The sequence below is a fragment of the Vigna umbellata genome, chromosome 11, assembly GCF_029865625.1.
Source record: "Vigna umbellata cultivar VRB3 chromosome 11, Vumbellata_1.0, whole genome shotgun sequence".
NCBI lineage: Eukaryota > Viridiplantae > Streptophyta > Magnoliopsida > Fabales > Fabaceae > Vigna > Vigna umbellata.
The window spans coordinates 6925853-6991040 of NC_142175.1; the positions used below are offsets into that span (position 1 = coordinate 6925853).

At 37.5% G+C, this 65188-nt stretch overlaps 2 protein-coding genes and 3 pseudogenes across 3 annotated transcripts; 2 read left to right on the top strand and 3 right to left on the bottom strand.

Annotated features, from left to right (window-relative positions):
* Positions 1-326: 326 nt before the first annotated feature.
* On the bottom strand, positions 327-2484 carry LOC148190866 (aldehyde oxidase GLOX pseudogene; annotated as a pseudogene).
* A 22923-nt stretch (positions 2485-25407) lies between these two features.
* LOC148190867 (uncharacterized) lies at positions 25408-33339 on the bottom strand. Of its 2 annotated transcripts, none has more exons than XM_088101688.1 (7): positions 33228-33339; positions 32534-32605; positions 29995-31496; positions 29842-29917; positions 26357-26730; positions 25950-26048; positions 25408-25834 (listed from the first exon to the last, which is right to left on the bottom strand). In XM_088101688.1, exons 3-7 carry the CDS (start codon positions 31426-31428, stop codon positions 25691-25693), a joined length of 2127 nt encoding a protein of 708 aa, XP_087957814.1. In that variant the 5' UTR covers positions 31429-31496; positions 32534-32605; positions 33228-33339; the 3' UTR covers positions 25408-25690. The 2 variants fall into 2 exon arrangements, with proteins under 2 accessions (XP_087957814.1, XP_087957813.1); XM_088101687.1 differs by having other exon boundaries at positions 29995-31515.
* Positions 33340-36852: 3513 nt separating this feature from the next.
* Positions 36853-42686, bottom strand: LOC148190868 (uncharacterized). Its single transcript, XM_088101411.1, has 6 exons — positions 42377-42686; positions 38358-38859; positions 38159-38285; positions 37802-38080; positions 37606-37710; positions 36853-37526 (listed from the first exon to the last, which is right to left on the bottom strand). Exons 1-6 carry the CDS (start codon positions 42684-42686, stop codon positions 36993-36995), a joined length of 1857 nt encoding a protein of 618 aa, XP_087957537.1. The 3' UTR covers positions 36853-36992.
* Positions 42687-46672: 3986 nt separating this feature from the next.
* On the top strand, positions 46673-47347 carry LOC148190869 (phosphoribulokinase, chloroplastic pseudogene; annotated as a pseudogene).
* Positions 47348-50686: 3339 nt separating this feature from the next.
* Positions 50687-52738, top strand: LOC148190870 (ABC transporter F family member 4 pseudogene; annotated as a pseudogene).
* The last annotated feature ends 12450 nt before the right edge of the window (positions 52739-65188 follow it).

The window sequence follows — 65188 nt, forward strand, 5'->3', positions numbered from 1 at the left end:
CTTCTACAAATTTAAATTCTTAATTTTCATTTTATCTAAAATTAATTAATAATAAATTGTCGGTCATTCTAAATAGATACGTTTCTTAACATTATAGACAATATTTAGTAATATTTTTTCTGTTGAATTACGTAATATAATAAAAATATTAGCACTGTTTAAATTATTTGATTAAAAATGACAATCCTGAATTAAAAATTTCGTTCATTAATTTTTCTTAAACAAATTTCCTTTTATCATGAGATCACATCATAACTATCTGATACATAGACATCCATCTACCTAAACATCACATGGTAGTAGTACGGTATTAATTATATCTATAATTCATTGCTAAAGTCTCATTAATCATTGTTTCCAATTAACGGCTACGCTGCCAACGCCTATTAACAATTGCATAAACTAAATTTTAAATTTTAATTTTCCAGCTGCCCAATAAACAAAAAGTAAATAAAATTAAATAGAATTTTAATTTTGAAAACAGCATCAAACTTCGTTACTTCACAGCTACGCCACGTGTACCCACTTTGCAACGCTGGGCACGCCCTGGTTCACCGCGAAGGCCATGTAATACCCTGGCGGTACCACTTTCCCACTTGGTGGCGAGGTGACGCCAATCCGGTACTTCCCATCGCCGTCTGGCGCAGCAGAGGAAACCGCCAGTTTGACCAGACGTTGTCCCTGCGAAAACGAATGCGTAGCGAAAGGAGCACTGGCCAAATTCACTTCGACGATCCCCACCACAGGCAAAGAAACTGAAACCACCACATCGAAACTCTCCCCAAAGCGCACCGTTTCGGGCACCTCCTCAATGACCGGTCTAAGATTCGCCCTGTCCGGGGACAAATACTCGGGCGAAAACGCTTCAACTCTTAACTCGGTCGGATACTCAGCGTCGAACCGGTACAGAACATGTGGGTTACTTCCCGCAAGGAGAACCCTCCCGTCAGGTAACAAATTCGCCGTTGCGTGGTACATTCTCGGAACTGAGCCAGGGTTCAAAACCATGAACCGCAACCCAACCGGTTGATCAGGCCGGTACAGAACCGGGTTCAAACAAGGATTACTAGCCGACTCAAACCCTTGTGTTCCGGACATAGCTCCATTAATAACCAAAACGTCGCCGTTTGGAAGCATCACCATATCCCCCATTATTCTTCCAAACGGCATGTTCTCCATTTCCCATTTCGGATTTTCGTTGTCCCCCAGAGCTAGTATGCGCCCACAGCTACCGTGCGCCGGGGAGTCCGTACTCCGCAGCAAAAAAGCTCCGTATTGCGCGCCGCCGCACACAACAATCTCCGCTTTTGAGTAGTCCTCTTGTAAAGCCAACATCGCGGAGGACCCTGCAGAAGGGTAGTTTCGCGGACCGCCCTCCAATTTAGGGTATTCCTTAACGATGACGTGGCGCGTGAAATCATACATCACCGACCGCGTGTTGGCGAAAACGAAAAGGTGACCGTTAGGAAGAAGATGGACGTAAGGGTATAAGTTATCCATCTGCGTGTCTTCCGTTTCAGCCAAAAAGGGAAACGAAACCGCACCGTTTTTGCGTGGAGGGAAAAATTCGACAGTGTTGGAGCCTCTTCCACCGATTATAATCACCGATCCGTCCGGCAAAATCTGGTTAGTGGCGTACCATCTGCCTTCCGCCAATTCGACTTCCTCTAGCTCTTTCCAGTCGCAGAACCCGGTTGCGTCACACGGGCTGAACATTCGGATCTTTTTCAACCCGTCAATGTCGCCGCCGGTCTGCAGAAGAGTTCCGTCGGGGAGGAACTGACCAGAGGAACACCACGTGTCGGTGAGGATTTTCAAAGGACGGACCTGGTTAGTTTCGAGGTCGAGGTGGACAGAGTGCGCGTAGCAGTCGCGCTTTAACAGGGCATCGTTCCGGTCGTAGCGGCACTGGCCCTTGGGGAGGAGTTTTCTTGAGGGGCCGATGTTGGTCCGGTCGAGGAGGACGGCGGTGTTGAACCGCGTGACGGCCGTGTGCATGGAGGCTATGCCGGCGTCGGCGACGAGAACCTCCCACGTGCCGGGGAGGTCGGCACGTGCGGGTGCTAGAAAAAGGAAGAGAAGAAAGGATGACAGGTAAGCAGAGAATTTTTTCATCGTGAAAGAGTGGATAAGTGGAGTGGAGTGGAGTGGAGTGAGGTGAAGTGAAGCTTTCATTCTAATTATTATATAGAAAATATAGAAAATGAATAGAAATGGTAATTGCAAATTTTGATGGAAAAGTGCAATGTTACTTCGTATTAGCGTGCATTGTTGTGTGATGTGATGTTGTTGGGTGCATTATTAGTTATTAGTGTTATAAATAATGAATGAAAATGTGTAAGGAGACAAGAATAGGGTCGTTGTCGTGGACAGTTGAGATGATGTTGAAAGTAGGCGGTTACTGTAGCAAGATGTTAGTTAAAGTGGAGTTTGGAAGATCAAATTGAATGTATGCACTATACTTGTAAGCAGTCATTTCCCCTTTATATGTTCTATAATTTATTGTTTTTTCGAACTAAGTTTTGTTAACAAGTTGTTAACTTAGGTTATCAAGAGACGAGGAATAGTTTGGCAAGACATGACGTGTTAGATAACAAAATTAAAAGATAAGGAATATAACTTCTACTAACAATGACATCATTATAGTTGCTATATAGGCGCATTTTAATGGTTCTAAATATTATATTGGAATGGCTTTAGTTGTCCATTGAATATTTTTTACTTTATGTCAATTACTTTGAATTAAAAACTAAATTGTCTAATATATGTTTTTAATATTGTAGTTTAAATAACTTAATTATGCACACCAAATAATTTTTATGTGATATTTTATCTATTTATTAATATATATATATATATATATATATATATATATATATATATATATATATATATATATAATAACTTAAATATGATTGTTTCGATTTGTTTACTTACACAAATTGTCTTTTTATTCGAAGTTTAGGTCACAATATAATCTTGAATCTTTTTGTATTATTCAGTTCATCCGGATGTTCCTTGCAGAAAGCATTCCAAGACTCAAGTTAGTGTTTGTCTACATAGTCTGATAATAAATGCATAGTAAAAAGTATCACACTACCTGAATGTCAAACCTGTATTTATAAACTTCTTTGATGAACTTTTAATTAGTTATAACCGAATTACGACTCATATGCTAGTAATATGGTTTAGGTTTAACCTAATTATTCTTAATAGCTTATCTTGTTTGTGGTCTGACTGATCGGTCATTTCGTTGTTGGATGGTTGATAGCTCGGTTCATGGCTGATCGGACGGTCATACAGTACGCATATAAGAACTGAGAAATTCAGAGAAAGTGGAAAGACATGTGTATGCATTTGAGTGGACGATCGGTTTTTTACGGTAGTATATAAGTAAAAGTTTCAAAATTTTACTCCATTCTATGCATGCACTCTCTCTCTCTCCAAAGTTCTGATCTCTTCTTTTCTCCTCCTTCTCTCTAAAAAATCTCTCATCTTACTTAATCTACTTTATAATTAGACCAAATTTAAGTCATATTGGAGTCCAAAACAACATTTTCAACCGATCAAAGTCTCGTTTAGGGCTGGTGAGTCTCGAGTTCTTGAGTTCTTGTGAGATTCCAAAACTTTTTGAAACATGCAAGTCAATTTTCTAGTTGCATGTGCTCATCTACTTCCTCTTCCCATTTCTGATCATAAATCTGATCTTTTGGTGGGTTTATTCTTATGAATCGGTGAATTTTAGGTGGTGATCGAGTTTTACCGCCGTTGAGTGTACGGTTCGGTCAAAAAGGCAAGGGAAACTAGTTAATTTAATTGCTTAGTTTATGATGTATGAAAATGTTGTGTCTTGGGGATGCATGTGTGTGAAACTGAATGATTGTGTGCTTGATATGGTTATTGAAGAATATTATATGTTGTATTCATGTTGATTGTGGTTCTGCATAGTGTTGGTTCAGTGACCGAGTGGTATTGGAAGGAATTGTGGTAGTAAAAGTGGAGAATTTGGGTTCGGTGAGTTTGGTCTGTATGAGAAATGTTTAGATGTTCTTTAGAAATGTATAGGTTTGTATAATATAAAATTGGGAGGATTAGAAGTTGAGAAGAATGAAAGAAATTGGTAAAGATTTGGTGTTGATCATAATTCTGCAGTCATTCTCCAGAATTATGTAGTTCGCTGAGGGTCCTTCGTTGACCGTTCGGCCTTCTCCTTGTATCCGGTCTTAACTAAGTTATGCTTATGTGGAACTTTAGTTAATCACCGATCAGTCTTGTACTGGTAGTTGATTTTTAAAATAGTGTTCGATCTAGTATCAGTATTGATATTCGGTCTTAATTGTGTTCGGTCTCTTATAAGCGTTACCAATTAATGATCGTTCTGTTTGAGTTGGTATTCATTTTATTATACCGTTCGGTCATACTATGGTACCTTTTGGTCCTACACTAGAGCTCGGTCTCTTAGTGGGGATAGGTCTTCTTTTAGAATTCGGTCTATATTAGCATTCGATTTTGTTGGGGTGTTCGGTCTAACATTGGTTCTCGGCCTTGCTATAGAATTGGAATGTTATAGTATTCGGTCTCACTTCTAGTAGTCGGTCAGTAATAGTGTTCGGCTACTTCTTCAACATTACCTAGTATGGATCATTTGGTCCTGTTCTTTAGATAGTGAAAGACCGTTCAGTCTCGTACTAAGTGTTCTGTCTAAGTTATAAGAGTTTTGTCTAAGTGATTAGTATTTGGTCATATTCTTAGGTGATAATTGTTACCGTTCGGTTTGACCTTACTAGGAAGCTTTCGATCTGTAAAGGGTTATGGTTATATTGTATTGTGAGTGTTTATTTCAGTGGTTTAAATGTATTATGTATGAGAAATAATGTTGATATTGTAGTATGGTATGAGATTTCTAAAGGTAAATATGAAAGAGAATTCCAATGAGGAATGTCTCGGTGGTTGGTTTTCAATGTAATAGTATGGTATGAATATGGATAGTGGAATCCACGACGTTCATCGTGACATTCTAATGGTTACCAAATCTCAAGTAGAGGTGGGTAATTCATGTCGTGAGAATAACAAAAGGTCCTAGTCTAAGGGAGAAGATCTTAGGTGAGGTATAACGGGCTAACCTCGTGTGGCAGCTGATGGGTTTCTAGTTACTACACCCACGAGTGCACGAACGACCATAGCTACATATTCATACTAGTCCGGACAGTCAAAGTAAAGTGGTCGGTTAATATGTGTATGTGTTTTATGCAAATGTATGAGTGTTTTATTGGTTTATTGAATTGTATGTTAACTTGATTGTTAAATTACACTAGCGTACCCTACTTTTCTTTTTTGCCATGGTTACCCATTCGGTTTATCCTTTGCAATGATCATCCGATGGATGTGAGTAGAAGTAGAAGAGGTCTCGATGGAGCAAGCTTTGGAAGGAGAAGATCCACTAGTTTAGTATATATCGTTCGGTCTTGTACATAGTTTTGGGCTCCGCTATTGTCCGTTCTGGGATATGGTTGGGCTCCTCATGAGGTAGGGCTTTATGTTCCCTACTTCTACATCAGTTCATCCTTACAAAATTTTAAGGATCGAGTGGACTTAGTGGCGGAGGTTGCCGATGCCACATGCTTTAAATTAGTTGTTTGCAAAAGGAATGAACGTGTTTGTCACGAGAGTGAAGGTTATGCGATTGATTTTTTCTATGTGTATTCTACCATCTTTCGCAACATGTCCGTTTGGGTTTCCTTTTTTAGACTTCTAGATGGGCGTTCTACGAAAGTTAAATGTGGCCCCCACCCAGCTGCATCCGAACGGGTAGGCATTTATCATCATTTGGAAGGCTCTCACTCTAACTCCGACGCTCGCCTCCTTTTTGTACTTTTTACGCACCCAATCGCACCCTAATGGGTTTTGGGTATCACCTATATAAAGCACTTCAATGTGAAACCTGTATTTATAGACTTTCGTGATAGACTTCTAATTAGGTATGACCCAATTATGACCCATATGTTAATAACCCGATTTAAGTTTATCCTAATTACTCTTAATAGTTTATCTTCCTTGTGCTCTAACCAATCAGTCGTTTCGTTGTTAGATGGTCATACAGTATAATGATATTTTAGTTATTTATTTTAAATGGTTTAATTATATATACCAATAATTTTAACATAATATTTTAATAGTTTATGAAGAAAAATTTATTTATATGTATAGAACAAATTTGATTTGATATTTTAATCATTTCTATGATTAATACATTATTCATCATTGATTAAAAGTTAGTATGCTTATTATATATCATTGATTCCATGTGCTAACTTGAAGGAATTTTAAAAATAATTATAATTTATTTCAAGAACATGTCTCTTTGAACCTTGTTAAGAAAAATCAATCTTTAAGAAAAGTCAATGTTAGAAATCAAATCCAAGCTAAGTAAAAACATTATATAATTCCATTATAACAATTTCAATCAACTATAAGATATCTTGTACTATAATTATAAAACTTGCAATTTTTCTTTTCTTGTCATTGTTGCATGACAATTGTTGTGTTCAAAAGATTTTGTCGTTCTTTGAAGCAGATTTTTGTTGTGTGCTTTCAAGAATTGAAATAGACAAATTTATCTTAAGATTAGGCAAAAACGAAATGGTGGTTCATCTTCTAGTAGCAACCATAAAATTTTATAGTCGAGAAAAATGTTATGAAACCCTAAAATGAACGTCAAATATTATTATTACAAATGAGCATTGTTCTTCAAAAATAGAAAGAGCAGGGTTGAGTTTAATATTCCAATACACATATATTGAGACTAGATATTTGAGTTTAATATTCCAATACATATATATTGAGTTATGGATGAACATCATAATATATCCACTTAAAAGATTGTATAACACTCAAGTTAATAACAACTATTAAAAATATTAGATTTATATTAGTATATAAGTATTAAGTAATAGAGTTGAGTAATTACACTATGATATTATTAATATTTATAGGCTTATTGGTCTCTTTAATAAAGACTAAGTAAGCAAAAGATATAATTAGTTATACAACCCTATAATAAAGACTTAATAACCAAACGATATAATTAGTTGTATCAGTTGAATAATATTACATATCTTTCCGTCAAACACTCATTTGATTGTTAATAAGGAATAAATAATCATATGTAGTTATTAGTTCCTTATCCAAGTTATTGAAAGTATTTGGATTATTTTCATATAGTTAAATATTCGACCAATAATATTTAATAATGATTATTGTACTGTATAATCGTCTGGTCAATGACTATATGAACAATGATTGTTAGGTTAACTATAACCCAAACGATAACTGCTAAGTCAACTACAACTTGGATTATCAACCATCAAGTGTGTAATTGATGGAAGCACCTGCAAGAATCTTACACGAAGGAAGCAATCTAATTTCAGAGGTGTAGTAGTGATGAAGATTAGATGAAGGTATGATGAGTGTGTGAGGCCTCACAACTCATAAGGTCTTCCTACTAAGGAAGGAAGCTAGAAAAGAGTAAGAGAATTTGAAAATTCAGTGTGAATAAAGAGCAAAAGTAGTTGGACACAAATCAACAACATCTTGTTAAGCTCTTAAGTGAGTTTTTACAAAGGCTAGGCTCTCTTATTTATAGGTAAGGGAAAGCCTCAAATTTGGTGCAAATTCCCTCAAAAATTGAAAATATAGAGTCAACTGTAAATGTCAGTTGTAATGACATGAAATCCATGTTTGAAACACAAAGAACGTGGGCTCCAAGTGGCAGACTTGTTAAGACAAAAATTGTCTATGCACCCAAAGACTCTCATGTTTTAAAGTTTAATCAAATAACATTAAAATGGATAGTAATCTGAAAACAACTTAGGGTGAAAACACAAGACCTAGAACCAAAATCCTCAAACATAGAAAACCTACACAAAAACTTAGAACTAGAATCTTCAACATAGAAAAGCTTAGGAAAGCACTTAAAAAAACATCTAGGATAAAACACTCAAACGCATGAATAAACTTTATTGTGCCTAAAGCGCCTAAGAGAGTTGAAGTAAAATGCTTAATGCTTATCATACCTGAAAGAGGTATTCAACATAACTCTCGGAAGCAAAACCATCAAGACGACGTCTATAACAAAACACATTAAAAGACTTTAATTATTAAAATATAAAAAGAAAGCTTTAACAAGCTAAACACTATCTGTCTAAAAAGAGACAAAACCAAAAAAAGTGTTTACTTGACTAAACGATACCATAAGCTTAAAACAATACTTTGTCCAACGATGAAGTCCCTATACAATATTTGGTATCTTTAGGAAATATCTTAATTGCAAAAACCTACCTAACGATTGGAAATCAAAAAACACTTTTTTGTTCTGAGCAAGCAAATCATGGAATTTATAACCAATATTAAACAGTAATCGATTGATCCACAATTGCAATCGATTTCATTTCTTTCCATTTGACTTAATCTCCAGTTGTTCATCCAGAAGCAATGTTCCTGCAAAACCTTTCAAGATCTTTTCCAGATCAAGCATTTTAGAATCATTGTAATGCAAGAATTATTACAGGTATAATCAGTGTGTGTAAATGTATGAATGCAATGATAAACAGTAAAGCAATCAACTTCATACACAACACAATCGACTTTAATCAGATATAAATCACTACTTTATACAACTGTCATTTAAGATTCCTAGTTCATTTCGAATAGTATTAAATCTTTCTTTGTTCAACGGTTTTGTAAAAATATGAGCCCATTGATGTAAGGTATCTACATATTCGACCTTAATTTCATCCTTGAGGATGTGGTCTCGTATGAAGTGATGCCTTATTTCAATATACTTAGTTTTCTAATGAAGAACAAGATTTTTAGTCAAATTTATTGCACTTGTGTTATCACATTTTAAGGGAATGTGATCTAGTGATATATCGTAATCTTCTAGTTGGCTCTTGATCCAAAGAGACTAAGTACAACAGCTACCAGCTGCTATGTACTCAGCTTCTGTGGTGGATAATGCCACACAAGCTTGTTTCTTTGAATGCCAAGAGACTAAAGAAGATCCAAATAGATGACAAGTGCCACTAGTGCTCTTTCTATCTAGCTTACAACCTCCAAAGTCAGAATCACTATAACCTTCAAGAAAAATATTTGTACCATTTGGATACCACAGTCCAAGACTTTGTGTTCCTTTAAGATATTCCAAAATTCTTTTTACAGTAGTTAGATGTGATTCTTTAAGTGAAGACTGAAATCTAGCACAAAGACATACACTATGCATGATGTCAGGTCTACTGGCAGTTAGATATAACAAAGATTCGATCATACCTCTGTACATCTTTTGATCAACATTCTTACCAGCTTCATCAAGATCTAAATAGCAGTTTGTAGCCATGGGAGTTGGAGCTTCATTGCAATCCAACATTTTGAATTTCTTCAACAGATCAGTACAGTACTTTGATTGGTGAATGAAAATGCCACTTTTAGCTTGCTTGACTTGAAGACCAAGAAAGTAAGTAAGCTCTCCCATCATGGACATCTCAAACTCATCCTGCATAGTCTTGGAAAATTCTTTGCACAAAGTAGGATTAGTTGATCCGAAGATAATGTCATCAAAATAAATTTGAACATATAATTTATCTTTATTTTAACTTTTAATGAAGAGAGTTGAGTCAACTTTACCCTTTGAGAATCCTTTCTTTACCAGAAACTCACTTAAGCGCTCGTACCATGACCTTGGCGCTTGGTTCAACCCATATAAAGCCTTTTTGAGCTTGAAGACATAGTTTGGATGTTATAAATCCTCAAATCCTGGTGGTTGTTCCACATAAACTTCGTCTTTAATATATCCATTTAGGAATGCACTTTTGACATCCATTTGATATAGCTGGAATTTCATCACTGGTGCAATAGTAAGAAGAATTCTTATTGCCTCTAGTCTAGCCATAGGTGCATATGTTTCATCATAATCGATTCCTTCCTCTTGGCAGTATCCTTTTGCAACTAATCTTGCTTTATTTCTTATGATTTCACCTGAATCATCCATCTTATTTCTGAAAACCCATTTTGTGCCTATGACCTGCAGGTTATTTGTTCTTGGTAACAGTTCCCATACATTATTCCTCTTAAACTTGTTTAGTTGCTCTTGCATGGCCATCGTCCAATTTTCATCTGCAAGAGCATCTTCAACCCTTTTTGGCTCAATCTTAGACACGTATGTAACATTCATACAAAACACATTCAGTTTCCTTCTTGTAGACACACCTCTCGTAATATCACCAATTATGTTTCCTGTAGAGACATTTTTAGGAACTTTCCATTCCTTAACCGATTCTGTTATGGGAGCATCGATTACATCTTCAGAGTTCTCTTCTTCTGGAATTTCCTCATTTTCTTCCTCTTCTCTAGTAGAGTTGTCAGCTTCTATAGATTTTCTAGTCTGTTCAGGATTAACAGTGGTTTCAACATACTCGTCAAACGCAACGTGAATCGATTCTTCAACACCCATTGTTCTCTTGTTGTATATCCGATAAGCTTTTCTTGTAAGTGAATGTCCTATAAAAATTGCTTCATCAGCCTTGGAGTCAAACTTACCAAGGTTTTCCTTTCCATTGTTTAGTACAAAACATTTGCATCTGAAGATCCTTAGATGTGAGATATTTGGTTTTCTTCCTTTGAATAACTCATATGGAGTTACTTTCAACATTGTTCTTATTACAGTTTTGTTCAACACATAGCATGTTGTACTTAGTGCATCTGCCCAGAAATACTTTGGCATGTTCCTTTCATTCAGCATTGTTCTTGCTAACTCTTCCAATGCCCTATTCTTTCTTTCAACCACACCATTTTGTTGAGGTGTTCTAGGTGCTGAGAAATTGTGAGATATTCCCATTTTCGCTTAGTATTCATCAAATGCTTCATTCTGAAATTTTTTTGTCGTGGTCACTTCTAATCGATTTGATTCTGAGTTCCTTCTCATTTTGAATAATAGTAGCAAACTTCTTAAACACTTTGAACGTGTCACTCTTGGCAGGGATGAAGAAGGTCCAAGTGAAGCGAGAATAGTCATCCACGATTACTAATCCATAAGAATTTCCACCTTGACTTTTCACCCTTGAGGGACTGAATAAGTCCATGTGTAGAAGTTGAAGAGGTCTGGAAGTTGGCATCTCCCTTTTGTTCTTGAAGGACTGCCTAGTTTGTTTTTGGCATGCATCACATAATCTCTCAGAAGCGTAGCCAATGTTGGGAAGACCAATGACAAGATCCTTTTATACTAGCTTATTCAAAATATTCATAGAAGTCGTTAGTAACAGAGTTTAATCTTGCATTGCAAGTAGTTGATATCAGTTCAAATGCAGATTAACTTATCCTTCTTGTTTGAAAAACATACGCCATTTTCCAGGATCAGTCGATTTAACAGAAAACGTAATCGACTAGTTTTTCAAATATTTTATGAAAACTAGCTCTGGTGCCAATTGTTCAAAATAGAATGGCTTAGTTTTCAACACCAAGAGGGGGGTGAATTGGTGAAATACAAAAACAATGTTTTCTTTAAATCTTTTTCGCAAAGTAGATGCCTTTAAAAGCTTTCTTGAAACGCAAGGAAAAAGACTTTGTAGTGCAGCACAACATAGTCGAATGCGTGAAAAATAAAGTCGACTGAATGTAACAGAGTAGGGATAAAAAAATCAAACACTGGGTTTTTAAACTGGTTCAGCCAAGGTTTTTACAACAAAGCTTTTATAGCGACCTCCATATCAAAAATATAAAACACACAAAGACCAGCAGCAAGATGTCCCATCTCCCGCCGTCTTCAACCCTTTGAGAAACCCCTCAAAGTCAAGAACGCAACACGCTCTTCTTCCTGTATTCACAACAGGGAATCAACCCAATCTTTAGTAGATTGTCAACTCTGATCTTTCAGTAAACACCTCTCTGTGAAGATTTGATCAGCTCTTTCAAAGAACATCAATCTTGCTCTTCAAGAAATCACAAGAGATGATCACAACGATCTTCTTCTTTGATTCTTGGAGCTCTTCCACATTTTGTAAGATAACACTAATCTATAATGAATATGAAAATGTTATAATTCACAAAAGTACCTTACAGAATTCAAATTCGCGTATATTTATAGTTTTTCACAATTCTGACGCTCTCAAGTCGACTTAGCTACTAATGTAGTCAAATACAACACTTCAGTCAAAGCAATTAGCAACAATAAATGCAGTTAATTGAATGTACAATTAATGCAGTCGAATCACAATAAATGCTTGGCAACATATCTAAAAATATAGTTGTTGTAACATTTAATTCAAGCATTAACAGAATTTCAAAACTGTAACAAACTTAGTCGAATGCAGGTTGCATGTAATCGACTATACAACACAATTAAACAAAGTTTTGAAAGACTTTCTCTTCAAAAATTCTCACAGCACACTTTGAAAAAAATTGTGCAAAGCCACGAGTTTTAATCGACTTACTTCATAATGAAGTTCAACAAAAGTACATGTGGTTTTTCTTTTCTAAAATTTATGTCATCATTCACATATAAGATCTCATGTAAAACTCAGTGAATTGCAGCAATGACAGAATCAACACAAACATGTTCTCAAATAACCATAAACATGAAAGCTATGAACATGTAACAAATAAACAACACATAACAACACATGTTGTTATTAATAATGTTGTCATCATAAAAAACCAGAAGCTCTGAGATTGTAGGTTTAGCTAAACTAGTGTTCCCCTTATCAACAATCTCAACATCATTGATACAATAGAACAGTTGATAGAAGGAGGAATAAAAGTTGTCCTTATAATTTTATAAACCATCACTCAAATTTAAAACTTAATACAATCCACACTTAAATAGAAACTAAAAATATGGATCTCGTCCTTATAACTAAATGCCAGTCGATCCTCCATCTAATGCCTGCTCCACCGGCATCTCATCACCTTCTACTCACACCCACCGGATGATCATCGCCAAATGAAAACACACAGCACAAAATAACAACCACACAATAGACAAAACAAGGGTGAGCTAATGTACCAGAAAACAACATGGTATATTTAAATTAGTAACATAATTTTCAACTTACAAGTCAAATTACTCAATCATACAATAAACATACCATAATTATCATAAACTCAACTCATCCACATAATCGTATAAATATTGAACTCGTAGTTGGTTCAACACTTGCAGTGGTACTTTACTCAGATACATCCTATCCTACTATGTCCTCCAAACTGGATCTTCGGATATGGATGCACTCATAAGCTAGCTCAATTATCCTATCCTACTTTATCCCCAAACTAGATCTTCGGGTATGAATACAACCATTGAAGCGACATCCTTCCTACGTCTCCCAAAGTGGATCTTTGGTAAGGATTTCCCACTATCCACCACATAACTTTCTCTCTATGTGAGATTGAGACTATTCAGAGCTTCAGAATGAACCTCTAAGTCGGAGCTCCTACATTCATACATACAATACTTGACACGAACTCAACAAGAAGTTCCTCCTTGGAACTCTACTCCACACTTTCCATTCATAAATATACATGTCGACATACAATATATTATAATCTTTAGTCATATCTCAAGAAACAACTCTTACATACTCAGGAATTTCATATTATCACAAAAAACATCACCTATTAGCACATATTTCTTTACCGCCTATTAATCAGAATACTTAAGTAGTTCAAACAGCTTGGAGACCCTCACCAATGGCTCCAAAAGAGTCAAAAACTCCTAGAACGACCCAAAGAACATCCAAAACAGATATCCAAAACCCCCAAAACATCCAAAACACGTAAGTTGCCCCGCGTAATTCGCTCAAGCGAGTTTTCACTTGCCCAAGCGAATGGAGCGTTCCAGACTCACGAAAACTCACTTTCTGGTCCATCCCAACGTTTCCTTTTACAATCTAGAGTTTCCAGACATCAAAAATTCATCCTTAATCATCACAGATACCAAAAATACTCTCAAACATCAAAGATTTATGTCTTAACTCTACAAATTTCATTTTCATCATCAGTTGTCTTCTTAAATAAATACCCAAACCATATACAATTTTCACTTATCAAATCAATAACCCAAATTAATCAAACTTTTATAAACATCTAGAATCAATATATTCATGAGAGACAATGGATAAACAGTATAATTCAAGATTTCATATCAGAAGCCTAATCTCCTTTTAAATCCATAAACATATTCAGAATCATCACCACATAAGCATACTTTCATTTAAAAACATTTCACCGATTCAAAATGCTTAATAGAAACAAAGTCTCTCCATTAATCCTTAATTAGATTTAAAACCATCAAAACACAAGCATATCACAATTCCAAACCGTACCCCAATTCAAAAGATGTAACAGAAGCATAATTTCATTCTAAAACCATAAAGAGAATCAAAATCCTAAACATATACAAAATTTAAAATCATAAAGAAACAAAAAGACTAGAGATTAGCTCCCCTTACTGTTTTCTCCTAAGCTTGCTCGACAAAAGCTTCGTACACAGGTTTCGCTGACTCAGAATCCTCTCTCTCAACTCCGGACTCAACTCTAGGACCTCTATATTTCAAGATTACGGTGCTCTGATCTCAGATTCTCTTCTAAACCTCCCTAACCCCTGAGAACGCTCTTAAATTGCCTGAAAACAAAAGAATTTCCCTCAAGCGAAATTTCATTCACTCAAGAGAAAAATCGACAACTTTTTCCATCTTTCGGCGCTTTCTAAATGAATCTTGACTTTTAGGTCTCGCTCAAGCGAACTTCCACTCGCTTAAGCGAAGCACCGACAGCTTTTTCGCTCAAGCGACATTTAACTCGCTTAAGCGAGTTTACCAACAAGTGGAGACTTCACCAGTTCGGTTGAACCCTTTCTCGAAGTTAGAATTATGTGTATGAGTACTCGAATCGAAGCTCTTCGAGTCTACGTTATAATGGAAAAAGAATCAACTCAATATCTAATTTGTACAAAAAGTTATAATTAAAATATTAAACCATGTCAAAGTTGACAACATTCTATTTTACTTTATAACTTGAACTTTTTTACAATTTGATAATTTTCTTGAGTTTCTTAGTCTTCTAATGACCCAAAACTTACATATACACTCTTAATTTCAAGGGTCTTACAAGTGGTGCTAATACTCAGTTGTAATCGTGTGAAGATTACAATATAAAATTACTTGTGCAACTATATGTTCTCTTGTCTAAACGGTCCTCTTACAAAAGCCTGTAGTTGCGCTTTATTTTCTAAACACAAGTGTTGATAGGGGGAACTTTAGCCTCCTTATATCTTGGTTTTTGATGATAAACAAAAGAATGGTTTAATGGTTTCTGGCACAACAAATGGCATAACAAATGTTTTATCATGATTATGTGTGTGCTTGATATATGAATTCATTAATGTTGAATGAATCATGTGTAAAACAGATTAATAATCCCATTTTTGGTTGAGATAATCAATTAAACATGGTATATAATTTGTTATATCTAATCAGATTACTTATTAAGCTTAACAGAGGCTAACTGTTTTGTAGTAATCGATTATACAGGGTATATAACCGATTAAAACAGAAAGCAAGCCATAATTTGTTTCATAAGTGAGAAATTTTTTTTATAATGGAAATTGGATAGACAATTTGCTTAAGTCTTGGAATAATCGATTACATAAGTTTCCTAATCGATTAAGTCAGTTAACATAATCTAATCCTTTACATTTATACACCGATCTGTTATAACTGTCAAATGAATCAATAACTGGCTTAAGTGTTAGATAATCAATTACATGCTCGGGATAATCTGTTAAAACAGAGGAAAAAGCTTAGCAGATTACATAAATATCTTAACCAATTATAATGTGACACGATTTGAAAAATCCTATATATATGTGTCTTGAGACCCGTTTAAAAAAAAGTTATCATTTTCAAATACTAATATTTTCATTAAGTTTTGCTTACAGGTGTTGTCAAGAAACGTTCTTGGAGAATCAAAGCTTCATTGGTTGATTACCTATCAAGATTCGTTCAAGAAGTTATGCTAAAGTTGTTTTGATTTTATCTACACAAGAGGAGTGCGACTTAGATATCAGGTTCTTCATGGACAATCTGTGTATTGTTTTCTTATGCGGGTTTGCCAGGGGTTAAGGGCTGTGAGTCCTCTTGTATAGTAAGAGATTGAGGTTGTTCATCTCTTAAGTTGCTATATTGATTTTGAGTGGTGAGAGAAGTGCATTGAGAGGGTTGTCTCTGTATTTTTGTATACTCAATCAATTATAGTGGAATCCCTTCAACTAAGGTTGATGAAGGATGACAAGATGTAGGCTTGTGATAGTTGAACCAATAGATTGTGTGTGTTGATCTTTCTTTATCCTTTCTCTCTTGTTAATTCATTATCTTTTGTTCATTGATTTCAAGAAAGCAAAGAATTTATAAAGATTTCAAAAAGATCATAAAGAAGGGTTAATCCAATTCACCCTTCGCCCCGTCTTGCTTGAGATATAAAGGTCTTTCTTTTCTAACGATTGACACCAGAGCTTTGAATTTGAAAATTACTCAAATTTTAATCGATTGTGTTCTCAGCCTAATCGATTAAATTGATCATGATGGAAAATATATCTAACACTATAAGTAAAGGTGTAATTGATGATGAAAACTATTGTTTCTTGAATTCAATAGTCAAAGGTGTATGGGATGTTGTGACAAACAATCCCCATGAACAAATCAAGACAAGAATTGAGAAGGTCAAAATCAAAGATTTCTCTAGATCAAGAAGGCTAAATCAAGAAGAGAAAGGATACACCAACACCTTGAAGTCTGCTGCTGAAATAGGTACGATAAATGGCGAAAATTCAGAGAATGAAGAAACAAATCTTATGGCAAAAAGGCTTTCTAAATTTTTGATGTACAAAAGAAAAGCTAACTTGAATTTTGCAGGGAATAAAGGGAACTCTAGAAAGTAAGATGAATGTGCTACTCCTTCTAGTACTAAATGTGAAAGAGAAGAAGGACATACAAAACTGAAATTTCTTTCACTCAAATTGAATCAAAGACTGAAAAAAGAAGATAAAGGTAGAGATGAATACCGGCCCACTAAAGGAGAAAATGTTGTCCCAGTAAATGTGGAAATGTCTACTATGTAACGCCACAAATTTCCAGGGTGTCACGGGTTACTCAAAAACCAGTAAAAAATTAAACTTTAACTTTGCTCGGAAACATATTTTCAAAAATCTCAGCATTTAACATCATATTTTATTTCAAAACATAATAGTTCTAAAAACATTTGTCTAATAGAAATAACAAAGTAAATAAAAAAAACTTCAATTACTTTGTCTAAAATTCAAATGTAATAACTTTGAATAAAAACCCCATGTTTGTCCTCTGTCATCTCTCAAATCTATCATGCCTCAACACCATCTATAACAACATATGCTCACGTATAATGCATTATTCAATCATCATCGATAATTTCATTCACAAACACACAACACAAACATGTATGGGGTAAGCTACCAATAAAATAATCATAATAGCATGATATAAACATACTGATTAAATCAACAATAATTAAGCACCCTAAAAATATTAGTAATAACAATAGGATTTCTAATCCTCTAACATAATAATTAGATCAAAACGAATTACTCGATCCTCGATCTCTAATCGTTGATGTCCTCACTAACATCTCACACATACATCCTTTGTATATCTACTCATTAGCACCTATGATAACTACTTACTATAACTATTATAGTAACACCACTATCACATATCATCACCTGGAGCATCTCAACCACTATGATCACCATCATAGATACATCATCATCATAACTATCCCAGTCTTGAAAAACACCATGAGCATGACCATACCATAAACACCCGAGTAGAAAGAATCATTCATACTCTTGTACCCTACATCACCGACTATAGTTGCTCCTACAACCCCGTCTGTAGATTTCCCATACAGATACATTCAAGTAGTCTCGCAATCCAGCTAAGGAACTTGTAATCCTGCCACACAAGGATTAATTATGAAACACTAGTTTCCCTTTCTCCTTTTTATCTATTCTTATTATGTCTTTATCTTTTTAATTAAAATAATATTTACAACCACTAAATCTTTTAATTTTAGATTTATTTTACTTTCCTTTACTTTCTACACCCGTATAACTTAATTTCTGCATTAATTAATGAGGGTAAAATGATATTTTTGCCCTTTGGCCCAAAATCCAAATTAAAACCCAAAATTTTACTTTAACTCTCTTTCTTTCTAGAATTTGGCCCACACTTATTCAATCCTAAATTATCCTTCTACCCTCAATCCAACACATCATATTAATAACAACACTCTACACAAATCATTCAAATAACAATATATCAATCATATGTTCCACTTAATCAATAATAACATTAAATGATAAACATAATAATTATAATATTTAAAAACATCTAATCATCAAACACCAATTATCAAACAATAATGTCCAAGTCTCATAACCACATTATTCCCTAATTACCACATTTTCCTAGGGTTTTACATACTGCAATACCTCCTTATAGACCAAAAACTGACTTTGAAAGATATATTGTCAAGCAAATGCAAACATTGGTTAACCATCATTCCACCTACACCTCTAGGCTTGACAAACTGGATCAAGAGATTGCTGCACTCTAGAAGCTAACGGGGAATCAAAATCTGGGTGGTGAAAGAGTAGCAACAGATGATGAGGTTGAGGGAGAAGATAATGAAGATGATGGCAATGAAGAAAAAGAAGGAGAGCAAAAGGAAACATATTTCTACTTGATGGCAAGATCTACATCATCTCAAAGCACTGTGAGTAGTTTTGAACCTGAAAGAACTAAAAATAGGTACTATCAACTAGTTGATGCTTTTCAAGAATTGTATGAGGAAGTTGTGAAACTTCAGCTCTTAAACAACAAGTTTAAAAGTGAAAACAAGTACTTAGAAAATAGAATAGAGGTTCTAGGTAATGAAAATAAAAGTCTGAAATCAAAACTAGACTGAGCTTGTAGCCTTCCTACTTGTGTTTTCTCTTTCTTTTTTGCATACTAGTCGTTGGGTAAGTCAACTTGTCAAAGCTGACATGCTTTTTCAGTCATTTGCTTGAAGTAGGTTGTACAACCTTTTTAGACTTTGCTTCAAGTGAGGAACATTATGTGAATATCTCTCCTTTGTGCTTAACGTCCACTTTTTTATATTTGATCTGTAGCATTGTGGATACGCATAGAATAACTTATCGACAAGATTAGAGTAAATTGTGCATGCAACATATACGTCTTTTGTTATCACTTTGCTCATAACAACAAAATGTTTTCTGAAGATACCAAGTATATATAGTTACTTCATCATAAGATAAGGTACTTGTCAAGCTCATGGCTTTGTTTAGTCAAGTAAATGTTTCTTTAGCTTGTCTCTTTTTTAGACAGATAATGTTTAGCTTGCTTAAGCTTTCTTTTATACTTTAATAATTTTGTTTCTTTAATATGCTTTGTCAGAGACATTGTCTTGGCTTATTTTGTTTTCGAGAGAAGTTGAATACCTATTACCTCTCTTAGACGCTTTAGGCACAACAACGTTTAGTCATGCATCTAGGTGTTTTGACCTAGATGTTTTTCTATGTCCTAAGAACTTAAATGTTTTTCTAAGTTTTTCTATGTTGAGGATTCTAGTTCTAGGTTGTGTTTGTTTAGGGTCTAGGCTCTAAGTTTTGTGTTTTCACCTTAAGTTATTTTCTTATTATCTCATTTTAATGATATTTGATTAAATTTCAAAATATGAAAGCGTTTAGACGTATAGACAATTTTGTTTTTAAGAGTCATCTCATCTCACCTACTTAAACATGCTTTCTCTTTTTCACTTTGGCGTTCTCTCTTTTTTTCTTTCTTCTCTCACCTAAAATCTTAGGATACAAAACTTTTTATGCCAATTTGTAAAATATATGACACAAATACCTTTGTGAGCAAATAATTCTGAATAATTCACTCTGTACTTCCATTAAATGAAATTGGACTTTAAATAGTCGTACATTGTAACAGACCAAATACAAAATAATAAAAACATAATAAAATAAAAAAATTTCGAGCATCACACTCTGGCTGAGAATAATAAAAACTGAAACAACTATCACAATTGAAAAACCAAACCTAGTAACAAAAACTTGGTACATGACAACTGTAAACCAAATAGTAAACAACAAATAAGCCGTCAATCTCATGGATGTACTGGAAGAGATGAATCTCGCATGAAGGAGAAAAATGAGAGGGAGCGTCCATGAAGGTCTCCCTAGCCGACAACGATGAAGCAAAGATAATTGTCCACATCAACAGCACGACAACGACGGCGACTCTGACCAGCTAGAGGTGAGCGCCTATGAGACCCATGGCTTGGTGTTTGGTAGTCCACGAGAAGAAGATGATAGATGAGAATGATGATTTTTTATTTTTATTGAAGAAAAGGAGATTAAATAAATTGTCTTGGGTCATGGATTCTTTTCGTGCACCCATGTTTGCTACCCACACCACCCTTTTTTGTTTTTATTATTATTATTATCTTTATTTCATTTTAATTTGTGCACCTCCCAATGTACAAACTCCACACCCGTCTGCCTTTAATTTTGGGACGGGTTGTATTCACTTCCTACACCTGCGTCACAAATGCACACACCCTACCTTTTTTATTTTTTTTTAGGCCTGTTTTTATCTTCTTCGTTGCACCGCCGTGTTTACTGCACACACCATACATATAATGTTCATCACACCACTTATTTACTATCTGCACCACCTGTATTATTTATTTGTTTTTGGACTGATATACTTCATGCACCCATTCACTTACATGTTGCACCCCCATAACTTGTATTCTACTCGTGGTATTAAGAATTTGTTAGGGATGGTAGCCTTATTTAAGCCCCTATAACAATACAAAATCTCTAACTGTCATCTCTTTTCTTGACTAGGATGATGATAGGGCTTGAGTAGGGGTTAAGGTAGGATTACTAGGTCTGATAATCCCTGTTCTCAGCATTTCTAAGACTTGGTTTTCAATTTATGTATTCATCATGTACGAAAATTGGTGAGGTCTAACATTAATAGGATTTATCCCTTGCTTAATAGGGATTTTATGATCCATGTGTCTACTAGGTGGTAACTCATGCGACTCTTGAAATACCTTTTCACACTCCCCCAAAATGATTTCCAACTTTATCTATTGTTTTGGAGTTAAATTCTCCTTCAAAACCTTCATTTTTTTCCAGCACTATTCTTCCCAAATCCTTCATTAATCTGAAAGCTTCTATCTCAGTTTCTTTCAATAAAGGTTACAGAGAAATAACTTTTTTGGTTAAGGCTGGGTCTCCCTTAATCTAAAATCTCATAGTTAAGGTTTTTGATTTAACTTGAACCTCTCCCAATAAAGCTAACCATGTTACTCCAAGAATCAAATCTACTCCTCCTAGCTCGAACAAATAAAATATTTCTTCCACCACATGATGCTCTAGTTATACGACTATGTTGCGACAACATCCACCAGTGAGCTTCCGATGGCCATCTCCTAAACAAACCTTCTATGGGTGTTGCTTCCACTGGCAGATCCAGATAAGCCACTAGATCTGTTGAAATAAAACTATGGTTTGCTCCACTATCAACTAAAATCAAAACCTTCTTCTCGTTCACCCATCCTTGTAATTTCATTGTGTTGGTTTGAGTCAGTACCCCTATTGAAAACAATGACAGTTCTAGCTATTTCGGCTCCATTTCTTCCTCTTCTCTCGTTTCGCCTGCCTCCTCATCTTCAGCCATTATTAGGACTCATATATTCTTCTTTGGGCATAAGTGTCTAAGGTTGTAAGCTCCCCCACAAAGGAAACACCTCCTTCTAATGTACTTCAGATACGGGAGATTGCATACTGCTCTGCTCCTAACTTCCCCTACCGAATTTCCTCCAATCTTGGAGCCAACTGAGGTCCCTCTTCCCTCTCTTCTGACTATACTAATGTTGTTGTCCCTTTACATTTTCTCATTCTTTTGAAAGTTTTTGTTTTGGATATTGTCCCCATTCCTCCTTGATATTGAAATGAGGAATTCTTATTTCATAATGTAGTTCCTGCCGTTCTTGATTCTTTCATCACATCTTCCACATCTTTCGCATTTCCAATTGTCCTAATCAAGTCCTTGGGATTATAAGACCTAATTTGACTTTCGATTTCACTTTGTTGACCCATAAAAAAATATCTCAAAAGTTATTCTTCTAACAGTTCTGATAGGTTTCTTTTGTCAAGAAATCGATCAACACTCCTCAACTCTCGAGCACACACGAAAAGACACAAACCAATATGTATATTATTGATATATGAGTGAAACAATGTACAAAGAATCACCCCCAAGGAAGCCTCTCTCCCTCCACTGGAACAATTATCCAGTCTGCACCAAATGTACAAAATGACTAACTACCCGTGTAAAAAACACACACTCTATTTATAAACTGCCTTCCCTTTTCCACTAACTAACTAACTGTCAAACAATTCTTCCCTCCTAACTGCCCTCATTTTCTAAACCCATTATAACCTATCACCTTATATCCTATCATTACACCCTACTGCAAAACAACCTTGTCGTCAAGGTTGGTATAGTAATACTTGTTCCCATGGCTCTTCTTCATCATAGGAAGGGAACCCACTGGTTGCTGCCCTCCAATTTCGGTTTGGAGGCTTGGGTGGTGGTCTATATGAAAGAATTGTTGACTCCTTTAAGAGTTTCTTTTTTTCCAGAATTCCCATGGACCCTATGATTGTTCTATATTGCCTTCTGACCTGGTGACCACTTACATGGGCCTGGACTTTAACTCTTTTCTGATGAATGATCAAGAATTCTTTTCTCTTCTTCCACCCTAAAACCTTTTTTGTACTTTTATAGCAGTAGTACTGGCGAAGCCCTCTCCTTGCCCAAATTTGTTCATCCTAGAACCTAAAAAGGAAAGAACTTGTTGATCTGACCATCCAATTCCTTCATCATCATCATGTTGAGCTAACTTTTTCCTCTGAATGTTAAATTGCAGCCCTACAAAAAAATATATCTGCCATTGGTCTTCTAGTGTTTTATATGTTTGTGACAACCATATTTTTCCCCACTCAAGACAGCTGCATCTTCTACTTTATTTCCAGCCATAATAGTCACCCTATTCCCACCATATTCTGCTTTCTTTCCTCTGTCTTAACCCTTCTTCACTGTTTTGACATACACATCACAACCTACCCCATTATCTCTCCTAGAAACAGTAGCTTTTTCCACTTCTTGGGCAGCAACACTAACAATGTCTCCATCACAGTTTTTGTCTTCTGCACTGATATTTCCTTCCCAGAAACAACAGCTTTTGCCACTCCCTGGGTAGCAACACCAACAACCTTTTGAGCAGCAGCTTCTGTGATTTCTGTAGTTTGGGCTAACTTCTCAAAGACAGAACCTCTATCTCTTTCTCCGAACCTCCTTATCAACGTCTTTGTCAACTCTTTTCAAGAAGGGTTCTTGGTTTTATTTTTCCAAACCCTGAGCCAATAGATTGCACCTCCCTTCATGCTAGTGTAGGCCAATCTTAATTTTTCCCTTGCTGCCACGTTTTGGATCTCAAAAACTTTCTCTAGTCTGGATATCCATCCCTTTGGATCAATCCCCTCAAAAGTAGGCAATTCTACCTGCTTCCTCCACTTTCGTTGCCCTTTGCCCCTGTTTTCCTCCAACTCTTCCTCTGAACCATCTTTCTTTCCTTTCATGACAAATTCATCACTTCTTGTTGAGCCCTTAATTTGAATCTTGATATTCTGCATCATTTCTTTTGTTTCTTGGGTAGTTCTTCTCCATCTTTCACTACTTTGTAGATGTCTCTTTTCCTTCTTCTCTTCATCATTAGCGAAATACTCTCCTTCACATAATTTCTTGGCTTTCTTGATGTTGTCCAGACTGCCTTTCACAGCATCCCTACCCTTCTTTACTTCTTTCTTTCCTTTCTTGTTGTCTTGCAGAAATTCCTCTTTCCCTCCCCTTCTTGCTTTGTCAAGAGATTTCTCCCTTCCTTTTGAGTCCCTTTCTTGATTTTGGTCTTCCAATATCATTTCTTTTATTTCTTGGATATTTCTTCTCCATTTTGCTAGTACTCTTTTTTGTTCGTTGGCCCACCTTTCCACAGTATTGATTCTTCCTTCCAAAGTATTGATTCTTCCTTCCATCACGTTCTCATCTCCAAGGGATCCGGTAGGTCGGAGCAATCTTGATAGATTTCTTTTGTCAAGAAACCGATCAACACTCCTCAACTCTCAAGCACACACGAAAGGACACAAAACAGTATGTATATTAGTGATATATGAGTGAAACAATGTACAAAGAATCACCCCCAAAGAAGCCTCTCTCCCTCCACTGGAACGATTATCAAGTCTACACCAAATGTACAAAATGACTAACTACCCCTATACAAAACACACACTCTATGTATAAACTCTCTTCCCCTTCTCACTAACTAACTAACGGTCAAACAACTCTTCCCTTCCAACTGCCCTCATTTCCTAAACCCATTATAACCTATCACCTTATATCCTATCAAGTTCTGAAATTTGCAAACACTATAACACCTCAAATTCTTCAACATATTCTCTCATTCCCCTATTCTGTCTTAAAGTTGCCGATTTTTCAAAGGCAAAACTTTTTTTCCTAAAACTGTTGATGAGTATCTTTGTCCAATCCTCCCAAGAAGAATTCTTGACCTTCTTAAGAACTTCATAGGATCGACCCTTTCAAAAGTGGATAATTTCACCTTTTTCATCTAATACTTTTGAATTTCCTTCTCTTCCCACTTAGATTCTTCAATTTGTTCTTCTTTCTTCCCCTTTCTTCCTTTATTAGTAGAATTCTCATTTTCTTTTAAGTCCTTTTCGTGATTCTTGGACTTCTGCAACATTTCTTTAATTTCTTGAATATTGTCTCTCAATTTAGCCTTATCATGTTCGCTAGCCCATCTTTCAATGCATTCATTCTACCTTCCATGATTGTTCCTCTTCTAGATCCGATAGGTCGAACTAAAAATGTTAGATTTCTTAATAAAAGAAACCTGTTTATAAACTCTCACACGCGGAAAAGGGTATCACACACTCCAAGAACATTGAAAATATTCTAGTACAAAGTTTCTAGGGACAATGTTCCCTCCTACACAGGATAGCAATAATCATGTGCTCTCTTCTAAAAACAGAAACCTCCTCTAAACAAGGCTATAACTTGCGTATGTCATTTTTTTTGCTTTTGAATTCTAGATTGAATATAAATAAAAATAAACTTAGCCAACACTTCCAATCAGCATCTCTTATTTCTTCACTCATCGACTAAATGAAATTCGTAATTTTATTTAAAATGCTGACTAATTTCAATTTGAAAGAGTTAAAATTACAATTACAAGTTTGATCTAAAGTATGTTCACTCAAATTCCGCCCACATAACAAGCCTCTGGTTGAAAATTTGATTAAACTCTCCCCTTGTTACAGGCGATATCAATGGAATTAACTTCAGACATAAGTAGGAACCAACACCTATTTCTAGAACGAACTAATACAGTGAAACGGCATCGAAGATTCAGAATTTACAGAAATGACATGCTATTAGAGTAAGATTCTCTTTCAATTAGACTCTGACAAAGATACCCCATCATCCTCATAGAACTTAACCTGGCAAAGCCTTCCACCTGCTTCATCCGCAAAGGCTATTTTTTTCCTCTCTTTACGCACTACATCTTGAGTAGCTGGACCCTCATCAGATAATTTCTGAATTTATCAAGAGCAGTAATTAGCCACACACGAAAGTGGAAAAAAGAAAAAGAAAACTATAAAAACTTATCAAATTTAACAGCTTCAATAGTAACGTAGGAGATGAGCAAACCATTATTTTACAGAAACGGCTGCAATCCCTTGACATGAAGGCCAGGCATCGTTTTGCAGCTTCTTCAGCTCTTGTTGCATTCTTGACAGCCACTCTTGCCTGAAAATCAATCGTTAACTATTGACTAGAAACCAAATTTATCAATTAAATACATAATTCCACTAGAAATTTTGAAATTACTAGAAGTTAGCAACACTTTTCATTTTGGCTTTTAACCAGGAACAGAAGAGCTATAGCCATCAGTAGGGGTATGCATGGATTACGTTGGGTTGGGTTTGAGCAACCCCATCACCGAACCCAATAAAAAAGTTTCGGATTGAGTTGAGCCTAGCAGGCTTCAATCAAATTATCACTATTTCTACTGCAGAAAGTAATATTCACTATTAATAGGACTGCGGTAATCATACCTCATTTACTTTATGCCTCAAAGACGTATTCAGACAGAATTCAGATCGTAACATGTCATCCACAATGTCCTTCATTGACTTCAATTCCTTTGTCAGTTTCTTGGTAAGACATTCTGCATCATGCATTTGTTGCTGTGTAAATGCAATTGCACTCTTTGAGCAGCTTTGTACAGAACTGCAACCTAGGCGGGTGGCTTGGCGAGAAGAATGAGGGATCTTGGAAATTCCTTTAGGATGGGAAACTCTTTTAGTCCTAGGAATAACACTAATTTTGTTAGGGATGTCACTAAATCGAGCGCCTGTGATATCATCACACCCTTCAGCTGTACGATTATCAGTCTGCTCGGAAAAGTATTTTTGTCGTCCCTTGCATTCTGAGATCATTGTAACCCAATATAAGTAAAAATAAATTTAGGTAAAATGTCAAGGTACTGAAATGAAATAAAATAATTATGTATGCATTACAACAAGAAATTAGATATCAAAACAGAAATTCGTTGCAGTTTTCATAGAAACAAGTTACATTTGAAATTTGATAGAGGGAAAATTGAGAAATGAGTTCATCAGAGTCGTATGAAATTACTTTTACTCATGAAATAAAAGCCTAATTTATTTCATTAAGATTTTAACTATAAGTTAGTGGATCAAAGTTAGAAATATTGCTTGTTTCAAACATAGTTTATCAGAGAATAAGTTAGGTTTCTTGGTGACAAGAAACCTAAATTCTATCTCAAAATAAACAATCAAAAACAGAGACAAGAAACCTCACTGTGAGGCAGCAGTTTATTGAATGAGAAATACAGAAAACATTCAACAACATCAAAGGGAAAAGATTCTCTTCTACATAAGACAGTCCCTATTCAGAATTAAAATACTCAACAACCAGAACTAGAACACCCCCTCCTTAAAAGAAAATATTTGCCTAACTACTATTTAAAACTTCCCCTAACTGTTGTTTACACTCCTCGTAACTACCCCTAACCACTTCATACTAACTTCTATTTTTTATTGTTGCCAAACTATCTAAAAACTGTCTAATACATTACATATATTATTACTCACCGATGCAAAACAACCTTATCCTCAATGTTGTAATCTAAAAAATGGTCCTTAATAGTTGCGATGAGACAACTTTCCATGCAACTGCCTCAAGGCTTCCTTTCACCTGTTGGATTAATCCTTGAATCTGCAAAGATCTAACTTTGACAACATAATCTTTTACAAATAGATGCTTAATAAATAATCTGACTCGGTTTCCAAACTCAACAAGTTTATTACTGGAGTTTGCTAGCAATCGATTTGCATAACCGATAGGTAACCCAAGACAAAAGTGAGATCGTACAACTTTCTTGTCCTTCTTGCATAAGGCCTGCCACTTTGTCAAGAAATACTCCCCCAACTGGTTTTTTGATCTTGGCTTTACTAGAAACACCAATATCTTGAATTCTTGGATGACTTTTTCCTCCCTCCCTATCCTTGTTATTGTTGTCATCCTCTCATTTAAAATTTCCACACTCCCAATTTGTGTTACTGCTACCAAAATCTGAAATAACATGTTTCCCTTGTTCCCTTCAACTACCCTTAGTTGAGGTGTTGCAAGATCTTCCCAAGAGAGGTTATGAGATTTCTGTTGCCAGGTCTTGAACCCCTTGACTGCATTTTTTCCCATATTATTGATGGTTAGGTGTACTACTATTTGTTCCTATGATCTGGACTTCAAAAACATTTTCTGTCCCAACACCAACTACCTTTGAACCATCTACACTCAAAACAACCTCATCTTTTACTTTACTCCCATAAATAATGGTTACAATGTTCTCACCACATTCGGCCTTCTTTCCTCTGTCTTTACCCTCCTTCACTGTTTTGACATATTCACCAAGACCTACCACACTGTACCCATTAAAACAACTTCATTATGAGAAGCAAGAGTCACAACATTTCCATCACAATCTTGGTCTCCACCTTTCTCTTCATTGATATCCTTCTCTTTTTTCTTCTCTCAATTGATGGAATTGTCTCCTCCATTTGAGGGTTTCTTGGCTTTCTTGATGTCATGAAGAAATTCCTCTCTCCCTCCCTTTCTTGCTCTATCAAGTGATTTCTCCCCTTATTTAGAGTCCCTAATTTGAATCTGGACATTTAGAATCCTATTACATTCCTGTATCATTTCTTCTAATTTTTGGAAACTTTTTCTCATCTCTTGATGTCATGCCCTCGCCTTTTCTAGTTCGCTAGTCCCCCTCTCCAAAGTATTGAAGCTTTCTTCCATGCTTTTCCTCATTGATCCGGCAAGTCAAACCAATTTGTTAGGTTTCTTGGTGACAAAAAACCTAAATTCTATCTCAAAATAAACAATCACAAACAGAGACAAGAAACCTCACTATGAGGCAACAATTTATTGAATGAAAAATACAGAACATTCAACAACATCCAAGGGAAAACATTCCCTTCTACACAGGACAATTCATGTTCAGAAATAAAACCCTCAGCAACAAAATCTAGAACACCCCCTCCTTAAAAGACAAAAATTGCCTAACTAATTGAAACTTCCCTTAACCGCGGTTTAAACTCCTAATAACTACCCCTAACTACTTCATACTAACTTCTGTCTTATTTTTGCCAAACTATCTAAAAACTGTCTACATACTATTTAATACATTACATATCCTATCAAAATATTATAATTAACAATTTAAATCTTACAATACAATACATTTTAGCTATTCCACCGATTCGTATCTTAAGATGAATCTTAAATGACTTCGTATGTTACAATACATGAATGAATCTATATAATTTGTCATTGATACTTCAACAATTCATTGTTTTTCACTTTTTTACCAATTCTTAAGAAAGAAACAAAAGTAAGGCGAGCTCTGAATATTTGAATGGAAAGAAATTTGGAAGAACACATGTATTTATTTGTCATTCACTCGTTCAATGTATGTATTCTATCTAGTAATTTAACTGTTTGGTTTCCATTCTTCTAAAATAAGGACCTCACAAACTTAATATACCTAATTGTTTTATTTTTTTTTTTATACATGTTTGGTCCATATTTGTAGTTTGCATTGCCTACATTGAGCACTATACATAATCTATGATATATTTGGAATAACTTTCACTATACCTAGATCTTACGAATCTATACAAAATTAAGATTCAAGATTTAAAATATATTTTCACAACCATGATTTGAATCGATTCGATGAGCTTGATTTCGAACATTAGTCAGACTGCCACAACAACCACATCATGGTTTAGCTTTCCCATGTTATGATACTTTTAATACAGCCTATATCTATAAAACCACATTTTTATCTTTTTCAACAAAACCTCTAATTTCTCAAAATCCATATTTCTTTCTATGATTGTTGAGTTCATAGTTTGTAACAAATAAAGGTTGGCGGATTTAAATATGTAATTTTTGATGAATCCAGATCACAGCATAATAAAGAAGATGGTGTAATTAAATGACATACTCAATTTGTTTTTACGATTCAAATCATTAGTCTTCACAGCTTTACAGTGCTTTTCCAGAGAAGATGGTGAAATTTCCTGTAGAGAAATCAACTAATGAGAGGAAGCGCAATCAAATAAATCAAGTCATATAAATTTATTGATGATATTTGTACCTTTCTTGTTGATAATAGCCTTTCAGGATGATGCAGCTTTGAACTACCATTACATTCATTGTTTTCAGCAGCAAATGATTGTATTTCCTCATATTCCATAGTAGGACTGGTCTCTACGTCTACCTGATCCTCAGCACCAGGAGTAAATTCATTATTACTGCAGTCACCGAGAAGAGTGTTATCATCTTTAAAATCTACACCCAGGTAATCAAGATCTTTATGAGTAGCCACATTACGCAGGGTGACTGCAGTGTCAGTGTCACCATCCGGTTGACTGTCATGAATATGAAGGATTTCGTCTTCAACCATAGAGATTACTGGTGGGGCGATGTAATCGAGATCTGGATGAACCATACACTCTTCACTTTTGAATTCTATTGCAGGCATGTCCGGAAACTGCTCATTGCTTAGTTGATAATTTCTTCTCACAACATCCATGTTAAATGGACCCACCATTCGTAATGGAAGAAAATCAATACACCTTTGCCGCTCATTTTTCAATTCACTCTCCAAATTCCATTCATAGATTATCTCCGCTTCTTGTACTTCCACAATAGAATAGTCATCTGGCCCACCAAAAAAGTCAGTTTCAGGAACCTCAGATTTCACTTCAACAAGGGCAGCCGAATCTCCATTGAAGGATAGAATCTCTTTATTGTTATCAATCTCTTCACTGGAGGGTGTGAACTCTTGACCGTCTTGGATCTCCTGGCAGGAGGGTGAGAAATCTTGACATACTTGGATCTCTTCCATAGAGGTTGAGAACTCTTGACAGTCTAGGATCTCTTCGCTAGAGGGTGGGAAATCTTGACCGTGTTGGATCTCTTCACTAGTGGGTGTGAAATCTTCACTGTCTAAGATCTCTTCAGATTTGACAACTGGCATAACCTCTTGGGTATAAGTAGAGATTGTTTTTTTGAAGCACCTTTTCTTCTTTGCCTTCATATTATTTGACAGTTTAGATTTCCAGTTGCTGAGAGTCTCCATGAAATCAGAATCATCATCAGCTTCCATTTGCTCCTCACCGTAGTCATCCAGGAATGAATCTTCAATTTTTATCTTTCTTATAGAAGACTTCAGACCTTGTGAGCGTTTTCTCTTCCTGGCTTCGCAACTTTCTTTAATTTGGCTTAGGGTGATATCGTCAAAGTCGTTATCATCCAAGTTACAGATTCTCTGACCATCATCATCATCATTGACATTACATTCTGACGCATCACGATTGGTTTTCACATTGGTTTCCTCAATTTCACCATAGCATGATCTTTCAGCCATTACATCATCACTATGAGACAATAAGCCATCATCATATATGTCTGTAATATTTTTAAATTTAAGTTTTGGTTGTCCACGAGCAACATTAGGGACTTTTGAAACTAAACCACCTTTAATTGCCAGAATGAAATGAAGATAACCACAACCCCGTAGCTCCATAAAGTTGCTCTACTGCTCAGCTAACAAATCAGAATCTTTGCACAGTTTTCTTCCAATTTTCTCTGAATCTATCGAGAATAAAAAACACTGGAAAGAGTAAAAACAAACATTTAGAAAAACAATTTAAGGCAACTCACTGGTAGTACTTGCAAAAATAACAAAGGAGAAAAGTATTTTCCTTGAAAGAACGAATTTAAACATCAAAAGTGAATCGATCTTCTTTAGCCATGTTAGTTTTGATATAGTCAATCTATGAGGTTTTGTCCACTGTGAAACCTCATGTCTCTCTAACGATTTTATCTTTAAAAAGCATCTTAATAAATGAAGAGACAAAAGTGTATATAAGTAGCTTTGGCCTTAACATCTAAACGACGTGTACTGTTTAGGTTGTCCTGGAATAGAACACAACAAATGCTGACTATGACTGTTTTTAGCGATCAAATTTTAAAATCACGCCTTAAGCTTACTTATGTGGTACTATCCAAAAGATTCTATCAGTGATGAATTTTCGATAGGATAAATACACAAAGGAATCAACACAAATATTAAAATAGGAGAAGACTAAAATAATTGATTCACAATTGAATAAGATGGGAGGATAGTTATTAATCAAAACATTGTCAAAAATCAAGTTCAATGACTGAAGATCATTGAAAGTGAAAGCCATCGACTGTTTATAGTTTTTCGACGTAGAGGTTATCAACTAGAAGATTGTCAAGAAAGAAGTTACTCAAATACATCGACGGTGAAATTATGTGAAGACTTGAAATCATAGACTACAAAAGTTACCAAAAGAAGAACCATTCTGGAAATGTTGCAAGTGGGATGATGCAAATCTTGGGTAACTGCTGACAACTGCATCGAGGGACAGTCTATGTAGGGCTTCTTAGTTAGAAATAAGGTTGATAAACAAACACTTTTACTTAAAAAGACTCTCATGCTGATAATGGAAATGGCAAATAGTAAATCGAGAATAATGCTTTTGGTCACCCCAATTTACACTTTTCTTCACAATTGCTTGCTTTCTTGTTGGTAATTTCTCATTTTGATTTACAACAAAATAATACCGCAAAAAATTCAAATAATTCCAAAAAAATTTAAATACCTGAATTACACGTTTCAATATATCACAACTTTCTTCTTCTTGTCTGGTACAGATCCAAAGCACTTGCGCAACCTGTATCAATTGCAACATTAAAGAAACACAATTATTAAAAATGCTATCACCCTTTCATAAACTAAACCGCAGCTAGCAAAAAAGACAGAAGCCTAGAACTAAATCTGCACTATGAGAACCACGAAGCAAGCAAAAACACCATATAACAGGAAAAACGGAGCCATACTCAAATCGAAGCGATAACACACAGAACAGCCAAAACTAAAAAAGCAAAAAATATAAAATCATTCCACCATCGGATTCACTCAAATCTTAAGAAATGAACCCTAAAGTCAGATTTCAGACGGCTAAATTAATCCTAAAAATCGAATGGATTCATCACCAGTTTCAAGATCCTTTTTCAATAATAAAATTCACACCAGACGGAAAAAAAAAGATTGAACAGAAGACAAAAACTGCAGTAGCCTCTAGAACCAAGAAAATTAACCATAAAAAGAGTCATGGGAGGGAAAACACAACGAAGCATTTAGGAGGTTTAAAAATCCAAATGGGAATAGCTTAAGAAAAATTGGTGAGAAATCGAAACAGAATATAAGAAAAAAAAGCAGATTCTGAATTTTCAGATCTGAAAGAGAAAGACATGGTTTCGCAAACGGAAGAGGGATTCATGAACAACACTCGCCTGAAGTTGGATGAAACGCTGCGTTTTGGAGCGCGGAGGAAGAGAAGGCACGGATCTGAATTAGGGCGAGCTTCCGAAAGTCAGAGAGTGTGTAACATTGAGAACATGTTTGTGACTATTCTATAGTAATGAAGAGCAAGCGCGCCAAGTGATTTTGGCGGGAGCGCATCATATATTTTTTTAATAATTTTAATAAAAATATACTGAAAACTATGAAATTAGTTTTGATTTTTATTTTTAATAAAGTTAAGGTAGAAACGAATTTCATACCTACACCCATCACATGGTACACTTATCGAATTCCTGTGTCCGCGATTATTTTAATTATCTTTATTTAATAGTATTATATTATAAGTTTATAATATTTGTAATTTATTGAGTTAATATATAAGATAAATTTATAGGTGTTAATATAAATTTCAATGTATGTTTATATATATATATATATATATATATATATATATATATATACATATATATATATATATAGACGTGTGGGTATGTGTATGTTGAAAAAAAAAAAGCATTAATGTATGTCTTATATTTTAGAATAAAAATTAAGAGATTAAATCAAAATTGGTGTTGAGAATGTGCTTGAATTTTTCTTGGGCCATCTTGAGCGTTTACGAAACTTTTATTGGAATATGAATAACTTTATTTCTTATACTTTGGGTTAAGTATTCTATCATTTATTTGAGGTTTATAATGTAGGTTTAGTAGTGTTGGATTTATTTTGGATTTTGTATTTTGCGTCAAGTAGAATAAGGTTTTGACTAATCAAGTCAACAAAGGGTCAAAGCCTAATGTTGATCAAAGTGGAACATGATTTTGGGTTTGTTGACCAAGGGATCAAAGTTTCATCTAACTTGGTGAATAAGGATGAAGTACCTATAAAAACACTAGAAGGGATTGAATAATGTTATAAGAAAACTTGTTGCGAAGAAGATAATTTAACAGTTTTGTTGATGATTGAAAAGTTTACGTAGTTGTTAAACACTCGACTTCAAAATTCAATTCAAACTATAAGTTCTTTTTCGCAAATGTTTTTTAATCGTTTAAATATGTTTGTTGCAGCATTTTGATAAAACTAGCTCTTAATAAAAGAAGTTTAGTTACATGAGCTTTTGTCGTGGTTAAAGTAATGTACAACTGCAGGATGTGTAAGAAAAACTTTTAGAAAAAATAAAGCAATAAACACAGTTGTTTTTATACTAGTTCGCTCCACCAAGCTATGTCCAATCTTCTTTAACACCTTAGAGGGTTCCACTATAATCTTCAACAAGATTGATTACAAGAAACTATTTCTCACCACTCTTGTATCCCTAGTCACTCCAAGAAACTACCATTACTCTGATTAGTGTTGAGTTTCACCCACTCTTAGTTGTAACACCCTTAATGGGATGCCACGTGTAAATAAATAATCAAACTTACTCGACGCAAAATGTTTAAAATCGTTCTCATCAAAACTTTTATAAAATAACATAATATCTCTATTACAAAACTCTAAATGAAGTGTACAACGAAAAATTTTAAAAGCTAAAACCTCGACCATATTCCCTGTCTTTCGTCATGCTACTCCAAACCAGCCTCATTTACAACGACATTTACTTCTGTACAAGTACGATAATTGCATATGGAACCACAACCACAACAGGCAAAGGGTCAGTAACCAAAAAATATATCAAAAGCATACGACACAATATAATATCATCAAACACATACTATATCAGATATTACATCACAATAATCAACTCATAACCCATACCGTATCGTTTCTTTGAACTTTGCCGTACAAACCTATTTCGTAAAACAGGACAATTCGAGTCATCTTCCATCATAACTTCAGACCTATCTCCTCGACTCCTCAAGAAATAACAAGTAAAAACACCAATACCACGGGCACCGGTGAACTATACTCAACACAAGTTGAAGCCATTGGGCGAGACATCCAACCATTTTCTTTCCTCGTGTAGGAGAAAAGGTGATACTCGAATCGCTGTCTCCACGTGAGACCCAACCTTATTATCGTATCAATATATAAAAGCTCACACATTCGACAAAATTACAAGGAAATAACATAGTTTATATCCACACCATCAATCCATACATATTACTTAATAACATGCATAAAATCAAACAAACCATAAGCCAAACCAAATTGCAAATAATCACAACATATGCTTAAATAAGATTTTCTTAAGCACCTCCCTAAGATTGTAACACCCCAATTTTTGAGATGTTACAGTGTAAAAAAATTTTCAAAACATTTCCATAAAACATTCATTTAAGATAATCAAACTTTATTCGATTAGAATGCGTAAGCAAATCATAACTTTAAACATCGTTTGTTCAAACGAAAGTTTAGATTATCTATTTTACAATAAAATATCGAGTTTGAAAAACTTTTTAAATGATGAATAAATAATCAACCCCGAAATAAAAGATCCTAACTCTCGACACCTACTTCGATCCGGTGTTATTTGCAACGTCATCTACTCCCGTACAAGTACGATTATCGTAGGTGAAAACCACAACCACAACATGCAAGAGTGAGCAACCAGAAATGTCATAACACACAATATACAATAATTATTTTCAACACATAATAATAAAGTACAAACATATTTCATCACAACATTTACATCCCAATCAAACCATTCACGAACCAATGTTGTTTCCGTCTACTGTATCGTCATAATTTGTTCTCACTAACAAGAACGTCATAACATATTCTCATTAACAAGGCGATTCGAGTCGTCTTCTATCGCAACTTCAGACTTATCTTGTAACACCCCAAATTTTGGAATGTCACGGTTATGAGTGAAAATTTAAAACTTTTAAAATCATAATACCATTGCGAAAATTCAAATTCGATAAGTCTTTACAATTCAAGAAAAATAAACCAAAATTTCATTTTAATTATAAAATAAATTCCAAATAAAATAGTTTATTCAAACAACCATAAATTTCCCAACTCTCTCATTCCACTCATCGAGCTATACAGCGTCTGAACTAACTGCATGATCATATGCTCCCATATAAAAACGATTATCACAGGTGGAAACCACAACCACAACATGTAAAGGTGAACAACCAGAAATATCATAACACACAATATATAACAATCACTACAAAAAAGTAGGGTATTACCGAAGGCCAGAAGCCCTCGGAAAATGCCAAAGGCCGTCGATAATGGGTGTTTACCGAAGGCTTATCGACGGCCAAAAATCCTTCGGTAAATCTGTTGTCGCTAACCATTACCGAGGGCTTCCGCCCTTCGGTAATTACCGAAGGGCGAAAGCCTTCGGTAATTACCGAAGGGCGGAAGCCTTCGGTAATGAGCAATCGAGGGTATTTACCGAAGGGCGGAAGCCTTCGGTAATGGGCAGACGAGGGCATTTACCGAAGGGCAAAAGCCTTCGGTAAAATGCAGAGCAGGTTTCAGAGAAATGGTTTTCCCTCTGCAACCCAGACCTGTATAACAAATTTCATTTACAAACAGACCTGCATAACAGTTTTCAAACACATACAAAGATGCATAATGTGCATCTCAAAGATCCAAACAATGATCAATATCCAAGGCACATCATCCACAGGACATTCATTAATGTATAAATAATGTATTTATAGTTCAAACATAAAACAATGTAACACAAGGATGTTGTAACATCCAAAGTCTGTAAGTACATCTAACATTTAAATGATATCAACTCAAAATGTTCTAATATCCAAATGTTTGTCTAACAAGTAATAAGAAAATGAAACCTAATAATGTACATAACTATCATCAGAATGATTTTCATCATCCTGCTCCTCTATTGATGGCTGGACTGGTGTGGGTTGGACTGATGAGGGTTGGACTGATGAGGGTTGGACTGAAGTGGGCTGCTGAGTGGCAGCAGGTGATGAGGAAGGTCGTGATTGGGTGGGAGGGATATTTTGTACGTCCTGTGAGGTTTGAGGCAAGACAGTCATGACCAGGGCCTTCAAATTTGTAAACTCTGCTCTGAGATCAGTGAGCTCCTGGTCACGTTCATGGAGTTCCCGCCTGAGTTGAAGAACCTCGTCAGGAGTACTGGTGGAAGAAGAAGGCTGGTGCTTCAGAGTACCTCCTCTGGATGCTGTATAGTTTGCAGCAAGCTGTCCCGCACCATAGACTCGTCCCTTTTTCTTCCCACCAACGGTGTCGATCCAGCACTGCGTCCTACGGATGTCATCATCTGCATTACTGGCATCATCCGGTGTAGGAGCTGACTCATGTTCAGATCTAACCTGTGAAAGTCTCGTAGAAAAGTCTTCCTGTTGAAACATTAAAAGCAATGTCAGGGAACGATAGTATAACATAAATGAACAATTACTAATAGTGTTATTTGCTTACATGAGTCTTCCGAGATCTTTCATCAACAAATTGATTAGTTCCCTTCCGAACGTGAGTCTGTGCAAATACCTCATCAACATGGACCGCCCGTCCTAGAGCCTGTGCCTGTAACATAATTAAGAATTACAAGCGTACATATGAAATACAATATACATAACTTATTTATGAAAGAAAAAGTTATGTAATGAGATTATACCATACGAATGGCATGCTCATGAATGGTGATCGACCCACCAGTATGCAGGGTGCCACCCCTTTCAGACGCTCTGTTCCGCTGGGCTTTGGCACACTTATTGCGGAACTCTACTGTATTCCAATGGGCCAGTAAAGAGTTCCAAATGTGCTCACCCAGCCAGTTAGGGCGCTGTCCTGCAATCCGGGCATCCCTAAACATCTCTGACAGCCGATGAGATGCTTTCATGTGGAAATTTCTGTGTATCTGAGTTTCATGTTCAGGTTTCCACTGCACCTTCATCTGTAACATTAAACAGAACAAACATTGATTACAGAACGTACTAAAATAAGACGGACATTAGTGTAATAGATTGCTCACCTGAAAGCGCTGCCAGAATGGCTTTCTGTCGTCATGAGGTATTGCTCCCCAAGTAGGCCATGGAGTTAAAAACTGTTGCTTTATTGAACGTGTGATGGCCTGGGAAGCAACCCTAGATGGAATAAACCTGCATAACAAAACTCATTTCAATTACAATATGGTTTAAACATCAAATGATATCAACAGATTATAAACTTACCCTTTACCATAGGGCTCAATCCATGGTCGATCATGGAGGGGCGGGTCAAGATCTTCAGCATCACCACTTGAATCTGGATCACCAAGTGGTGTGACAGTCTCAGAAGGAGGTACAGAAGATGAGGAAGGTATAGAAGTAGGGTCAGGGAGAGGAGTGGGGGTAATAACAATAGGGGGAGGAGTGGGGGTGGCAATAAGAGGAGGAGGAAGAGGGTCTGCTGCAGGGGTTGTAGAAGGGTGTGCTGCACGAGGAGGAGAAGGGTCTACTGCAGTGGTAGTAGAAGGGTGTACTGCACGAGGAGGAGGAGTAGGGTCTACTGCTGGTGTAGGAGTCTGTATACTAGGGGTAGGAGGAGGCCCCACAGATGATGAACTACCGGGAGCAGGGGTAGGTAGTCTAGCAGGCACCCTAAGTACATACTTTGGTGCCTGCCGTTTCCTCTTTGTAGGCCTTGCTACCCCTTTTCCTTTATCAGGACGCTCTGTACCTTGTGCTGTCATTACTGCATTGAAATGGTTACATACAAAGCGAATAAATATAAATAAATAAAGAAGGATGAATTGTTTTCAAAGTCAATGTACAAGTCATTGCATACAGGTTAAAGATGGTATTTTAGATAATGGTAATGAAATGATAGTCCAATTTGCTACAATAGATGTTCAACATTCAATCATCGTCATCATGATCATCATCTTCATCTTCATCTTCATCTTCATCTTCATCTTCATCATCGTCTTCTTCTGCTTGTTCTTCTTCTTCATCGTCATCATCATCATCTTCTTCTTCTTCTTGTTCTTCTTCATCTTCTTCGTTTTCTTCTTGTTCTTCTTCTTCTTCTTCTTCCTCTTGTTCTTCATCACCTTGTACTGTTGCTTCTAATTCATCTCCATCACCATCAGGGTCGACCAATGCGGTTATACGTTCAACTTCGATAATTTCTCGTGGTTGTGACATTTGGTCAAGTTGGTAGGCTACATCTTCCTCAACTTCATTTGAGTCTATGCGACCTCTAGGCTTCGTTTGTATTGCTACGGCCCAACCACGCTTGTCAATATTGCGAAATGGTGGATATGGCACATAATAAACCTGTCTCACATTAGATGGTAGAATGAAAGGATCAAAAGGCCCATATCTTAATCTCTGGTTCAGTTCGACAATATTAAAGCGTGGATCGACTCTAGTACCAGCTCTAGAAGGATCAAACCATTCACAATAGAAGAGTACCACTCTGTTTGGAGAAGTAGTGCTGTTGTACTCTAACTCATATATTTTATGAATGATGCCGTAGAAGTCATCATAAGAGCCCTCTGTTAGGCCCTTGACATACACACCACAATTTGATGTTTTCTTTCCTTTAGACCATTCATGTGTATGGAATTTGTAACCATTGATGAAGTAAGTGTGCCATTCTTTGACACATCTCATTGGCCAATTGGAGAGATGTCTTAACTCTTGAACCGTGGGAGTTAATGCCTGATTAAAAACCTACAAAGGTAGTAACGGCATTATAAAAGCAATAGTCAAATTAACCTTGCTCTAAACGTAGGAAAAACTACGGACCTGATTTCTAAACCAATGCGGAAACTCTGAGTGTATTCTAGCAGAAGTATTTCCTTCTGCGACTTGCTCAGCCACAACAAATGAGCTGGTACAAATGAAATTCATTAGTGTATAACAATTAAACCGTTTGAAAGATTAAAGATGGATGATGACATACTCAAGGTACGGCTTTACTTCACTGCAATTGATCAAGACATGGACATGAGCAGAGTTGAATTCAGCATCAGTTAACCAGTGAGTGAATTCTTTCCCTGCGTGACGGCCTGATTGTCGGAAAACTGATAATGCACCTTCACGTGGTTCAACTTGCCATTGCATTTCATTTCTGACATGAGTGGGAGACAACATGAAGTTCTTGAAATAATGTGAACAAAAATAAGTTGTCTCTCTGTGCAAGTAAGCTGCACAAATTGACCCTTCCACTCTAGCTTTATTTTTAACTGAGCGTTTGGATTCTCCCATAAACCTTTCAAAGGGATACATCCACCTGTACTGCACGGGTCCCCCAAGCCAAGCTTCATATGCAAGATGAATTGGAATGTGCTCCATTGAATCAAAGAATGCAGGAGGGAATATTCTTTCCAATTTGCAGAGAATAATCGGGATATTTTCATCCATCTTTTTAAGGGAATCTTCCTTCAGTGTCGTGCAACACAAATCTTTGAAGAAGTTACTGATTTCTATCAGTGGATGTAACACGTGCATTGGCAAACAACTGAACGCAAGAGGGATGAAAGTCTCCATGAATACATGACAATCATGACTCTTCAACCCTTGAATAGTACCGTTCTGAACATTGGCACATCTGGACAAGTTAGAAGCATATCCATCTGGCATTCTAAGCTCCTTGATCCATCCACACACTATTCTTGTCTCGTCTTTTGACATGGTGTAATTTGCTTTTGGTTTAAATAATCGGCCGTTACCTTGTGCCTTCAACTCTAAGTCTTTTCGTCCACAATACAAAGGTAAATCTTTTCTTGCTTTCTCATTATCTTTTGTCTTACCTTTAACATCCATGACTGTGTTGAAGACATTGTCAAAGAAATTTTTTTCTGTGTGCATGACATCGATGTTGTGTCTTAGCAAGTTGTCCTTCCAATAGGGAAGTTCCCAGAATATGCTTCTTTTAGTCCAATTATGCCATTCCCCAAACCCTTCTAGCCTATTCTGACCAGATTCAGTCACTTTTGGATAGTCTTTTACTCTTCTCCACACGTGTGATCCAGTCAACTTTGGCGGGGGCATATCCGCTTCAACCTGTCCTTTTCGAAATGCCTTTTTGTTTCTTCTAAAGGGGTGATCAATGGGCAAGAACCGTCGATGGCAGTCAAACCAACTACTTTTCCGGCCATGACTCAATTGGAATGACTTTGTATGTTCCATGCAATGTGGACAAGCTAATCGACCATGTGTGCTCCAACCAGATAACATGCCGTACGCTGGGAAGTCATTAATAGTCCACATCAAGGCTGCCCTCATAAGGAAATTTTGCCTCCTTGAAACGTCATACGTCCAAACACCATTCCATAACTTCTTCAAATCATCAATCAAAGGCTCCAAGTAAACATCAATCAATGATTTGGGATTAGATGGACCTGGTATTATACACGATAAAAACATGTAAGGCTTTGTCATGCACATCTCAGGTGGTAGATTGTATGGGGTAACTATCACGGGCCAACATGAATACGGTGATGCAGACGCCTGAATGTACGGGGTAAACCCATCAGAGCATAGACCAAGTCTGACGTTACGCGGTTCACTAGCAAAGGATGGATGTTTACGATTGAAGTGCTTCCAAGCTTCACCATCAGAAGGATGACGCAAAAGTCCCGGAGTTTTGTTACCATCATGCCATGTCATGTGTTCTGCTGTTTGCATTGAAGTAAACAATCTTTGTAATCTTGGAATTATAGGTAAGTAGAACATGGACTTTATTGGAATTGGTTTTTTTTGCCTCCGTCCAGCATGCATTGTCTGATATCGAGGTGAGCCACAAAACTTGCATTCCACCAACAGTGCATCATTTTTGCCACTGTCATTGTCATAGAATAACATACATCCATTAACACAACAATCAATCTTCTTCACATCCAATCCCAACTTTGAAACACATTTTTTGGCTTGGTAATAATTCTTTGGCATCAAATTGTTTGGTGGTGTCAAATCTAACATCAGTTTTGTATAGAAGTCCACTGCTTGAATGGGAACGTTCCAATTAGATTTGCCAGCCATGAGTCTAATGCACACTGACAATTTTGACTCAGATGAACCTTCAAATACAGGTAGATTTGCCTCTGTAAGTAAATTGTAAAACCTCTGCGTCGTTTCATTTGGAGGCTCTTCATGATGACTATCGTCTGCTTCTGCAGCATGGTGACGAAGAGCATGGTCGACCATCTCTTGCATGTAGGCAAATTGATCTATCTCACATGTATGTACAACAGTATTCGAACCTGATGCAAGCCGTTTTTCAGCTGCAGTGGAGGTCGAAGGAATTTCTTCACCATGAAATGTCCAGACCGTGTAATTAGGCATGAACCCTTTTTGGTAAAGGTGAACTTTGACGACTTCATCTTTCAGAATGCTTGTACATTCGCACTTGATGCATGGACATCGAATCCCTCCATCAAGGGCATAATATTGATATCGTCGGGCTGTCTCCACGAACTCTTCAACTCCGATGACAAAAGATTCCTTCAAACCTCTCCTTCCACTATAACAACGGTCGTACATCCATCCACGATGGTTGACAAAATGGGCCATGTTCTGTGACAAGCCAAACAAATAAAAACTTAGCCAAAACAGCAACACTCCATGTGACAGAAGTAATAAACCTATTACTACTCAAGTCGACCATGGAAGGCAATTTGAACACTATGGTCATAGGCATTCAATTAGGGCATCCAAAGAGAAGTCCTCCGTATCGAAATGCCTTAGACACACTAAGGGGTTGTGTATTAAAGTTGGAGGAGACCTGGTATTATTACTACTGAAGTTCTCTTGTCTAGAGTACTTCCAAATATTTTGTAGGTTCTAAGTGTTTATAATATTTTAACCCTTCTCATTGCATTGAGAATGTGTGTAGTACCATAAATGAAAGACAATATACATGAACATACAATATGGACATCAACATAATTTAGGCAATCAAATATCTATAAAAGCATGTTGTTGTTTCAATGTTTAATACACTATGCATTATGACCACTTTTAGTGTATTCTACTAACTAGTTTTAGGTTCTAAGGTGTCATATTTTGAGTTCTACGTTGTTTTTCTAGTGTGAATTTCTTATTAGCATTGTTTTACCATCCTAAACTTCTTAGGACAGTTTGTTTGAAGTTTCTTAGGCTACTTTAGTGTAGTGATCAAAATTTGACCATTCTAGTGCATTTATAGTACACCTTTTGAGGTTTCAGTTCAGATTTCTGGATTTTCAGGCTTGGAACAAGTTTGTTTGTTGATTTCATATATGTTTCAAGTATTAACAATCAGTAATACACACTGACATTCAAAATATGTGATTAAGTTCATCGAACTCTGATTTTACATTATGGAGTAAAAGTGAGTTTGTGATCTACTGTGCAGCACACTGTTTCTGCCAGTTTTGTTGTATATAAAACTTGAGACAAGTTTCTTATGTCATATTAAGCATGTCTGAAGTGATAGTCATTACAATCAATCACAATTCTGCAAAAAACAGTAGTTGAGTTGATTTCAATCTGGTTTTTACTATTGTATCAGAATTTTATGAGCTTTCCAACGTGCTGCATCTTTGCCATGTCTTAGGACAATTATTAATCACCTAGTTCTTATTCAGCAACTACATCTAGTTGATTAGGATGTTTCTTGTACATTTCATTGAACCAGCCACCATTGAATCTGCTGTTTTTCTAATTCTGCATCAATGATTAATGCATTTTCTGCATTTTGAGCAACTGTCACAGTGATTTCATGCATCACTGTATTTCAGTGCAGTGTGAGCATTTAAACAACTTCAATTAGTCATTTCAAAGTCACGGCAAAGCAATTAAAAGTGGGATAGAAGTAAATCCCAGTAAATCCCAGCTGGAAGAAGTAGTACAAATGAGGATTGAAACCTTTTTAATATAGAAACCACAGTGCAGTAAAAAAAACACACACAGCCACATTTATGAAAAGAGACACTCACGGACAAGGAGCTCCAAGTGGATGCAAGCTAAAAGAGGAGACAACACATGAAAAGGTGTGAAGAGGGGATTGACATTTGGACGTTTTGCATTCCAGACTTCAAAGGGATGGTTTTCAGCATTTAAAGAAGGAAGGAAGTTGGCTGCGGGGGTACACACTCGGATACACGCTACTCTTAGTTACAGACACTCTCTGGGCAACGTTTTAGAAAGCTACTGGGAAGTTTTTGCTGCTGGAGTTCCATAACTGAATTGGTTGGAGGGCAACGTGCAGGAGAAGACGTTTGGCTGCCACTGAGAACAGTTTGTGGTTGAGCTTTCATTGCAGACGGTGTCCAGAAGGAAGGGAAAGGAGCTTAGCTTCAATAGGTGTTGTTGTATCTTAATGCTTGAACCATTCTTATTCTACACGTTGGAAAACATTGATTGAAGTAGTTTATTCCTCTGTTAATGTGTTTTATGTATGATATTTCCACCATGAATTGTATTGGAATGTTTAGCTTATGTGTTGCATCGTATTTTATTCCTTAAGCAAGTGTCACTACACGGCCATGTTCAATAATTATTGGGATATGATATTTGTTTAAGTAAGGGATAAGGCTTTAGGTGTGCTTGAATAAAATATAATGTGAGAGAAGTGGTCACGGCATGCTTGCTGAAAAGAACATTCATTTGCATAAAGTGTAAAAGTGAAAAAGGTTTGTTTAGAAATATAGCTCATGTGGTGATGAATAAAGAAATTGAAGGTGGAATCTAGATGGCATTATGTGTCACGGTCTTGTGAAGAAAACGGAAGTGGAGCTCTCTTTTCATTTACCTGCACCGAGAAAGCACACACACAAATTGGAATGACTAGTTGATTTAATGTGTATTACTTTATAGTATTTTAATGGACTTCATTTCAATTGAATTTTGCTGGAAGGAAATGGCCTACGACCCGTGAACAAGCCATCAACTTTTGCATTAGAATATAATATTCATTTTGGTTTGTTTTGGAGTGGAAGTGATGGAGTATGTACGTTAAGTGGTGTGCATGGTTACGTGATGAGGTTTGAAGTGGTATGTGTTAGGTGTTTGAAGTGCCACGGTTGCTGGAAGAATGGGAGAAAAGAGAATGGTTCTTTATTTAAGCAAGGTGCTTGTTGATTAGATGGGTTTAGGTGTACGGTGATAATTTGGAGAGAATGAAGCACATGCAATGTTCATCACGGTAATAGGAGAATGGTTTGATGAATGGAAAAGGTGCTGATTTACCTTTCATTTTAGATAAAGCTTGGTGTTTTCTAAAAGAGGAGTGGTGTCACGTCTTGGTTCCAGCACACGCGCAAGAAGAATAAGGAAGTAGATTATCTTTGCTTATGGGCACATGAACTCATTGCTTGAGTATGAGAAGTAAAACACGTTCCAGAGAAGTGTAGCATTGGTAGTAGCTTGTTTCTATTTTCTTTCTTAGGGAATTGTACTGGCCTAATACAGTTTTATGCTACAGCCACTAACTTAGTTGTCAGTATACCGTCAACCTTAATTAGGAGTCGTTAGTTGTAGGTTCTAAGTCTAAAAACTCTTACATATTTGACAATCAAATTCAAACAATTCAAAACAAAGTTTGACAGAACTCAATGTATACAGTATCATAAACTCCATTCAACATAACTTAACATTCAAAGTGGACATTCACAAATGGGATAACAACATCAAATTCATGAAACAAGAATGAAAATAACATATCACATATAATCATGCAATTTCAGTTTAGGTTACCATACCTTCGCCTTTCTTATCCTTTCCTGATCAAGTCTTCTTTGTAGACTCTCTTCCTCTACTTCTGCCCACAATTGCTTTAAAAAATCACCTAAGACATCAAATAGAAGTGTATTTAAGGTTATTCATTAGATTTTGTTCCATTAATTTAATAACCACAGCAACAGTTTAAGCATTACCTAATAGTATCCAAAAAGGAATAACAATAACCATCTACATATATCTCAGCAGCTAGCTAACAGTTTTTTCAGTATACATAATTATGAAATTAACTCATCTAGATTCTCACCTTGTGTATATATAGAGCTGTTAAAAACTTCTTAATAAGAAAGTAAACACAGTGTGAATAATATAGTTTCAAACACCATGATTGAATTTTTTTTAACATCGCAGCATTACTATATTCTTTCAGTCTTTGAAATCTATATTTATTTTCTTCATATTCAATTCATTTGTATCATGCAGCTTGTGGATTGGGTTTGGGAAGAAGGGATGCTAACTATTTATATCAGTATAAAAAGTCAGATGTTAAAGCAGAACAAGTTAATGCAAATTAGTAATATGTTAATCAAAGGACATTAAATAATTCACTTTTCAACAAATTTGGAGCATATTATATGTATCCAACAACAGAACAAGGTGAATAATGTTGATGATTGTTAAATCCAGCATGCTGAATAATCCTTAAGGAAGAAAGATACATGGAGATAAAAATCCAAGCCAAGAACTGATATGTACGAAAACCTAAAGAAACAATAGCATTCACGGTTTAAAATGAAACCAAGCAGGAATAGTGTCCATTCACGGTTTAAAATGAAACAATGATAGGAAAAGAATGTCAGCAGAACCTGACATCATAATTTAAGAGGGCAGAGTGTCCATATCCAAGCAGGAATAGTGGGTTCATTTTTTTAATCCCAAGAAAACAAACTCTCATTATCCTTCCTGTCTCACCCTAGCTAGAAAGGGACACATCAACACATCAACCCCATCAAAAACACAACTGATTTTTCACCAAAAGCAGGTACTATTCTACAGCACAAGGGAGGAACAGCAACAGGGGTATCAACAGTGGCAGAAGCTATGTGATAAAATCTGCAGCAAGTGACCGACACACAGTGCTGATTGGTCTGGCTGCTGACTTAGGTTGTGGAAAAACTACCTTCATGAGGAGGCTTACCAGTGTGTTTGGAGGAGCATCAGAACCACCAAAGGGTGGCAACCCTGATTCCAACACTATCATCAGTCACACCACTACAGTCATATGCTTGGATGATTACCACTATTTGGATAGAACTGGCAGAAAGGACAAGGGAGTCACTGCCCTTGACCCTAGAACCAACGATTTTGATCTCATGTATGACCAAGTTAAAGCAATCAAAGATGGAATTGCTGTTCAAAAACCAATCTACAATCATGTCATTGGTCTCTTGGACCCCCCTGACCTCATCAAACCTCCCACAATCTTAGTCATTGAAGGTTTGCACCCAATGTAAGTTTCTCATTTTCTCATTTCATCGTTACAACCATTTCACTGAATTAATCCTTCTTTTATTCAACTTTTGAGGAAAGTTCTGTCACTCACAATTTTACTTTTACATTGATTGAAACTTGGGAATAATGTTTAATTGTATTCCTCGTTTTCTTTGATTTTCCTATACTACGGTTAAAGGTTATTTAAACTTTATAACTGGCATGCCAATACCTTGCCCCTAAAGGTTAAAGATTACTTGACTGTCATATGCAGAGATTTCTACACCACCAAAATCAGACTTGTACTCCACCATTTCAAATGATAATAAAACTAGTTAAGCTACTTTTTGAAAGGACTCCAATTTGGCTCCTAGTAGGTCCAATTGTTAACTAATTAATCACATCCTTTAATTAAATAAAACACTTTAATAATTTGTGGAAGAGAAATAACAAAATAAGGATAACATGGTCTTTCCTCTAATATTTTGTCCACAAATCATTTACTTAATCATATAACTTCCAATTCACAAACATTAAGTCCTTTGCTCTTTTGCTCTTTAACCTATACTGCATTTCCTCATTATTTAGTCTAACCACACCTAATTATTTGATTTTTTATACATTATGTCTACCATTTTTCCATTTTTAACATCAACTCAACAGGATCTTATTCACAAATTTTTTCATTGTTTATTTAAAGATTTCTAATTACATTTCAGAATCTAAGTCATACCAAGAGAAGACTTAGTACTCTGGAAAGCTTATTAAAAGGGAGGCCATATGATAGCAACCACGACCCTACACATACAGGGGTTATTAAATTGGAATACAATTTATTGACCAAATCTGTCTTTGGTGTCAACTAATTCCTACGTATATTCATGCTCACAAGGCCAAGATTTTAAAGAAAACATAAATGAAGTAAACCTTGGTTTTCCTTATGAAAATATCTGAAAAAATACAGACTAAGGAGACTCCTTCACACAACTGAACCAACTAATAAGAGTGACAAATGAGGAAGGTCACCAGACATGTTTCAGTGGAGACAAAACCAATCTCAAAGTTATACCAAACTTCAACCATGTACGAAATTATTACTCCAATCCATGCTTACTTAAGGCAGAAAACACAAACAATGAAATGTAAAATCTTCCTCTTCAACTTCAATTTATTCATAGCGGTTCCATCATATAAGCATAATAAAACAAAACTCCTCACAGTAGTAAACTATTCTACACATCTACGAGAATCACTTCATCCAATCTAATTGTAAAAATAAACATAAGGCTTACACAGACACAGAGAACATACCTCGACGCAATGGTCTCCCAACAGCCTCCCTTGACGAACACAACCACCCTCCTGACAGCAACGCCCACACACCGTGATCTTAACGGACCACCCACCTGACGGCAACGCCAACAATCTGGTGGAAGAAACACTCCAACACCACTACACTGGAGGTTCGACAACTGAAACCTAGGAACACAATGCCACCGGACGGAAGGGATACGGAGAGGGAGAGGGAGACAAACGTTAAACAGAAGTGAGAGGGAGACAATGGGAAGCACAATGGGGCGAGAAATTTCAATTACAACAGAGAGGGAAAGAATGGGAAACAAGACGAGAAGGTAAGGGTATAGGGTTCTGTCTAACAAAATTAGGGACGACCTTTGTTTAAGAGGTCGAGCCACTTACCGAAGGTCACTAACCGTTCGGTAATTCTCTTTTGACCTTCGGTAACTATATTTCACTATGTCCGTCTGTAATGATCATTTTGGCCCTCGGAAATACATTTTTACCGAAGGCCTACAAGCCTTCGGTATTAAGCCGCCGGTATTAAGCCAAAATCTGGTAGTGAATCATTTTAAATACATAATAATATAGTTATATTTCATCACAACATTAACATGACAACCAAACCATTCATAAACCAATGTCGTTTCCTTGCATTGTGTCATCATAACCTGTTTAGCACAACAAGGCGATTCGAGTCATCTTCCATCGCAACTTCATACCTATCTCCCTAACTTCTCAAGGACTAACGAGTAAAAACACTGATACTATGCGCATCAGTGCACTATACTCAACACGAGCCGAAGTTATTGGACGAGACATTTAACCCTCTCGAGTCCTCGTGTAGGAGGAAGGGTGACACTTGAATCTATGTCTCTACTCGAGACCCGAAATCCTTAACGTAGCGCAATATGAAAAACTCACACATGATCTATAACAATACAAGGAGATAACATAGTTTCATATTCGCATTACCAGTCAATACACATTCTCAATAACATGCATTGCTCACCAATCACTAGGTTTATAACAATAATTATTACATTTCACACATAGTCACCACAATATACATTAACTCATCAATCTCAAGGTTCTACTATAACATGATAATTATGTAATTTAATAAAAGATATATATAAGATAAAATAAATTTATCTTTAACCTAATTAATTCTGATAAGTCCTTAATATATTCTATCTTATTATTATTATTTTAATTTATTATAATAAGTCTATCAATAATATATTATTATTATTATTATTACTATTATTATCTAATAATAATAATATATAATTACATCCAATAATATCTTAAGATAACTTTTAATTAAAAATTTCTCAAAATATATTTTAAAATATTTGGCCATATCTAATAATGATTTTTCCTAATAATAATATCTCTTTTAATCTCTAAACCCCCAAGATTATATCCTCTATTTTCTCTTAACCACTTTTTAAAACAATAACACTAAATCTTCTAAAATATTTATATAATATCTTTTTATTAAATTTTCATATTATTTTATTTGCATGGTTTTACTTTCTACGCTCCCTATTTGAATTTCTACAACTAATTAATAACGTGTAAAAAACCCATTTGCATTAGGCGAAAAATATAAATATAATCAAAGAAAATAACATAACAATTATGTTCTAACAAGGATGTACACTCAAGAACACTTATTATCAAACCAAAACACCAAAGTCTTAAGACTACATTATTTCTAAAACCCTTATTTTTCTAAATTGAGCTAAATATGTTTTTAGTCCCTAAACTATCAAGCAAATTTGTTTTTAGTCCCTCTTTCAAACTAAGCTACATTTTGATCCTTCTCCTTAAGGAAACCATAATTTTTCGTCCTCCAAAACTAAAGGCGTTAAAAATAAGCTAAGGTGACGGTGGTGTGCCACGTCATTTTTTTTTCTGACACTAGTTAATCTTTCTCAGCTCCTCTCCCTCCCTCTCCCTCCGACTCTACCCACCTACGGCGCCACCTCGAACACCTTCGGGGCCACCATCAACCGTGAAACCCCCATGCACAACCATCCTCCACCACGCTTACCTCCATGGCCAACGTAAAACCTCCATCTCCATTGCCCAGAAAACCCCCAAATTGCGTATCAGTTCATCTCCTCCCACCACCACAGAGACCCAAATCAGAAAACTAAAACCACCCAAACCTTCATCGCGATCTCTTCCATCATTAAAGATCATAGATTTTGTCTGGTAATATTTCAATCTTGATTGGAGAACGGTTTGCTGCATCTGGGTTTGTTTTTGTGTGATCACCCATTTTCTTGTTTTGAAATTTGCCATGGAAGTTTGATTATTTTTTTCTTTCTAATTGGTGTTCTAGGCAACGTCATCATCTCCCACCACGGGGAGTTTCTTCGTGATGTCAACTCTTCTACTTCTAGTAAGCCGAAGCCAAAATCTGCTCCAAAAGCTTCTACATACACTGATGGTATTGATCTTCCGCCTTTTGATGATGAAGATGATGATCTCCTAAAACAGGAGGAAGAGAAAAATAATGCATCGAAACGTGGAAGTCAGCAGCAATGGCCTGATTTAAAGCCACTTGATGTGCCTATTGTTGATAAAGATTTGAAAAAGCGTGAAAAGAAGGATCTTTTAGCAGCACATGCTGTTGAGTAGGCAAAGAGGGAGGCTCTTAAGGATGATCATGATGCATTCACTGTGGTCATTGGAAGCCGAGCTTCGGTGCTTGATGGGGATGATGATGCTGACGCTAATGTGAAAGATATAACAATAGAAAATTTCTCTGTTTCTGCTCGTGGTAAAGAACTTTTGAAGAATGCATCAGTGAAGGTATCTCATGGGAAGAGGTATGGTTTGGTTAGACCCAATGGAAAGGGCAAGTCCAAACTGCTGAAACTTCTTGCCTGGAGGAAGATACTAGTACCTAAGAATATTGATGTCCTTCTAGTTGAGCAAGAGGTAGTTAGTGATGACAAGACAACTCTTGAAGCTGTTGTTTCAGCTAATGAAGAACTAGTTAAAATTCGACAAGAGGTTGCCTCTCTTCAGAATGCAGCTTCTGCTGAAGAAAGTGTAGACAAAGATGATGATGAAGAAGATGATACGGGAGAAAAGCTAGCAGAGCTATATGAAAAACTACAATTGATGGGATCTGATGCTGCTGAAGCTCACGCATCAAAGATATTAGTCGGTTTGGGTTTTACAAAGAATATGCAAGGTCGCCCTACAAAATCCTTCAGTGGTGGCTGGAGAATGAGAATTTCCTTAGCTCGAGCACTTTTTGTACAACCAACGCTATTATTACTTGATGAACCCACAAATAATCTCGACCTGAGGGTTGTTCTCTGGTTTGAAGAGTATTTGTGCCGTTGGAAGAAAACTTTGGTAGTTGTCTCACATGAAAGAGATTTTCTCAATACAGTATGTATTGAGATTATTCATCTCCATGATTTGAAACTTCATTTCTATCGTGGAAATTTTGATGATTTTGAGAGTGGATACGAACAGAGTCGTAAAAAGATGAATAAGAAGTATGATATTTATGACAAGAAGTTGAAAGCAGCTAAAAGGAGTGGAAACCGAGCCCAACAAGAAAAGGTTAAGGATCCACCATTCTGCTCCTCTGAATCAGGTACCTTTCTTGTTAATTATTAACAAATCCATAATGCAATTGGGTTGCGTGGTGCTATCTGTGTCAGAAGCATGTAAACAATTTATTAAAGTATTGATGCCAATTTCTATCACGGGCATGAAAATAAGTTTTATTAAATTGTTGATGCTTGTTGTTTGCAGGTTTGCGATTCTTGTGCGAATTGGGTTAATGATGGAAGAGATCGCGATAAAGGTTTGGGTGATTTTATTTTTCTGATTTGGGTCTTTGTGATGGTGGGAGGAGATGAACTGATATGCGATTTGGGGGTTTTCTGGGCAGTGAAGATGGATGTTTTACATTGGCCATGGAGGTGAGCGTGGTGGAGGATGGTTGCGCATGAGGGTTTCACGGTTGATGGTGGCGCCGGAGGTGTTCGAGGTGGCATCGGAGGTGGCTGTGGTAGAGTCAGAGGGAGAGGAGCTGAGAAAGATTAACTGGTATCAAAAAAGAAAAATGACGTGGCACACCACCGTTAGCCACCTCAGTTTATTTTTAACGCTGTTAGTTTTGGAGGACGAAAAATTATCCTTTCCTTAAGGAGAAGGATCAAAATATAGCTTAGTTTGAAAGAGGGACTAAAAACAAATTTGCTTGATAGTTTAGGGACTAAAAACATATTTAACCCTTCTAAATTTTATATACATCCCCGACTTTTCAAGGATTAACGCGAAACATGCAAACTACCTTTAACTTAAGTCAAAGTGGGACCCAAACATCATTCAATGCCCATAAAAGAAATACACAAGGATCTATAATTCACTGTTGCCCCTACTCCAAGACGCTACTCAACTTCCCAATGCAAAACACATTTTGCCATTCAAAGAAACCCTTAGCAATTATTTAAGCTATAGAACCCACTTAAAATATTCACTTCCTAACGTCAACTAAACACGAGCAATGGGTAAGGAGATACCAAGCTATTTCCTGGTTTGAACCTAATGCAATTAATGTAAACGACAATAGTTATTTTAGCCCATAGGCAGCGGTTCCTGAACCGAGGCATATATAGACGAGGCAAAAAGTCTACTCATTTTTGCCTCGATTGTGAACCGAGACAAAAAGGGGTAGGATTTTGCCTCGGTTCACAAGTAACCGATGTAGTAGGGTATTTGATTTTGTTTTTCAAAGGACTTTTCGCCTCGGATCCTACTGAACCGACGCAATATCCCTCCAATACAAATTAAATTAAGATCATGGAACATTTATGCTTGCATATCTTTCAATTCCAACACACTCCAAAAGTCAGTTGAACATCTTCTTTCAATTCCAAGACACTCATTAACCTCACATTCAATGAGTCACATAATCACTAAATTATAAAATTTTAACATGCTCATTTCAATCATTAATTTAAGAGTCAAAATTGAAACACGATGTATTCTTAGTGTCAACTGAAGAAAAAGATATAAAATAATAAAACTTGAAATTTACAAGACAAGCATGAAGAGGACATCGTTATATCATCATCTGCTGTTGATAGAACAAACTTGATCCATGACAGGTTCCTCAGTCTTGTATATACATTCTCCCTATTCATCTTTCACAGCAAACATGACCAAAATAAAGAGTAATTGATAGCTTATTGTTGTGAGCACCCAATTCACTACCAACTAGGACATCAAACACACATTATGTTCATCTACTTACTATGCAACAACAATCCCTGCACTATGTATTCCTTTAAACAAACCCCTACACCTATATACATATTTACATAACTCATTCACTACATCTTTTCATTCACCAAGTGCTAGAAACTAAGGCACATATAAGCAAATATTATATATATATATATATATATATGATCTTTTTCATTTTTAATGAGTACTTTCAAGAAAACGCATCGGTTGATAATCTGATGCAGAACCTCTGCTTAATAATTTGACTACAATAGTGTATATTAATGATTATATTCAATCTACGAACTAGCTCCTAGAGTTTATTTAAGTATCAAACAAAGTTCTAGAAAGCATATATGGTAAGTTTATAATTGCATTTGTTATTATGAAACACTATTATCGGATATGTGAATGTTCAGTTATCAGAAGCTATGTTTAGAAATTTAGCATGATAAGAATAAAATATGTATAGGGATTACACTAAAATACTCTTGTATTAAACGATGTTAATAACTTCATTAACACAATTCTCAAATATATTTCATGGGAATTACGTATTAATCTACCCGCATACACTACTATAATTAGTCTGAATTAATTTACCTGTTGACGATCTCAGAATCATCAGCCAGGGCTCCAATAACCCAATAGACCAAGCTTTGGAACATGGCATCTAGCAATCCAAAACTAAAGTACAAGACAAAAGGTCCAGCAAAACATTGGAGTTGTACCTAAGCTGATTAGCAAGTGCACCACCTCAAATTGCAGTCCCAAGAACACCAACCACCACAACTCCCAGCAACCCCCTCACCCTTCTCCTCTCAAAGTTGAAATCTAGCAAATAACCAATCCAACAGAACCGAGCATCTGAGCCCCCCAATAGAACACACTGTTGAACTCTCTTCCTCAAATTAAAAAGTGCCTCATTCACATCATTGAACTGGTAATGGTAAAAGAAGTTTTTGGACCAAGTTGCGGGAACCATAAGAAGCACCTTCCAATTGGAAAACAACTTGCGAATTTTGACACACTCAGTGGACACATTGGACTACACCCTTCTTAGAACCATCTTGGATCGTCCTCCTCCATTCGAAGATCCAAAACCCCTCTTCACAAAAGCATCACCTCCACCCGTCTCCTTAACCCCTTTAGGTTTCTCCACATTCCCATCCCCCTTCACTGGACACCGACAAAGACCGAGGTTGCAAAAAAAACCTTGGTCTCCCTCCATCAGCACCAACACTCTTGCTACCAACGTTGGATTCGCCCTTCTTCTTGTTCCAGTCATTTGAATCAACGCCGTCGTTGAGCCAAACCCAATAACCTTCCTCTCTCTCTCAAACCATCCACCGTTGGAGGCGAATCGCCGCTCTGAAGGCACAAAGCTCTTATTCGAAATCCAGCTCTCCGAATCGTCGCTCCGAAGGCACAAAGCTCTTATTCGAAGAACCCTTCTCTATCCCTCTCCCTCCTCTCAAACCCTCATGAAGGTTTCTTTTTCGCTGCTCAATTATCAGTCTCGTCAGTGCGAGAAGGGGGAAGCTCGCAATTGGAATCTCTAGCCCCAAAGGAACCATTTCCCTTGGGCTCGTCAGAAACCCTAGATGAACCCCAACGGGAATTCGACGAGCCACCCAACTTGGACAACACTTCGTCGGAGAGAATAGAGGGGCCGGTGGTGGACGAACTGTGGCGGCACGGCTTTGGATGCAGCGAGCAACCCGCGAGAGAAACTAGACCGCGAAGTGGAGATTTCTTTGCGTGAGAGAAATGGAGGACGTGAGGGCTATGCGTTTGGTGGCGGAGGTTCGCCTAGTGGCGGTGGAGGTCGCACGGGAAGAAGAAGAACGAGGAGGCACGCGTTAGGAGAAGAAGAAAATTGTGTAAACTCTTTTCATGTTTCAGTAATTTGAATAAGTGAAAAAGCTACTACCTCGGTTGAACAAATAACCGAGGCAGAAAGAGCACTACTAACTCGATTCATCTGCAAATCGATGCTTAAAAAGCTAAAAAAAGGTTCAAAATAACCTATAAGCCTCGGTTAGAAGGCAAACCGAAATAATATATTATTGCAGAGGATTTTATGCTTTGATTTAGTAAATAACCGAGGCGTATAAGTTCGTCTTAATTACAAAAATGTCACCATGTTTTAATATGTTTCAATTTTTTGAAAACCGGAACGTATTAGACAAGTTAAAAGACTAATTTTTTACCAGTGACTTATTTAATTATCCACACTCACCACTAAGCTCACGACCATGAGTCTCTCGGCTTCTCCAACCACTACTTCTAAAACCCTTATACAAACTTCCTATTCCTCTTCCTTTCATTACTTCTTTCTCCATACCTTGAGGATTCTCTTTTCTCTCTATTCTCTGAACTCCTCTTTCTTCCTCACACTCCCTATAGCTACCCATGCCTACGTATACATATATTTCTTGCATGCCTTGTGGATGAAGACACTCGTCTACATTGGTCCGGGGGTCTAAGTCGATTGCCGCTGTCTCGGCTCCCTTCGCCCTTCTAGCTGGAACGAAGGGGGTGACTTTTAGCCCGGCCACATAACACTGTCGGGCTGTTCGTTGATCTGCCCGCACGGTACAAATGGTACCATGCTCTGTCGGGAACTTCATGGCGAGGTGGGGAGTAGAGACAATTGCCCCAAATGCATTTAGACAAGGTCGTCCTAGCAGGGCGTTGTACAACGTATTTGCCTCGACCAGCAGGAATCGAACTCTAAGTTCAGGTGCCTCCGACTTGTTCCGAGCCGAGTTCGCAGGTCAAGGTATCCCCTGGTGTCTACTCTTTCTCCTGAGAATCCTACAATTTGTTCGTTGAACGGGGCGATGAGATCCTCAGATAGGTCCATTTTCTGAAAGGTGGACCAATACAAAATGTTGACCGAACTCCCCTGATCGACGAGGACTTTGCTGACATCATACCGAGCTATATTAGCTGTGATGACCATAGGATCATCATGATAAGGGTCGGGCGCGTGGAAGTCCGCATTCGTGAATGTAATGTCGGGGATCGACCGAGATTGTCGCTCGACCATATGAACGGACTTCAACTGTCTCAAATGTCGCTTCCTTGCTGAAGCTGACACACCTCCTCCTGCGAAACCGCCAGATATGGTGTCGATGCGGCCTCGGACTGAGCGTTCTCTATCTGTCCGTCGAGGCGGACTGCACGTTCGCCTGCGGTGTCGATCATCTCTAGGGGGTGATCGTTGGGGGCTTCGCCTAGAAGGATCTCTTCGGCGAGGCGTTGCGGCTCTAGTGGAAATTCTATCCTTAATGTAATTCTGGAGATAGCCTCCACGGATGAGTCGCTCTAGCTCGTCTTTCACCATGTTGCACTCTTCCGTGTCGTGCCCATGGTTCATATGGAACCGGCAGGTTTTACTATTATCCGCGTTCTTTGGGGTAGCCTTTCGCCGTACGGTTAAGAGTTCGGCGTGCAAGGCCTCTTCGAGCACTCTTGCTCTCGGGGCATTGAGGGTCGTGTAACGATCATACTTGGACGTCCACCCCGACTCTTTCCGGGATGCGCGATCTGACTTATAGTCGTTGGTCGATCGCTTGGCGGGTTTCTTCGCCTCATGGTTGGAAGTATCCGGTTGCTATTTTCTCCTAGAGTTCCGGAGGTCCTCGATGCGGATGAATTTAGCAATTGTGGATTGCAGTTCCTCCATAGTTGCTGGAGGGTCAGCGTACAACTGTTCCGCAAAGTACCCCGGTCTCAAACATGACGGTAGATTGCTGATGATAAAGGTGTGACTGATATCTTTCACGCGTCGGGCTGTCTCGGTGTACCGTTGCATGAAAGTTTTCAAGGATTCGTCTTTTTCCTGCTTGGTGTTCACAAGCTCTGCCGCAGTCATCGCCGGTTTCTTATTGGTCGCGTACTGCTTTCTGAATAGGGATTCGATTGTTGCGAAACAATCTACTGAATTCCGTGGAAGAGTGTGGAACCACTCCAAGGCCTCATCCTTAAGGGATAAGGAGAAAGCTCTGCAAATGACAGGGTCATTATCTGTGTAGAACGCCATGGCGTCTACAAAGTTGCGCAGGTGATTGTCGGGATTGGCGGAGCCATCGTAACGTTCTAACACTGGGGGAGGTTTATCTGGCATGTGTGCTTGCATGATGGCCTCCGTGAACGGGAGTAAGTTGGTGAGGCGCATGGAAGTAGGCCCTTTCTTCTCCCCGCCAAAAGGATCAGATGGTCCTCCATGGTGACTCTCTTCATTATTATTCTGTCTGTTCGAGGCAGACAATTCTGGCGGTGGGCGTTGCGCCCTCAGTGCCGCCAGCTCCTCTGCCTGCTTGCGTTGGATTTCTTGCTGTTCCTTTATGGTTTGTTCTTGTGCTTCAATCTGTGCCTGCAGCTGCTTGATCAAGTCACGCGTGTTGAAATCCTCCATTGCTCCGGTGGTCGTTGTTGGGATTGTAAATCTCGGCCCCACGGTGGGCGCCAAAATGTTTCAGTAGGGATATGGAGACCAAGATACGCACCTAACAACTCTGGACTGCTTCTTCTCTAAACTGCCTTTGCTGTGCTGTTTCTCTCTCTCTTTTCTGCTTCTCTGTGTAAAGATGGGCTGGGTACCTGCAAAGGCACTCCGACGCTCAAGTCAACAAGGGTGTGATTAGATCAAGAATAATCTTTTCTTAATTCTCTTAGGGAAAAACGTACCTTTTTTCTGATGCGTTTTGTGTATTTAAAATAGTAAAACAAACCGTTTACCTGAAATCTCGGGTGGTTACCGAAGTTGGCTATCTATAAGTTATAACTGCTAGATCGTGTGCTGATATTGAGTCAATTACTTCCGTGATTCACGGCGCTTGTTAGCCAATATGCGTAACTGTTTATCTGTAACCGCTAGACCGCGGTATCGCGTTTTGTATGTCAATCATCCTGCGTGCCAACATAAGTGGACGACTTGTCGCGCGAATGCCTCATGTCGCGACATCACTTATATGGTTGTCGAGCACCAAGTGGTCGACAACACCATATGGTTAGATGTCGTTACGAGTCGAGCACCAAGTGGTCGACAACACGTGGTCGAATGTCGTTATGAATCGCCCGGATTATTGGTCGACCGTTGGAGGATTAGGTATCCTATAGTACACCTACTCTAATAAAATTCTCTCTCTTTCTATTCCTTTATTTCTTCTTCTTCTGTTCCATTCCAGTAACACTCATTTTTCATTCACTTACAACAACCCATTCCTCTCTCAATCATAGTTTCCTATCCGCAACCCTATTTGATGGAATACTGCTTGACAAATCTAACAAATGCTTTTAATAAAATTATAAAAAAATTGATTAATAGAGAAATCAAACTTAAAATAGATATTGAGACACAGGAGAAAATTGAGTAGTCCATTTAGGCCTATTATATTTAGGATTTAAACAATGTGTGACCTCAATTTTAACAAAATATTTATTAAACTGAATTTAGTAAATTAATTATCATTATTATACATTGACAAAACAGAAAATGTGTCGCATACTTAAACATTACTTAATAAAAAAGGACAGATTTGATCTTTAACGAACAAGTGAAAGGAAACATCGTTATCAACGTAATTGTAAGCAATAGCATTTCAGTTTGAAAAATGTTAAGTTTAGAACTTTTCACATCAGTTCAGACAATAAGGAAATGCTAATTAGGTCGTGCAAAGGTTTGAGATGTTGAACTATAAGAATGTTAGAGTCGTTGAACCTGTTTTCTCTGAACGCCGCAGAAAGAATTCAGCACTTTGTAATATAGAAATTAGATTCATTTGTTCAGAATGTCAATTTGTGAAAACTTTTTTTCCAGTGAGAAATTCTCACATTTGTCCACAGTGCGCACAAACGAAAAACAAAAGTAAATGCAGCATGTGTGGATAAAAAATTTGGTAATCCAAAATCCAAGCAAAAATTTTACAAGCTTTCCTCGCCACACTGCTTTCCTTCGTCAGCACCATATATAATCATTGTTAAATTACTTTATATATATGGACCTAAAATAAAAGACGTTTTCAATAGAGTTTCACTACTTTTATTTTTATTTACATTAAAAAATTTATAATTTTGAATAAAATATTTATGGTTTAATTCATGAATGTTGTCTTGTTCACTTATATTGTAAAGCCCATAAATTTTTTTACCTTAATAAATAATAGTAATTTTCTCTCAATATTATTATTAATAATAATGTTATGGGTAATAATAATGTTATGGGTAGAAAATATGATTAATAAGAAAATAGTGGTAAGTTAAACAAAAATATATGTTAAATACTTATAGTGATTTTAGAAGCATGGTTCAAATTTTTTAGAACCATTCTTACAAATTTTAGAAAGTTTTATAAAATTAAAATTAAAATTAAAATCAGAAGTAGACAAAAGACCTTCTGTGATGATTGAGGGAGGAAAACAACAAAATATGATTAAAATAATAATTTTAATAAAATAATTAAAAAAAATTAAAATATACTAGGACCAGAATTTGGCTTATAAATAGTCAAGGGAGAAGAAGAAAAAAAAAATCAAGTTTTTAGTTTTTAGGAAGAAATAAGAGAAAGGAAATTTTAGTTTTTAGTTGCAAGTAGAGATTCGGAAGGTTTCTAGAAACAAACTTCGATTAAGAAAATAATTATAGAAAAGAGATGAGGGAATTAATCTTTTATATTAATGATCTAATATTGTTGTATAATTATCCATGTTCTTGAATTTCTTTGTGAACATTGTTAATGAAAAATCTATGTGATCTTGTACTTAATCTGTGAATAAGAAATTTGTGAAAACTAATTACGGTTGGGTTTATCGAGGAGGAGATTCCCAGTGGATTACACAAACATTAATAACATCTAAGCCAACTATATAAGGGATCGACACCACTCTTTACCTAAAACCTTAAGACAATGAGTTAATGGGTCTTTCATCTTTATATATTGCTCTACTTTCTCATTTCTATCCAATGTGGGACTTTGACTCACACTTGGATTCCCAACATCTCCCCCTCGAGGGTGAGTCCCTTCCACATAGGTACACTCCCCCTCTAACGAAAGCATTCCCAACTAACCACAACCACGAGTAGCCCTTTCCAACCGTCGTATCTTAACAGAACTTGCTTACCTGGATACCCTTTGCCAGGAAGACTTTCGGTATAGGGATCATTATACTCGTCCGAGCCGATCACCAAGACAAATAATCGGCTCTGATACCACTATTGGGTCTATCGAGGAAGAGGTTCCCAAAGTTGACAAACACCTTGGCTAAAGAAAAACCTAGTACTTAAGTTGTTCATTGAGACACACTTATCTTTCCTCGAAAGCTCGTTGAGTAGACTTTCAACTTATTTGTTACCGAACAAATTATATATATTGTTTCAGTGTACATGTTGTCCGGTGTGTCTTTGTTGCTCCTGGCTGTCTGGGACGCTTGCTCTTCTCCGATTGTTGTTGTTCATACTCGCCAAAGGAAGGGGAGGTACCTGCAAAGATACTCCGACGCTCAAGTCAGATGTGAGTTATGGAGCCTCAGCTCTCAAGAGAGTGATTATGATACTGCTCTAAAATATTATTTAGGGTCTCTAGACATAAAGAAAACGTACCTGAACTTTTCCCCTGTCATTGTATTTATAAGCAAAATAAAAATAACCACCTTACCTAAAAATGTGGTTAGTTACTTAACCATTTAAAATATCTAAGATATTTTATGTAATAAATATAATATCTAAGATAATTTAGGTAATAAATATCTTACTACATAACATGCCCCCCAAGTCCGAGTTAACCGTTCCGTTTTACGGACGTGGTAACTATAGGACTTATGAGTTTGAGGGAGGCTGTATATTAGAGAACGTGTTTCTGGTTGTTGCTCATCTGTGGTCTAAACGTTTCAAACCAAGGATGACCGAGCGGTTGAGTTTGAAGGACCAAAAAGATGTGAAACCGAACGACAAAAAAGCTGGAACGAGTGAGGCCGAACGTGAGGACCTGGATGGCCGAGCGGTAGAGGCTGTATAGCCGAAGGTCATAGAAGCTGAATGCTTGAGGCCACAGACGGTAGAGGTCGAGTGGCATGTGAGGCCGAATGATTGAAGCCAAGTGGACGAACGTCATTGAGGCCGAATGGACAACATTAATGACGTCGAACGGCCGAATACTTGAGCGCTCGTGGCCATGGATTGACGAGCGGTTGAAGCCAAGGGGATGACTACCTTTAAGGTCGAACGGCCGAATATTTGAACGCTCGTGGCTATGTATGGTCGAGCGGTTCAAATCAAAGTGCGAATACCTTTGAGGCCGAACCGCCGATTGTTTGAACGCTCGTACACATGGATTGACGAGCGCTTGACATCAAAGTGCGAATTCCTTTGAGGCCGAACGGCCGACTGCTTTAGCGCTCGTACACAGGGATTGTCGAGCGGTTGAAACCAAAAGGAGGCCGAACGGCCGACTGCTTGAACGCTCGTACACAGAGATTGTCGAGCGGTTGAAAGCAAAGGTCGAACACCTTTGAGGCCGAACGACCGACTTCTTGAACGCTCGTACACAGGGATTGTCGAGCGGTTGAAACCAAAAGGAGGCCAAACGGGGAACGCTCGTACACAGGGATTGTCGAGCGGTTGAAACCAAAAGGAGGCCGAACGGCCGACTGTATGAACGCTCGTACACATAGGTTGTCGAGCGGTTGAAACCAAAAGGTGAAATACCTTTGATGCTGAACAGTCGACTGTTTGAAAATTTGATGTTCTTGGGTGAACATAAGCTAGGCTAGGGAATGGCCCCCTAGGTTTGATGGTCTGGGTGTTCTAGGGCGAACATCTACCAGGGGGAGTGTATCCCTTTATTCAATGCACCTGGGTGTTCTAGGGCGAACATCTACCAGCGGGAGTGTATCCCTTTATGCAATGCACCTGGGTGTTCTAGGGCGAACATCTACCAGGTCTAGGAGTGTTCCCCAGTTTTAGTGCTTCAGCATGAACGGCTCTCTGGCGTCCGCTTTTATGTACAAGATATGCCTATCTGCACTCTAGAATGAGGAAAAAGAGTAGGCAAACAAATTAATGCATTCACAGGATTTAGAAAATTAGCGTAAAACATAAATTATGTTATAAAGCCGTTCCGTTGAGAGAGTAGGAAGGCTCGGTCTTGGGCCGATTGTTTCTTGTCACCTGTAAGATAAATAATATTAAGCATATAGGTGAGACCGTTCGATCGAGTTGTAAACCTGGCGCCCGAATGTCAGTTAGGCCGAATGCTGGACGCTTGAGGCTGAACGTCAATGGGATCGAGTGGCCGAACGTCAGTGAGTCCGAATGATCGAACGCTTCCTGCGTGAATTGTCGAACGTCAATGAAGCGATTGGCCGAACAGGTCAAGCCAAGATAACAAACGTCAGGACCAATGGGCGAGCATCAGTTTAGTCGAATGGCCGAACGTCAGTGAGGCTGAGTGTTGGACGCTTGAAGCCGAACGTCAGTTAGGCCCAATGGCCAGTCATGAGTAGGGCCGAACATCCTTGAGACCGAATTCTGGAACGCTCGAGATACGGATGGCCTACCGGTAGAGGCCGAGTGGCCGAACGTCAAGGAAAGCGAACATGTGTAGGGGCGAATGGTGGACTCTTGAGACCACGGAAAGCTGAACAATTGAGGCAGAAGGGATGAGGACAAGTGACTGAACGTCCGTGAGACTTAATGGCCGAATGACGATTGAAGCCAAGAGGACGAATGTCATTGAGGCCAGATGGCTGAACATCAGTTGGGTCGAACGGTCGTGGCGGTCGAATGCTTTAGGCCGAATGTCCAGAAGGCAGAATGCCAGACGCTTTAGGCCGAACGTCCTTTAGAACGAATTCTGGAACGCTTGAGGCGCGGATGGCTGAACGACTGAGGTCAAGGTGCCGAACGTCACAAATGACGAGGTGTCGACCGGTTAAGGCCAGGTGACGAACGTTAGGAGGCCGAACATGACTATGGCCGAATGCTGAAGCCCTCGTGTTGATGTATGGTCGAGCGGTAGAGACCGAAGGGGTTGAGACCTAGCTGCCGAATGCTTTAGGCCGAACGTCTATAAGGAAGGCCGAATGGTCAAGGCCAAGGAGGCCGAAGTGTCGAATAGTTAAGGCCCAGGTGCCGAACGTTAGGAGGCCGATCGTGAGTATGGCCGAACGTTGAGGACCGAGCGGACGAACGTCAGGGACGCTCAATAACCGAGCATCATTTTGGTCGAATGACCGAACGCTGATTGAGCTGAGTGTCCGCATGCTGGAGTATTTGAGGATGAAGAACCGACAAAAGGTGAGGCCGGACGGACGAGTAGTGGAACGCTTGTGGCCATGGAATGGTCGTGATATACACTCGCCCTTGTCGGTCGACCTAGATGGACGACCGTGGAGTGCGGCTCGTTCTTGATGGTCGATCTGGACATTGTCGAACGGTGATGAGGAATGTTTTGTCGATCGGTCACGGTCGACACTCGGTCTTGCTGTCGACCAAGGTGGACGACCTTGGAGTGCGCCGAATGGTTGATCGCCAGGGAGGTCGAACGGTGAGGTCGGATGACCAAAATATTTGTGAGGGCGAACGGCGAGAATTTCGGTCGTCCGGCCTCGCTGTCGTTCGTTCGAGTGCTGCAGCGCTTATGGTCACTGATGGCCTCGCTGTCGTTCCTCTAAACGAGCGTACGATCGGTTAAGGACGATCGTACATTGTCGATCACCAGTGGTCGACTAAGTGGACGATCGATCGAGGTGCTATCGCATCAGTGTTCGACAAAATGGGCGATCGGTCGAGGACGACCGTGTGCTGTCTATCACCAATGGTTGATAAAGTGGGCGATCTTGGAGGATCGTTGAGTCTATGTGTCGGAGGGATCGGACGGTTCAGTATCTAATCCTTAAAGATAGGGTTCAGGCCAAGTTAGTTGTCGCGTTCACAATGGATGGCGGTGACATCGAGTTTGCACAAGAGGCATGGGCGCGGCGGACGACGCGGAAGCCGTAACAGACGATTTGGCATGGCGATTTGATGGCGATGGCCCTGGTGTGGTTGTCGCTTAAGCTGCATCTGATGGAGTTTGGGGATGACGGAGGATGGAACCAACGCTGCGACACCGAAGAGGATAAGAGCGCGACAGCGGCTCTTAAATCACGACGGTGATGTGTGGTCAGGACAGGGCCCTGTTTGGGGTTTTTCTGTTCTCAGTCTCGATTCTGATCTTGGGGGTTTCGATTCCTGTGTGAAGAGCTTGCAATTTTGAATGTATGTAGATGGCGAGGGCAGCGACGCCGTGA

Excerpts from the sequence above, each read along its gene's own strand:
- LOC148190867 (XM_088101688.1), bottom strand. The coding sequence starts at position 31,428 with ATGGAGCTACGGGGTTGTGGTTATCTTCATTTCATTCTGGCAATTAAA. Across the intron at positions 29,918-29,994 it reads GGCTATTATCAACAAGAAAG|GAAATTTCACCATCTTCTCT; the intron begins GTACAAATATCA and ends ATTTCTCTACAG. Across the intron at positions 26,731-29,841 it reads GAATCGTAAAAACAAATTGA|AATGCAAGGGACGACAAAAA; the intron begins GTATGTCATTTA and ends CAATGATCTCAG.
- LOC148190868 (XM_088101411.1), bottom strand. The coding sequence starts at position 42,686 with ATGGCCCATTTTGTCAACCATCGTGGATGGATGTACGACCGTTGTTAT. Across the intron at positions 37,711-37,801 it reads ATGAGCATGCCATTCGTATG|GCACAGGCTCTAGGACGGGC; the intron begins GTATAATCTCAT and ends ATTATGTTACAG. Across the intron at positions 37,527-37,605 it reads AAAGATCTCGGAAGACTCAT|GAAGACTTTTCTACGAGACT; the intron begins GTAAGCAAATAA and ends ATGTTTCAACAG.